Source organism: Peromyscus californicus, unplaced genomic scaffold (genome assembly GCF_007827085.1).
Source record: "Peromyscus californicus insignis strain IS unplaced genomic scaffold, ASM782708v3 Scaffold_4__1_contigs__length_199733344, whole genome shotgun sequence".
NCBI classification, from domain to species: domain Eukaryota; kingdom Metazoa; phylum Chordata; class Mammalia; order Rodentia; family Cricetidae; genus Peromyscus; species Peromyscus californicus.
Window position 1 is genome coordinate 159,791,956 of NW_026294562.1, and position 70,328 is coordinate 159,862,283.

General features: G+C 47.5%; 2 protein-coding genes across 3 annotated transcripts; both read left to right on the forward strand.

Annotated features, from left to right (window-relative positions):
* Positions 1-204: 204 nt before the first annotated feature.
* Uba2 (ubiquitin like modifier activating enzyme 2) lies at positions 205-27,680 on the forward strand. Of its 2 annotated transcripts, none has more exons than XM_052762950.1 (17): positions 205-411; positions 2,634-2,717; positions 3,718-3,788; positions 4,804-4,868; positions 6,585-6,685; positions 8,861-8,982; positions 12,753-12,820; positions 13,834-13,955; positions 14,834-14,933; positions 16,213-16,379; positions 19,475-19,568; positions 19,665-19,777; positions 20,863-21,022; positions 22,104-22,196; positions 23,757-23,862; positions 25,598-25,734; positions 26,871-27,680. In XM_052762950.1, the coding sequence occupies exons 1-17, from the start codon at positions 274-276 to the stop codon at positions 27,053-27,055; spliced, it is 1,926 nt and encodes a 641-aa protein (XP_052618910.1). In that variant the 5' UTR covers positions 205-273; the 3' UTR covers positions 27,056-27,680. The 2 variants fall into 2 exon arrangements, with proteins under 2 accessions (XP_052618910.1, XP_052618912.1); XM_052762952.1 differs by having other exon boundaries at positions 26,499-26,988.
* Positions 27,681-34,393: 6,713 nt separating this feature from the next.
* Wtip (WT1 interacting protein) lies at positions 34,394-56,073 on the forward strand. Its single transcript, XM_052711742.1, has 8 exons — positions 34,394-35,007; positions 43,050-43,151; positions 47,862-47,929; positions 48,070-48,132; positions 48,276-48,406; positions 49,303-49,354; positions 50,351-50,419; positions 55,348-56,073. Exons 1-8 carry the CDS (start codon positions 34,425-34,427, stop codon positions 55,486-55,488), a joined length of 1,209 nt encoding a protein of 402 aa, XP_052567702.1. The 5' UTR covers positions 34,394-34,424; the 3' UTR covers positions 55,489-56,073.
* Positions 56,074-70,328: the final 14,255 nt, after the last annotated feature.

A 70,328-nucleotide genomic window follows, 5' to 3' on the forward strand; every position in this document is an offset into this window, starting at 1 on the left:
ACTTTTTAAAACCCCTACATGAGGAGTTTTCCTTGGGCGCTCAAACCAAGGTCGTTAAAAGACGACCCGAGGCTTCTCAGGCCGGTCGGTGTTCCTGTAGAAGCGGGCGTGAAGGTATCCCAGCTCTCAGGGTGTCTCCAGGACCCAACCTGGCGCGGGCTGGCGGCCGCAGTGCGCAGGAGCGGAAGCTGCGCCGCCCTTCCCCCACTGGCTTCCGGCTGCCGCTCGGGTTCTCCCGCCTCCGACTGCGCGGCGGCTCGTGGACGTCCCGCCATGGCACTGTCGCGGGGGCTTCCCCGGGAGCTGGCCGAGGCGGTGTCCGGCGGCCGGGTGCTGGTGGTGGGCGCGGGCGGCATCGGCTGCGAGCTGCTCAAGAACCTGGTGCTCACCGGCTTCTCCCACATCGACCTGGTGAGGCCCGGGCTCCGGCTGAATGGCGGGCTGTCTGCGGGACGCGGGGCCCGGATTCTGGGCGGGAGTCAGGGCGGCGGGGCCCGAGGCCGGGGGGTCAGGATCGCCGCACCGGGAGCGGATTGGTGAACACGCTGGGCCCCGGCCTCCGGTCCCTGGGCCTGCGCGCGCCGCCTCCAGAGCCAGTTTCCCCAGTTACTCTGGGATGCAGGAAGTGGCCGAGACCCCGGTGGATGCTGTGACTTTAATTCGAACGTGCCCCTGACTTCGAAGTTAACGACCCGCGGCAGAGCGACTTGCAGCCACCAGCAGCAGCACCCCGGGCGTGCACACATGTATTCACTCGAGTATGCCACCGGCCTTCAGGTTGCAAGTGCTGTCTGCATCCCGTTTTATTTTTAACAGATGAGGGAAGTAAGACGCTATGAGGTTGAGTAACTTACCCTGGGGGGACGCCGCTAGTGGCCTTTGGGGCTCTCGTGCCTCTGGGCTGGACACAGTGCAGATGGGACGCTGTCGTTTCTGACATTAAAGATATTCCCTTGGGTTTGCGCGATTGGGTGACCACCTGTAATCCCTGCAATCGGGAGTTTGAGGTCCGCTTGGGCTACGTAGCAAGACCTTTCCTTAAGAAATTTTAAAAAGTTTTTGGTTGTCTGTATTCTCAGTTTTGCATTAGAGTGCAATGACAGTAAGCCGCTGTAATTTGTTAACGTGTTGGAGATACTATCTGGAACTTGGATGCGAGTTGGAAATGCCTTAAGGTTTAGCAGAAACATGGAATGAACTTACAGGTGTCAGGGTGTAAGCCGAGGCACAGCTGGAGTCTATGCAGTTTTCATTGGTTAGGTTTCACACCCAGTTCCAGTCCGCAGAAAATCCAGTATGCTGGTAACTCTGGATGCTAGGTTAAAAGGTAGTTTTTGTAGCAGATTAAAGGCGTGTGCCACCACCGCCCGGCTGGTTTAACTTTTCTAATGAACTTTGAAGTACAAATGTGTATTTCAGTGCTTATATGTTTTGTATTGTTCACACACTACCCCAGCTGTTAGGATGTTTGATGATGAGAACATTTTGTTTGTTGTTTATGTAAGTTTATTGAACTAGAATGAAATGACAGTAGCTGCTACTTATTTTTTTTCTTTCAGATAGCAATGAGATTAAAATTTATTTTTATTTAAAAATCTTTCCTTTTGCCTGCACATGTGTCTGTGCCTGGTGCCCTTAGGCCAGAAGGGGGCGTTGGATCCCATGGAACTGGTGTTACCAATGTAGGTGCTGAGAATTGAGCCCCAGGTCCTATGCAAGATCAACCAGCTCTCTTAAGTATTGAGCCATCTCTCCAGCTCCTAGGTTAGATTTTAAACCGTATGTAGGATATTTCCTTTACTAGCCCTCAAGTAATCCGGAGTGAATATGTATATGAAGTTAAAGCAGCAAACATTTCCAGATCTGATTACCACATCACTTAATGAAAACAGTGGGGCACAGTAAATTACAATACATCTGAAATAACCAGGCAGATGGGGTGTGGAGCCCAGATGACACTTAGGGTGTGTTCCTGGAACACTGTCCTTTTTTTTTGAAACAGGGTCTCTCTTTGCCCTGGAACTCTCCAAATTTACTAGACTATGACTGGCTAGTGAGTCCCAGAGTCTCCCATCTCCACCTTCCTGGCTTTGGGATTGCAAAGCTTGCCACTGTGCTCAGCTTGTTTTAATGTAGGTTCTGGGGGATCGAACCCAAGTCCTTGTAGCTGGCAGGACAGCCACTTTAATGCCTTCTGTCTCTTTTTGCCTTTATTTTATTTTATTTATCTATCTTTTGAGTCAGGGTCTCAATATGTAACCGTAGCTGATCTGGACCTCATTATAGAGACCAGGCTGATCTCCAGCTCACAGATATATCTGAGTGCACCACCTTGCCTCTTGGAAAATTTTGTTTTTTAAATAAACCAAAGCTTTTATGCTTCTTAAGGAATTCCCTAAAAAATTCCCTGAAATAGGACTAAACAAGAAAATTAGCCATCCTTGATGCTTTCTTGGGGTTACCTTTGACATTGATACTGTTCTGCCCATATACTTTAAATGTAACTTTAGCAATTCGGGTATGAGTGTCCGGAGAAGCACTTGCTCTGCTAGCTGGTAAGTTCTGGGTTGTGAATGCCGAAGATGGTGATGTTTCTCACACATTGCGATTTATCTGGGTTTCTGCATTTGTAGATTGATCTGGATACTATCGATGTCAGCAACCTCAACAGACAGTTCCTATTTCAAAAGAAACATGTTGGAAGATCCAAGGCTCAGGTAACTTTCCCATGTTGTATTTAGATCCCTTTGACAATGAAGCTTTGAGTCAACAAACTTTCCTTGTAGAGGGAGAAAGCAGGTGAAGCGCTTGCTCGCTCTCTCCCTCTCTCCCCTGTGGTTAACATTTTGTTTACTTATTTTGTGCGGGGCACACGTGCACTCCACTGCTTCGGAGTGGCAGTCAGAGGACAGTTGGGTGGTCCCGGGGAGAATGCAGGTGATGGGGACAGTCAATGTGTCTACCCCCGAGCCTTCACCTCACAAGCCCGCTCTTCAGCTTCAGATCCTGAAGAGCGAAAGGCGTAAGAGTAGCCCCTTTTTGGTCTGAAAGGAAATGAATCCTGAATCCTGTAGTTGAGGAATCTTTTGTATCCTCTTCATATTTAAGTTTGCTCCTTAAATCTCAGAGGCCAGCTTCTGTGTAGCTAGAAAAGATGCTCCCCTTTGAATATTCTTCCTGGGTTGGTGGGGTCAAAGGTCTTGTTTTTGTTTGTTTGTTTTCTTCTAGCCCTGTCCCTCCCATACATACCATTGCATTGACTTACCATTTTCTTAGATTGCAGCCTTCCCCACAGGTATTTGCCTCTGTCAGTTTTTTAGACTAAGCTCTCTCTTCCTCCAATAGTGGTCTTTCTACACTGCCGTCTTTGTAGTCAGGCTAACCTGGCTGGCCAGTAATAGGCCCTTAAGTGAAGGAGTAACACTGCGTATTGCAGTTTAGTTTCGTTTTGTACTGCTGGGGGTACACAAGCGCTCCACCTCTGAGTTAGAGAGCCCCAGCCCGCAGTGTCTTTTCTCTGAAGTTTGCCATTCACATAGAAGTGGTCACATGCAGGGAAAACTAATTTTATGAGTATGTATACACTTAATGAAACCTTAACCACATTTTTATATATCAATAAGATTACCATGTTATAAGTAAGTGAAGTAACCATGTGTATGTCAGATTTCCAGTGTCAACAAAAATGTTACAGTAATTTACTGTTGGTTTTTCCAGGTCGCCAAAGAAAGTGTGCTCCAGTTCCACCCCCAAGCTAACATCGAGGCTCACCATGACAGCATCATGAAGTACGCACACCATTCTGTTCAAAGCTGTTTGCTGTGAATTTTTAGTTAACCCTTTAAAGTATGAGATGTTTTTATTTATGTGAGCCCCGGATCATTCTGCATTTGTAAGATAACTTCTAGAATACTTACAACACGATAAGTCTGTGCCCACATTAGTGGCATTGCTTTTACCAGTTCGTGTGCATTTGGATTATTTAGATAAGAGATGTTTTAATATCAGTGAGAAAGTTACTCGGAAACTTAGAAATGAGTGTACTTTCATGCCTGAGGATCTTCTGATGCTGTGTATAGTGATGGTGTTTGACTGCACTTACCTCAATAATGATAGATAAGTCTGTCTTTAAGGAGGTGCTAGAGCAGAGATCTATGAGTCTAAGCCCACCACACACACACACACACACACACACACACACACACACACACACACACACGTACACACGCGCGCGCGGCTGGTAGTAAAAGTAGTTCCTATGTGAAGTACTAGAATTAGAGTGAGCCTTACACTTTCTCACGGCACTTGTTTCTTAGGCTGTTTCTAGTTCTCTGGGTGTTTGCTCTGTAGACCTGCCTATGGCCTCCTGCCCCGTGCTGCTTTCCCAGTGCTGCTAAAAGCAGAGCCCCAAGGGACCTGAACCCTGCCCGATTGTGACCACGTGAGGTGAAACTGCAGGCCTAGCAGATCCTGGGAATGGGTTCCTTGTATGTTCCCAGGCACTTGCTACCCTGAGAAGGGGGCGGGGTGGGGAGCAGGGCACTGGTGAGGTTGTGCCAGCTTTCTGCCAGTTTAAGGGTTTGTTCTGGTACCTTAGGTTGCTGGTCAGAAAGGGAGAAATTTGAGAATAGCTCCTTTAAAATATGCTTGTGTTAGGAAAATTTCAGCCTTCCTGTGTCTATGGCATATACTTCCCACCCACAGTTATTTTTACAGTTATTTGTCCTTCTTGGGACTCTATTTATGATACTGAGAAAATCATACAAGAGGCCAGTTTTGGTGACTTTTTGTTTTGCTTTCCAGCCCAGAATATAATGTGGAGTTTTTTCGACAGTTTATATTGGTTATGAACGCGTTAGATAACAGAGGTAAGGTGTTTTTAATACGTTTCACATCTCGTTTCCCCTCTTCCCCGTGTCAGAGCTGGTTAGAGATTTAGTGTCCAAGTATGAGTTAGAACTTAAGAGACCCAAAAGGAAATGGGAATAGTTGGGGCTTTATGGGTGTGTGACTGTCCATTGGCCAAGCCAGTCTGGAACTCACTATGTTCCCCCGGACTGACCTCAAACCAGTCACAATCCTCCTGCCTCAGTCTCTGGTGTGCTAGGATTTCAGGGGTAAGCAGTGCCAGTTGACGGCTGTTTTCTCTAGGACTGATTTTATATTTTTTCTCTGCACAGTCAGCCATCATCCGCTTTGCTATTCTACCAGAAGGTATAGTTAGAAGGGCATTGAAGATTCTGCAGAGCATGACTGCTTCTGTTTCAGGTTGTTGCAGGATGTCTTGATTTGTGCATAGATCTAGGAAATGTGAATCCCTGGGCGTCCCTCAGGATGATCACAATCCAGATGGGCCAGAGCGCCAGGTGATTTTAAAGTGCCTTAGGGTGAGGCGGTGAGGTGCCAGCTGTCCTGCTCTGTCCTGAGACAGGGTCTTCAGACTTGCTGAGGAGCTGGGGATGATCTGAACTCTTGGGATCCATTCTGCTTTTGCCTCCCAGGGGCTGGATTGCAGACCGTACAGCAGCCTAGTGTAGGCTCTTCTAGTTAAAGGCTATGGCTCTAGAATTGTTCAGCTGTACCTGTACCACAGGATCCTAGATAAGATCCTCATAGGTGTAACGAATTTGTTTCTGGAAAGCCAGGCATGGTGGGCACATCTTCAATCCCAGCACTGGGGAGGCAGAGGCAAGTGGATCTCTGTGAGTTTGAGGCCAGTCAGCCCTACGGAACAAGCTGCAGATCAGCCAGGGACTACATAGTGAGACCCTGTCTCGGGGGAAAAATAGTGCTGCAAAGTGTGTATAGTAATTACTAACAGGGAAAAACATTGGAAGCCTAATGACTCTTATAACATGCCCCATCTTTTGTCTCCTAACCCTAAACTTCCTTAATGGTTCCCAGTTAGTGTCCATCCCTTCCTCCACTGCCACGGATTACTTGATAGAATGGTGACGTGTTGAGGAGTGGATGGAATAGTTTGCTCAGCTCACACTTTGCTGTCCTAATGATTTTGGTGTTTTTTCTTTAAATTTATTTATTTATGTGAGTGGGTGTTTTTTCTGCATGTATGTCTGTGTAACACGTGCTGACCTGGTGCCCAAAGGATCCAAAAGAAGAGGCTAGAGGCCCTGGGACTGGAGTTACAGACAGTTGTGAGCCACCATGTAGGTGCTGGGAATTGAACCCAGGGGTCTCTGAGGAGCAACCAGTGCTCTTAACTGCCGAGCCATCTCTCCAATCCTACTTTTGATGTTTTAGAAGTGCCTTGAGTCAAACCAGGGCTTCATGTCAGACCAGACAGGTGCACCTGCTCTGGCACTTGGGAATCATTTCTAAGAGTCTTTTTCTAGACTAAATTTGCAATGTAAATTCCTTCGTTTTTGGTTTTGCTGAGTGTCCGGTAATGGCATGTCATTGGCCAAGGATGTAGCCCAGTGTTGCAGACAAAAGTGGTTGAGTTATCCTCACCATAGTCACGGTGAACATGTGCTTTATTGAAGGCAAGAAATGTTTTCGAGATTCAAGTCATCTTGAACTTGTTGGTGTCATCAGAAACTCACTAACTAGTGTTTTTCTTTCAGCTGCCCGAAACCATGTAAATAGAATGTGTCTGGCAGCTGACGTGCCTCTCATTGAAAGTGGGACTGCTGGTTATCTTGGACAAGTGACCACTATCAAGAAGGTGAAGAAACACTTGGTTCTTATTTTCCACCTACTTACTTGAGACCTAGGAAGGACAGAAACTTCAGATGTATATAGTATAAGCAGGCCAACATCCAACATACGGAGATTTCATGTGTATAAGACAGGGTGGGGGGCTGGAGAGATGGCTCAGTGGTTAAGAGCACTGGCTGCCCTTCCAGAGGTCCTGAGTTCAATTCCCAGCAACCACATGGTGGCTCACAACCATCTGTAATGAGATCTGGTGTCCTTTTCTGGCCTGCAGGGGCACATGCAGACAGAACACTGTATACATAATAAATAAATAAATCTTGAAAAAAAAAAGGAAAAAGACGGTGTGGTTCGTGGGTCCCTGGGTGGGTTCATTCAGTTCAGAAACCTCCACCCTCAAATAAAGCTGGAGGTGCACTAAAGGCAAGAGGGAGAGAGCTTTGACTTTGCCATGTTGTTTCATTTAACTTACCTATTAAAATCCTTCTAGGTGTGGTGGCGCACGCCTTTAATCCCAGCACTCAGCAGGCAGAGGCAGGGGGATCTCTGTGAGTTCAAGGGCAGGCTGGTCTACAGAGCAAGTTCCAGGACAGCCAGGACTGTTACACAGAGAAACCCTGTCTTGAAAAACAAACAAGCAAAAATCCTTTGACTGACATGACAAACTGTACAAAAATTCTTAGTTGTTGTGGGACTTTGTGTCATGTACAGATGATAGGCAGTAATCAGACTTCCAGAAGTTACAACAGCCCAGCCTGGGATACATAGTGAGATCTTGTCTCAAAACAATCCAAAGTTCCCTTGGGGCCAGTGAGATGGCTCAGTGGGCGCTTGCTGCTACGCCTGACAGCTTGGCTGTGAGCCCATGGACCCACGTGTTAGAAGGAGAAAACACTGCCATGAGTCCTGATTTCCACATAGGTGCTGTGGTGCTCCTGTGCATGCACACACACTAAATACATGTAAGAAATCATGGCTAACTTGTGGGCTTGGGAGTCTAGTTCAGTTGTAGAATGAGGTAATAACCAATCCTAACTTGAGATCACTAGTATTCATTTTTACCTAGAGGAATCCGGTGTACAGCTCTGAAGAGAACTGATGCTTTGGTGTGTTTGTGACGTATTTTAAGCGTTTTAGTAAAACGAAAGAACAGAAGTAGGTGGTGTGCATCATTAACCCAGCTTTATAAAGTTCAGGGACGGATTAGTTTGTTCTTCAGATCTGTTCTTAGCTCCTTCAGGAAGTAGCCATTAGAATCTACATTTGAAGAGTTCCTTTTTAAAAATGCTTAAAGCGGCCTGGTTTGTCTGGTATTGTTTTGGACTGGGTATATGTTACAAAGCATGGCTCTTTCTTTTAACTGTTGATCTTGGAAGCTTATTCTATGCCAATCTCCAGAGGTGGTGTGCTAGTGCGTATAGAATGTAGTGGAGGTTTCTTGAGTCTGCTGCATCAAGGCAGGAGTTCTCCTCCACAGTGTGACGCTTGTCAGTGGCTTCATCCGAGACGTTTGTTGGAAGATGGAGGAGATCCTGAATGTGCATTTAATTTATAAAAGCAGCCTTTGTGGGTTTTGGTTCTTTAACTTACTGTTACGTTGTTTTTATGCTCCTGAGTGAAGGCTGAGGTTGAGACATGCTGAGGATAAAGAGAGATTCATCTGATGGTCCCACAATGGGGATACCTTGCCCCCCACCCCCCTTTTTTTTTTCTTTTTGAGACCGAGTTTCTCTGCATAACCCTTGCTGTCCTGGAACTCGCTCTGTAGACCTGGCTGGCCTTCAACTCAGAGATAGATTGTCCTGCCCAGCCTGAGTGCTGGGATCTTAGAGGGGTGCATCACCTGGCTCCCTGTAGTTTTGGTTGCTTGGTGAAATCAAAAGTAAAACTTCTCTGACTTGGTGGTGTACTGTGGTACTTTTTTCTTTCTGGATTTGCCTTGTTTGGGAGTTGGGAGTACTGGTTCCGCCTTAGCTTTGACTGTGGTCACTTGATTTAGCCTTTGTATTATGATTCTGGATTCTTCATATATACAGTAAGGATTTTGCAGTCACCAATGTTTTATTAAATTTTTCTTCACAACATAAAACCCAGTTAGAATGTAAATGAGGGAATACAGTTTCTGCAATTGCACTACCTTATAGCCACCGTGGAATAACTGCTTTCTTGTGCCCTGCCATTATAGGGTGTAACTGAGTGTTACGAATGTCATCCTAAGCCAACGCAGAGAACATTCCCTGGCTGTACGATTCGGAACACACCTTCTGAACCTATTCACTGCATCGTCTGGGCAAAGTATTTGTTCAAGTAAGAGAGTCATGTACCCCTGGCTTGTTTTCAGAGCTGATCATGGAACACGAGGTCATTTTTACTTAAACGGTCTTAAAAGGTTATATTTGTGATGGTTAAATATGGTGACGAGACTCTAGTGGTTTCCTGGGTTAACTCTGACAACATTCTTTGCATGCTGTAGATGAAGTTTTGGATGTTTAGTCTGGCATACAACTAAGTTTGTACAAATATATATATTTGGAAATATGAAAACATACTTATAAATACCCTATTGGCTAAAGAAGAAATCACAGTGGAGTTAAAATCCGTAGTGGGGCCGGGTATGCCCAAGGCCCTGGTTAGGATCCTTAACCATCCACAACCAACTCTAACGATAGTGAAAAATACCATCCTTGAGCTTGCTGGATGCCTGAATATGGTAGTTGGAAGGAAGGCTCCAGGTTACTTACTGAAGAAACGCTGAGCATTGACGGCATTAGAGTCTCCTTGAAATGAAGAGGTGTACCCCAGCATAGATGACAAAACCGCTGGAGTGAGAAGAATGTGGTGGACTAAGAAACTGTCAAATTTGGTTACCAGCTCAGAGAGCCTGAGTAGGTAAGAGCTGACAGGGAGCACAGTGCTAGCACAGTAGTAGGGTTCCCAGGCACAGATCCCCTTTAACACTTTTTTTTTTTTTTTTTAAGAGACAGGGTTTCTCTGTAGCCCTGGCTGTCCTGGATCTCACTCTGTAGACCAGGCTGGCTTCACACTCACAGAGATCCTCCTGCCTCTGGCTCCTGAGTGCTGGGATTAAAGGTGTGCGCTGCCCAATTTCCCCTTTAACATTTTACATTAATTTGATATATACTTGAAGACTAAGGAACCAGAGCTGATAACATTAGTAACTAGAAAGTTTCTTGCTAGGCATTGGTGGTACACATCTTTAATCCCAGCTCTTGGGAGGCAAAGGCAGGCAGATCTCTTGAGTTCAAGGCCAGCCTGGTCTACAGATTGAGTTCTAGGACAGCCAGAGCTACACAGAGCAGAGAAACCCTGTCTTGAAAAACCAAAAAAAAAGTTTTCTTGATGTTTTGTAGCTCTTACATAATATCCTTTGTCACCTCTGGGATCCTGTCTTGGACACCTCCTGAGTCGTCATGTCTCTAGCTCTTGGCTGTTCATTTCTTAGATTTTCTATGTGTTGGGTGACCCTTGTGGTTCTCAGGACCAGGTCAGCATAGTGACCTGCTGTTGGGGTTTGTCTGGTTTTCCTTGTGAGACTGGGTATTGAGAGGATGACAACAGGAAAAAGATGCTGTTTGTCCCACACGCCAAGGGCAGATGCTGTCAGCATCATCAACAGATGCTGCTGTGCCGGCCTTGGTACCCTAGCTGAGGTGTCTGAGCTCTGCTCCCCTTGCCGATATGCACCGAACAGTGTAGCAGGGAGTCCCGGGCAGGCGGCTCCAAGGAGTGGAGGTCTGTTCTTTGAGGACAGTGCGTCTGAGTAATTGTACCTGCACTTCTTGCTAAGTAAATAACTACTTGTCCATTTCCCTAAGAGCGTGTATGTTCGCCTCACTCCCTCCTTCCTTTTTTTCCCTTGAGACAGGGTCTCCTGTAGCCCAGACTGGCCTGGGACATGCATGCCATGTAGTTGGAGATGACCATGCACTCCTGATCTTCCCACTTCCTAAACGCTGGGGTTGCAGAGGTCTGTAACTAGTACTGGGGGTCCAGTGTCCTCTTCCAGCCTCACAGGAACACATGCAGTGCGCTGACATACGTTCAGGCCAAAGACCCATTGGTTTTTTAATCCCAGCACTCGAGAAGCAGAGGCAGACAGATCTCGGAGCTTTAGGACAGCCTGGTCCCTACCCATAGGGAGTTCTAGGACAGCCAGGACTACACAGTGAGACCCTGTCTTAAAGAAAATCAAAATAAATCTTTTTTTTTTTTTTTTTTTGGTTTTTCAAGACAGGGTTTCTCTGTGTAGCCCTGGCTGTCCTGGACTAGCTCTGTAGACCAGGCTGGCCTCGAACTTGCAGAGATCAGCCTGACTCTGCCTCCCAAGTGCTGGGATTAAAGGCGTGCACTACCACCACCCGGCAAAATAAACAAATCTTTAAAGCAAAATCTTTGAGTGTAGTTGGTATCAATGTGAGGAAAATTTCTTTGCGATATATGTAAATCTGGGTGGAATAAGAGTCTAGGAACCATTTTCTTAGTTTAAGATTTATTTTAAGTATATGAAGTGTTTTACCTTCATGTATGTTATGGGCACCATGTGCATGCCTGATGCCCTCATTCAAAAGAGTGGGTCAGATTCCCCCATGTGGGTGCTGGGAGGTAAGTGCAAGGTTCTCTGGAAGAGCAGTCAGCGCTCTTAACCACAGAGCCATGTCTCCAGCCTTGGGAACAACTTTCTAAGATATAGAAAGAGCTGGAGACATGGCTCAGTGGTTAAGAGCACTGACTGCTCTTCCAGAGGACTGGGGTTCAATTCCCAGCACCCACATGGCAGTTAACAACTATCTCTAACTCCAAGATCTGACACCCTTACATAGACATACGTACAGGCAAAATGCCAATGACAAAAAAGTAAATGAATTTTTTTAAAGACATCAAAGGCATCATTCCAAGTGAAAGGAGTTGCTGTGAGAAGTGGTGAGTGCCTGCGTCAGAAGACAGCCAGTGACTCGGGCGCCTGTTACTGAGAGAGACCCAAAGTTGGGGACCTAAAATGTGTTCCTGAAATCAGTGAAAGGATGGGTGATAAAAATCGGACACGGTGGTACATGCTTAAGCCAGCGCTCGAGACAGAGGCAGGTGGATCTGGATTCGAAGCCAGCCTGGTCTACATAGCGAGTTCCACTCCATAGTAAGACCCTGTCGCAAACAACAGCAAAACCTCCACAAAGGGTGGTGTGAGATATGGAGCGTGCAGCTCAGTGGGCAGGAGTGTTTGCCCGGGTGATGGAGACCTCACTTTTCATCCTTGGCCACAAAACACACTAACTTGACAGACTAGCATGGGTAGATATGTCACACTCAATGGAAGACCCAATCAGGCAGTCTAGAGGGATGTGAAACTTTGACAGCATTGTTGGGGTTAGACAGTATGGCCAGAGGGGGTTTTCTTGATTTTAGGGTTTTCTTCTTTGTGGGGGAACATGAAAGGCTTCCACCAAAGTAGCTACGTCATCTCCCTGAGGAAGGGTTGGGTGCCTCTGCCTGTGAAAGAGCAAACCAGTTTTAGGGTAACTTGGCTGATGAGGAATCTTAGCTTAACAGCTTAGTATTATTTTCTTTTCCATAAGAGTAAAAAGTGCCAGGGTTGGGGATTTAGCTCAGTGGTAGAGTGCTTGCCTGGCAAGCGCAAGGCCCTGGGTTCGATCCTCAGCTCTGGGGGGAAAAAAAGTAAGAAGTGCCTTATTCTCCTAAGGTGGTGGTGACCTTGGGTGTGTGTGCCCATGTATGTTTGTGGAGTAGCCAGCTGCAGGTGCCCTGTTAGTGTCTTCTAGTGTTACATGTTCTTCAAGAAGGAAGCTTGCCTGTCTCTGCCGACACGTATCAGTATTGAAGTGTTTGAAACCTAGCTGATAGATATTGTCAAGCATCTCATCTAGCCTTGTCCCTGAGCAAACAGGGTACTCTTAGGATTATGTATGGGCTGCGAACCATCAATTGTTTACTATATCCCTGCTAAGCATTTGGACTATTGTACTTTACATATTTGTGGCAAAATAATCACATTTGTTCCAAAAGCCTTCGCCTAAACGTTCGCTATTCTGAAATTGCAGCCAGCTGTTTGGAGAGGAGGATGCCGATCAGGAAGTGTCTCCTGACAGGGCCGATCCTGAAGCTTCTTGTAAGTGCCTGTTGCCTTTGCTCTGTTCATTTAATGGTGGTGCCTTAAGGAGCAGCAGTGGTTGCTGTTATGTGCTAGAGATTGTATGCTTAATGTGCCATTGCATTTTGAAAAAAATATTTTTATTATTTCACGTGTATGGGTCTTTTGCCTGCATGTACATCCAGTCCTATCATCCAACTTTTAGGGGGTTGTTGGTTTGTTGTTTGCTGGTAGGTTTTTTGCTTGTTTTTGAGACAGGCTCTTTCTGTGTGACCCTCATTGTCCTGGAAAGCAGAGAGATCCATCTGCTTCTCTCTCCCAAAGTGCTGGGATTAAGGTGTATGCCACCACACCCATCCCCTCATTATGTTTTTTAAACCTTTTAACAAAGGAATAGTTCCATTTTACTAGTAAGAAAGGAAATCAAGATGGCTTGAGCCTTTAATCCCTGCACTCAGGAAGCAGAGGGGTGGATATCTGAGTTTGAGGCCAGCGAGGGCTACACAGAGAAACTCTGTCTGGAAAACTCCAGAAAAAAAAGAAAAGGAATCAAGACGAGACATTCACAGATGTAATCATTAGGGCTGGGAGCAGTACTCTATTCTATCTATAGGCCAACACATGTGCCCATTAGAAACTAAGGCACAGGGCTGGAGAGATGACTTGGGATCAGAGTACTGGCTAGTCTTCCAGAGGACCTGGATTCAATTCCTATCACCCATGTGTTGGTTCACAACCTTCTGAAACTCCAGTTCCAAAGGATCTTGTATCTTCTGTCTTCTATCGCCACAAGTTAGCCACTTGGTGTACATACATACATGTAGGTCAAACCACAAGTGCATATAAAATAAAACTTAAATTAGAAAAATACTCAGGCCGCAGAGCAGTGGTGGTACAAACAAACCAAAACCACACTGGTACTCATGTTACTGTCCTGTTATCTGAATGTGTTACATATAGCTGCCTTCCATTGAGTGACTGCCTCAGGTGAGAATGTAATTGTACATTGAAATACGATGCTTGTTTTGTAGGGGAGCCAACAGAAGCTGAAGCCAGAGCCAGAGCTTCTAATGAAGATGGAGATATTAAGCGTATTTCCACTAAGGAATGGGCTAAGTCAACCGGATATGATCCAGTTAAACTTTTCACCAAGGTTAGGTTTACTGTTTGTTTGTTTGTTTGTTTGAATGTAATGTATTTAGAAGGGTACACATATGCCATGGTGCTCATATGGAGATCAGAGGACAACTTTGTGGAGTTTTGTCCTTCTACCTTTACGTGGGTTCCAAATTGTTACGTGATACTATTCTGAGGGAGACAGAAACATCAGTTTGCCCCAAATAGGGAACTGATCAGACCAGATTACTGATAGTACCAAAGCTCAACTTTGTGAATCAGGGAGTTTTTGGTTTGGTTTTGTTTTTTTTGATGGGTGTTGGGAATGGAGGTTTGAGACAGGTTTCTCTGTGTGGCTCTGGCTGTCCTGGAACTTATTCTGTAGATTTGCCTGACTCTGTCTCCTGAGTGCTGGGATTACAGATGTGGGCCACCACTGCCTGGCAGCTCTTATTGGCTCTTTATAACTTCAAGATGTTTACTAACCCCAACCCCAAAATGAAAGGGGCAGAAATGGAACACAAAACCTCTAAGCACATAGTATTTCAAAAACAATATTGAGAAACTGGATTGCATTCAAGTAGAGCTGGTGTGTTTTGTTGTTTGTTTTTGGAGACAGGGTGCTGGTGTGTTTTACTGAGTCCTTTAGTTTATGTCACTGTGTTTCAGACTGATTGGTGATTTGGCGGGGTAGGTAGGAGGGCCTGGGTGGTCAGCAGAGCTGAGAGTAACATTGCCCTGCGTTCTCCAAATATTTGAACTTTTATGGTGGTGTTGAAAATTGTTACTCTGCCTATATATGCCATGCCTTTAAACTTGCTTTCATGGTATAATTATAGTAACTCAGCAAAATTTGATCTGTTTGTAATGAACTTGAGCTCTATAGGACTCATGGGATTTGTTTGTTTATTTCAGCTTTTTAAAGATGATATTAGGTATCTGCTGACAATGGACAAACTCTGGCGCAAGAGGAAACCTCCAGTTCCCCTGGACTGGGCGGAAGTGCAGAGTCAAGGTAAACAGTGCAGCTAGTCACTGGTGGTGGCGCACGCCTTTAATCCCAGTACTTGGGAGGCAGAGGCAGGTGGATCTCTATGAGTTTGAGGCCAGCCTGGTCTACAGAGCGAGTTCCTGGACGGCCAGGGTTCTACTCAGAGAAACCCTGACGAGAGGGGGTGGGGGGGGGAGAGAAAGACAGAGAGAGAGAGAAAATGCAGCTAGTCCTTCACATACCATGGGATGCTGTCAGCTAAAGCATGTGTGTGTTTGAGTAGTTGGGCTGATTATAAAGAGAAAAATCATTAGACACAACACCCCAGAGCAGGAGCTGCAGTCCTGCTTTTATAAGCTGGCTGTTTTCTCTCTCTCTCTCTCTCTCTCCCCCCCCCCCCCTCCTTCTCCCTCTCTCTCCCTTTTAAACTGTCAATGATTAGGAAATTGTGATTTCATTATTCCTGAAGTGTTGTGGGTATATGTACAAATCTGCCTTTGTACTCCTGAGATTATTTCTTTAAGATTTAACTTAGAAATACATTTTTAAAATTTATAGTCAAGGAAATAAAACAGTTGTGCAGGGCTGGAGAGATAGCTCAGAGGTTAAGAGCACTGACTGCTCTTCCAGAGGTCCTGAGTTCAATTCCCAGCAACCACATGGTGGCTCACAACCATCTGTAATGAGATCTGGTGCCCTCTTCTGGCCTGCAGGGATACATGCTGTATACATAAATAAGTAAATCTTAAAAAAAAAAAAACAAAACAAAACAGTTGTACAAACGACTTCTTTCTCACTGGCATACTGTGTTTTCTTTATCTTGCTGTGCTGTAGCTCACAGCAAGATTGAACTTAAAAGGTCCCTGGAGTGACACGTAGCAGCACTCAGCAGTGACATTGTGTAATGTTGGGCAAATGGAAGCATGACTGACAGCTCGGGCAAACTATGATTTTTACCTTTATGTTTACTTTTCCACTCTATGGGTATGTGCACATGGGTGTAGGTTCCCACCAAGGCTGGCAGAGAGTGTTGGGTCATCTGGAAGAGCAGCCAGTTCTCTTAACTGCTAGCTTCTCTCCAGCCCTGCCATTATATTCTTGAATATTCCAAAAAATCGCACGAGATCCTGACATGGTCTTAGGCAGTCCCCTGCTTCAGCAGTCTCCTTGCACACACACTGGTAGTGATAACTACCCAATAAAGTTCGTTTCTTGTTGTCACATCTTAATGGCCAGCAGTTGAATCTATTGAATAGACCAAGGTAGAATGAGGTGTTTAACAAATATTCTTACTCTTTTTTAGGAGGAGAAGCAGATGCATCTGATCAGCAAAACGAGCCCCAGTTGGGTTTGAAAGACCAGCAGGTTCTCGATGTGAAGAGCTACGCAAGTCTGTTTTCCAAAAGCATCGAGACTCTGAGAGTTCATTTAGCAGAAAAGGGAGATGGAGCTGAGCTCATATGGGATAAGGTTTGTTTTGAAATGTGTCAGTCACTTACGTATCTCACTTGTGGTTCCTGTGCTGTAAGAAAGGCTAACAACTTGGGGTGTTGCTTGCCTAGTTTGAATATTTTCCTCTCCAGTTGTAAATTAGAATATGAATTTTCTATGCTTCTAGTAATGCGCTCATGGCTTGTGTTATATTGACTAGAAAATGATTTATCCCAGCGGGATGTTTGAGTTAGAAAAACAGATATAGGGGCTGGAGAGATGGCTCAGAGGTTAAGAGCACTGACTGCTCTTCCAGAGGTCCTGAGTTCAATTCCCAGCAACCACATGGTGGCTCTCAACCATCTGTAATGAGATCTGGTGCCCTCTTCTGTATACATAATAAATAAATAAATCTTTAAAAAAAAACAAAGAAAGAATGAAAAACAGATATAAAGTCCTCTGCTTTTGGAGGCAGCAGCTCATCTGCCTGATTTGACCTTAAAAATACGTCCCCCACCCCCTCCCCAGAGACTGAATCTAAGCCCTTGTCAACGATAGTTGAGCACTGTGTGGCTCAGGCTAGCCTTAACAGTTGAAAGCATGTGCTGTCATATTCAGTTCTGAGATTGCCTTTCTGTTGAAGTGATAGTTTTCTTTCAGAAGCCTGGGAGAGCAAAGCCAGGTGTGGCCTACACCTATAGTCCAAGCGCTTGGGAGGCTGAGGTAAATCATGTTTGAGGTCATCCTAGCCTGTAGAGTAAGCCTGGTCTTGTTGTGTCTGAGAGAGGGTCTCTAGTGCAAGCTAGCCTCAGTCTCCCTCTCTTGCTGGGGGTGACCTTGATCTCCTGACCTTGCTTCCTCCCCATCAGTTATGTAATGCTGGAGATTGAACTCGGCCTCTCGTTTGCTAGAAGGCTGCTCTCCATTCGAGCTGCATTCCCAGGAAGATGCATTTGTTCTTAAAGTTGAAATTGTATTAGAAGTTCACTGTGTTTAACTGGCATTTGAATTGCCGGTAAAATCGATTACGTGACAAAGTTTGTTTATTCCTATTGTGCCAGCCTTTACTGTGAGACCTGAGATGTGTCTGTGGCTCTTTACTGGGATGCTCACTTGCCTGACATGCGTGGGGCCCTGGGGTTCATCCCCAGCAGGGGAAGGAAAGGAAAGACGTGCTATGGGTCTCACAGTGAGGAGAAGTGATTGGCCAGTTTTAGAGTCCTCAGATAACCATGTGCACGAGCGTTGAAACTTGGTTGAATCAGATAGCTAACACAAATCGGGTGGAGTTAGATTTTTGAAATTCTTCTAAGTTTGTGTGATAGAAATGGTAGGTTCTAAAATATTTTCTTTGTTGTTATTCTTGCGATTTGGAAAGATTCTATTTGTTCACTGGGGCCAAATAAGGCGCTCATGGACCTGAACACTGCTGCCTTCATGACTGCCCCTCATGGTGTCAGCCAGTTCCTGAGAGATGGGGTGGTTTGGGTTGTTTTGTTTTGTTATTCATGTATTTTATGTAGATGAGTGCTCTGTCTTCATGCACACCAGAAGAGGGCATCAGATCCCATTACAGACAACTGTAAGCCACCTTATGGGTGCTGGGAATTGAACTCAGGACCTCTGGAAGAGCAGCCAGTGCTCTAACCTCTGAGCCATCTCTCCAGCCCCACAAGCCATCTCTTTAAGAATAAAGGCATCGGGCTGGAGAGATGGCTCAGCCGTTAAAGGCTAGGCTCACAACCAAAAATATAAGAATAAAGGCATCTAGTTGGGCATGGTGGCACACACCTTTAATCCCAACATTGGAGTGGGGGGGACGGACAGCAAATCCTGTCTTGAAAAAAGTAAAAAAAAGAAAGAATAAAGGCATTTACAGAGCAAGGCAGCTACTTCTCACTCAAGAACTTACCAAAATAGGAGTAGACGGCCAGACATGATGGCCCATGCCATACCTTAGTCCCAGTGCTTGGGAAACAGAGGCAGATGGATCTCTGTGAGTTCAAGGCTAGGCTGAGCTACATAGTAGGTTCCAGGATAGACAGGGATATGTAATGAGACCCTATCTCAAAAAAAAAAAAAAAAAAAAAAAGTTATGGTAGAGACCATCAGGCCGGGGAGTAGCATTTTGCTTTTGGGTTTGAACTGGGTACGTGAGGAGCTGAGGCCAAGCTCTTGCAGCCTTTGCTTCACTCAAGAGCATGTGCTGTATATGGCAGAAGCCACCTCTGGGCTCTTCATTACTTGTGGGAAAATGACCCTAAGGCTCTAAGCTGGGCATGTTAGTGCATACCTTTAATCCCAGCACACAGGAGGAATAGGCAGCAGGCAAATCTGAGTTCTCCAGGCCAGCCTGGTCTACTAAGTGAGTTCTGGGACAGGGAATACAGGGAAATACAGGACAGGGATACACAGAGAAACCCTGTCCTCAAACACGGCACACGGGGTTATCTGTTCAGCTCTAGCTTTACACAGTAAAGAGACCTACAGCCTGTGAGTTCACAGCCACATCTGGGAAAGGCCTTGCTGCCAGGACTTAGCAGAGATTCAGCAAGGCTAAACAGGTTGTCCTTGCCTAGGTTCTCTGCGTATCTAGCAACCTCACTACTAATGGGCCCAGAAAGGGCTTCCTTCAATGAAAAATGTGTTTGGCTGTACACATAGCCTCCATGCATTTGGTTTTGTTTTTCAAAGATGCTTTTATTTTTTGTTTGATGTGTATAATTGTTGTGCTTGCACATGGGTAAGACAGGATTGAGTCTCCTGGAAAATGGGTGCTGGGAACTGAACTTTGGTTCTTTGTAAGGGCTGCAAGTGCTTCTAACTGACCACTGGGCCATCCTTCCAATTCACCAGTGCATTTGTTTAAGCGGGAATGCTTTTCTAGCACGCATGGTGGTTGTTAGTGTTCTTGGCAGACTTCCTGGACTGGAGAACCTGATGAGCCCCTTTCCCTACACAGTCAGCCTCCATGCTACTTCCTGTGAGGCCGGCCACAGCTGTCCCGCCTCTGGAGCAAAACACCCCTTGTTCTGGCTATGTGTCTGCGACATTACAGATGTGCAGATGTGCCTGATTGGAAGGTAACGCAGTGAGATGGCTGTGATTGGCCTTGTGATTTGTGTTCCTGGCAGGACGACCCACCAGCAATGGATTTTGTCACTTCTGCTGCAAACCTCAGGATGCACATTTTCAGCATGAATATGAAGAGCAGATTTGATATAAAGTGTAAGTTGTTTGTACTTTGGTTGTATCATCAACAAACCCCTGCAGAGTTTTCAGTTTTGACAACTAAACATGTTTGTTTGTCTTTCTGTCCTCTAGCAATGGCGGGGAACATCATTCCTGCTATCGCTACTACTAATGCGGTGATTGCCGGGTTGATAGTGTTGGAAGGACTGAAGATTTTATCTGGGAAAATAGACCAGTGTAGAACCGTGAGTACTTCCGGTTGTTTAGTTTCGGCTTTTGAGATGGTTCCTCACTGTGTAGCCCTCGCTGATCTGGAACTCACTATATAGACCAGGCTGGCCTTGAACTCACAGGGATCCACCTGCCTCTGCCTCCTGAGTTGTGAGATTAAAGGCATATTGTACCACTACACCCAGTTATTTAACCTTCTTTTAAGAGTAATTTTGTAAGAAATACATTAAATGTGCTGGGAATCGAACTAAGAAATGCTTTTGGAATTTTGAGACTGTCTGATGTTGCCGAGGCTGGCCTTGCTCACTGTGTAGCTGAGGAGGACTTGAACAGGCCCCCGAGAGCATGTGCACTCCCACCCCACCCCACACCCAGCTTGACTCAGTTTTCTTTTTATTTACTTTAATTTGGTATGCCGGGTTTTTAACTTCTAAGAATTTTTTCTTTTTTTTTTTTTTTTTTTTTGGTTTTTTGAGACAGGGTTTCTCTGTGTGGCTTTGTGCCTTTTCCTGGATCTCGCTCTGTAGATCAGTCTGGCCTCAAACTCACAGAGATCCACCTGCCTCTGCCTCCCAAGTGCTGGGATTAAAGGCTTGCGCCATCACCGCCCGGCTTAGAATTTTTTCTTTTAAATGATAAATGTTTCACAGAAAACAATGTTTCCTTGGGTTTCAGCTTGAGTTAAGAACAATGCTATTAAGCTTATGGAGGTAAGAGCACTGGCTGCTCTTCTGGAGGACCCAGGGTCCATTCCCAGAACCCATAGCATACTTGAAACTGTCACTTCAGTGGCGCAGGATCCGAGGTCCTCTTCTGGCTTCTGCGGGGACTGAATGCACAGTGTTGGGCACAGGCCCATGGAGGGAGAACAACCATCTACATAAAGTAATAAAAGAAAGAAAAAAACGTCTTCAGTCCCAGCACCCGAGAGACAGAGCCAGGCGGATCTGAGTGTGAGGCCAGCCTGGTCTACAGAGTGAGTTCCAGGACAGCCAGGGCTGTTACACAGAGAAACCCAGTGGGGGGAGGTTCTGGATTCATCTATATATAAAGTGGAAATGCAGTGTTTCTGATTCCTGCTCGTGTTTTTTCTCTGAAGATTTTTTTGAATAAACAGCCAAACCCAAGAAAAAAGCTCTTGGTGCCCTGTGCACTGGATCCTCCCAACAGCAACTGTTACGTTTGTGCCAGCAAGCCAGAGGTGACTGTGCGGCTGAATGTGCACAGAGTGACTGTCCTCACCTTCCAGGATAAGGCAAGTGCAAGGACTGGTTCTGCTTTCCTTTTAAACGAGCCGAGGGTGGAGGTCACCCTTTCCGGTGTTGCCGTGACAAACTTGACCTGGAAAGCCCTGGCTGCAGAGTGAGCAGTGCCACTCCTGGATGGCCTCGCAGTCCAGGTTCCCGCTGGCCTCTTGAGTCTGTGCTTCCAGGATGTGTATCTCGTCCTAGAAAGGGTGATGTGCTTGGCTGGAGTGTGGATCCTAGCCGGGCAGCAGATGGACAGTGGGAAAGTCGGTATTTCTGACAAACAGCAGTCCCTTTCAGTTGTCCTGGTGTTGTTGGTGAACAAATCGCATGCGCAATACCTGGCTAAGGCTGGGTGTGCCCTGTTTCTCTCCGAACGAAAACCCTGGAGTAACTTCATCTTGAAGGATGTGTGTATGCTGCTCTTTCCTATGACGTAGTTGTTAGTTGGTATTTGCTGTGGAGCTGAAAGGACTCCTGAGTGTGGAGCTCCACTCGTAGAGAGCTTCCATTTTTAGGAGCAGGTAGGATTTAATACTACTGTCGCTTACGTTGCATCTTGGAGGTTAAGGAGAGATGTTGTTTGGAACGGAAAGGTTGTCCGATTAGGCATTTTCCTGTCTAACACCTTCCGTGACAGAGCTGACATGGAGACTGAAGGGAAATGTGTCAGATACTCTGCCCAAGCCTAATCTGCAGGGATCAGCGAGGAGAGCATCTCCAGGTTCTCAGGCTGCATGTGTGGGCAGATGTGGGCAACTCCTTGGTTTCCTGCTGCCAGAAGCAGAGAGAATAGTAAAGGGCAACAGGCCAGAGAGACACTCAGTGGGTCAGACAGACCTGACGACCCAAGTCCCCCGGTGGAAGGAGGGATCCAATTCCAAACCTTTATATGGCCTGTACCTGTGTGCTGTGGCACTTGTGCGTGCACACTCACATAGCTATCACACACACATAGTACTCACGTTTTGAAGAATAACTTGAACCCTCTCCAATGAAAAAGTAAACCTGTATAGAAAAGCAATATATAGAGTTTCTTACGGTCTTTAATGACCTGCATGAGTTGATATTTAATTGTTCCCTTTTTAGATAGTGAAAGAGAAGTTTGCTATGGTGGCACCGGATGTCCAAATTGAAGATGGGAAAGGAACAATCCTGATCTCTTCGGAGGAGGGAGAAACAGAAGGTACCAGGCTTGCTCCTCGCCTGGGCGGCTGCCTGAGGAAGGCTGAGCTGGCCCTTGCTCTTGGGTCAGTGTGGTGTTTGCTGTCACAGTCGTGGCGGGGCACTCGTTCAGTTCTCCCAGGGTGCTGCTTATCTTCCGCAGCTCCAGATGTGGAGGCTTTCCGGAATTGGTGGACTCGGGGATGGGTGGGGTGGGTGGTGGTGCGCCAGTGCACAGACGGTGGCTTTTCACACATTGTAATACTGTGGTTCATTTCCAAGGACGCGCTGTCTGTATCGTGGGCCCTAGGGCTAGGTTGGTGGTGAGTGTGCCCTTCAGGCTGCTAGCCATACTGGGGAGTGTATAAAGTCTTTTTTATTCCAGAGGGGCAAGGTCAGGCCGTGCAGCAGTGGTGGTGCACGCCTTTACTTTCAGCACTCAGGAGGCAGAGGCAGGTGGATCTCTGAGTTCCAGGACAGCTAGGGCTGTCCTGTTACACAGAGAAGCCCTGTCTCGGAAAAAAAACAAAATGAATGGCAAGCTCTTGGTAGATGGAACTTTCCCACCCCTACCCCAGGTTCAAAATCCAACAGAGCATTGTACCTGCTAGCTAGGTCAGCCCTCCACCACTGAACTGCTTTCTAGCTTTGTTATAAACTTTGTTGAGATTTCCTGTCAGGAGCAGGAATGCAGTCAGATGAACCAGGCCCTGTCCTTAAAGGGGAGAGGAAGCAGGAGGATCAGAAGTTCAAGGCCCGTCTCAGCTGTGGGGTAAATCTGAGGCATGGAGCACACACCTTAATCAGGCACTCAGGAGGCAGAGGCAGAAGGATCTCTGAGTTTGAGGCCAGTCTGGTCTACAGAGCAAGACCCTATATTTAAAGAAGAAAAAAAAAATCAGGATTCATATTGGTAGTAGTTTTGCTTGTTGAGAAATCATTTGAGATATCAGGCCATGTGTCGAGGTTGTCGGTTGGTTGGCCGTTTGGGGGGGTCTGGTTTAAATCAGTTTGCTCTGAATGGGAGGTTGTTGTGGGTCATCCTGGTTCACTCCACTTGAAGTGCTTTTGTAGCTGAATGTTCCGCGCTGAATTCCTAAGTGCCTACCAGCAGTTAGTTTGCGGTGACTGTAAGTCCCGCAGCCTGGAGCACTGAACCGTCAGAAACTTGGCCCCAGGCCTCTTCTCCTTGTTGTGTCTTCATGTGGGCTTTCTTAAGAGATGTGCATCCCTGATCTCTGGGGGCCAGACATCTATAGGGACAGTTTTATTCGTCTGAATAAGAGTCTTGTGTAGCCCAGGCTAGCTCAAAAAATAACCTTGGCCTTTTGATCCCCCGCCTCCACCCCCCAAGTGCTAGGGCTACAGGCATGTGAAAGACTGTTTTTAACTTGTTATCACTTGTACAAAGCTGTATCTTCAAATGCAGTCACTTTCTTGGGTACTGTGGGTCAGGATTTGAGAATGCCATTGGGGGGGGGGGGCACAGTGATGCCATAATGGAGTGTGCTTTTTAAGAGTTAACCTGCCTGCCTGCACTGTGAAGACCTAATTAAGGCACCCCCATTCTGTTCACATCTAGCTAATAACCCCAAGAAGTTGTCTGATTTTGGCATTAGAAATGGCAGCCGGCTTCAAGCAGACGACTTCCTTCAGGACTACACTTTACTGATCAACATTCTTCATAGGTAGGAACTGTGGTGCGGGGGTAAGAAACACAAGGGCCCGCGGGGAGAGAGGAGCTCAGTAGAGCAAGCTACACAGGGTCTGCTTGACTTGGTCGCTGAGGTCACGGGGCTCTACCTGCAGGAAAATGCTGGGGTTCACAAACACAGGGGTAACAACAAAACTGTTTCAGGATGAAAAACTAAAGGCTTAGAGGATGGCTGCTCGTCAGGCTTTTGACAGATGGGGTGACTGCAAGGTGCTCAGACGAGGGTGCACTGCAGGCCCGAGTTGGGTGCCCAGGATCAGGTGGTGAAAGGAGAGAGCCCACTCTCACAGGTCTGCTGACCTCCACGTGTGCTATGAGGAACAGTCACTAAATAAATTCAAATGTTTAAATCTCAGGTGTAAATTAGTAATAAACTTTTGAGGTAAATTTGTAAGGTAAATTTATTTCCATAATTCAACTGCAATAAGATCTTGATGTTTTTCTTTTTTACATTTTTTTTTTTTTTTTTTTTTTTTTTTTTTTTTTTTTTTTTTGGTTTTTCGAGACAGGGTTTCTCTGTGTAGCTTTGCGCCTTTCCTGGGACTCACTTGGTAGCCCAGGCTGGCCTCGAACTCACAGAGATCCGCCTGGCTCTGCCTCCCGAGTGCTGGGATTAAAGGCGTGCGCCACCACCGCCCGGCCTTTTTTACATTTTTAAGATTACATTTATTTTGTGTGTTGTATGTACATCAGAGTGTGAGTGGGTATATGTATACATATTCACATGCACCATGACAGTACGTGTGGGAGTCAGAGCAGCCTGGCTTCAGCTAGCTGAAGTTTAGTTTAGTTTTTAATTTTATGTGTGTGGGAATGTTTTGTCTGTGTGTGCGCACGCACGCGTATGCAGTGTCCAAACACGGCATTGGATCCCCTGGAACTGAGGTTACAGGTGGCTGTGAGCTGCCATCGGGGTGCTAGCAGAAGACCCCGGGTTCTGGAAGAGCAGCCAGTGCGTGCTCTTAACTGCTGAGCCGTCTCTCCAGCCCCGTTGGAGTATATTGTAAACATGCCTGTGAGTCCTGCGGACTGACAGAAAAGGTTGTTAGAAAATGTGCTGTTGGCACTGTAGATTCTGCAGTTACAAAATGGAGGACTCAGCTAGATGGCAGAGGTGTGCTGTCTCTGGCCTCCTTGGGACACCAGCTAGGTGGCAGTGGCAGGCAGGGGTGTGTTTACTTGTGACAGAAAACCACAGGACAGGACAGGACTGTTCAAGTGTCTGAAGGAGGAGCAGGGCCAGGGTGAAGGTTTGTGCCTGGCTTACGTAGCTTGTGTTTAAGTCTCGGGACAGAACTGCCTTTGAAGATGTGCGCCCTCTGTTCACCCTGACACATGAACTCCCATGTATGAAAGTGAGGAGTTGCCTATAAAGGTGGGGGAAATCCAGGAACCACATAACCCTGTCCCCAGAACAGAGATCAGATCACAAATGGAGTGAAGGCTCTTTGGTGTCACAACTGGAAAAAAGGATGTCTCAGAGTTGCTGGGCTGCAGAATTGCTCGTTAGCAGCGTTAGTGACACAAAGAAAAACCAGCCTTTACCGTTTGAACTAGAAAAGCTCTGCTCTGTGATCTTTTTCATGAGAGTGCTGTGAGAATGAGAACCTTCTGAGGCAGTGCACTCTGGGCTGTGAGGGAGGCTCCGGTCCTTTACCTTGTGGCTTGCATCCCTGGTCTCTGGCTCACAGCCTGCCTTTCTCTTCCAGTGAAGATCTAGGAAAGGACGTTGAATTTGAGGTTGTTGGTGATGCTCCAGAAAAAGTAGGGCCCAAACAAGCTGGAGATGCTGCCAAAAGCATCACCAACGGCAGTGACGACGGTGCCCAGCCTTCCACCTCCACAGGTGAGTCACCTCCAAGCCAGAAGACTTGAGACACTAACGCTGAGCCGATTTGGAATTGATTGTGTAATGAACTTGAGTTTTATGAACTGTGAAGACCTTTAAGGCTGGGGATATGGGTAGAGGGAGTGGGAATGGTTTTCTGACTCCCTCCCCAATTGCACTCATGGCAGGCTGTGGGCTTACTTCCTGGCTCACTGTCTGTCTAAGTTGCCAACTGCTTGTGTGATTTGGAAGTCTCAAATTACACATCTGGCTCTTTGAGCAGGTGCTTGGAGGGTGGGTGTGACTTCCAGGTAGGCGGAGCTCCTAAGCAGAGCCCACTGGAGAGCGATCTCAGGTCCGACCCTTCGCTACTATCTGGTTGGACTGACATCCTCTCCATTTTTTTTGTGCAGGAAACTGAAGGTTAACAGTTTTTACCTCTGTTTCCATCCATTTGACCCCGTGTCTTTCGGTGTCACTTAGAATGTCTGCTCTGGGCTGTAGCATCCTCTGAGGATGAGGCTGTGGAACATGGCCCTCCTGGCTGGCCGATCTCCCTCCCCACAACTGCAGTATTGTAATGCTGATCCTCTGCTGTGGCGGGTTTTGAAGGCTATATAGGGAAGATTTGGGCCTTTTTTGACGGGGGAGGGGGTAGGACTGAAGAGCACAAGTGTGGGGGTCTTGGCGTTTGAAGCCTGGCCACGTTTTGTGGCCTGGAGTCCATCTTGTCCCTCGGTTTCCTTTCTGGAAGTGGGATAATAATGTTGTCTTCTTTATAGGGATGATTAGATGAGTTTGTGCACAGTGCTCAGAGCAGTCCCTGGCGGTTGTAAGTGCTTGTTGCTGTTGCTGCTCTTTTTTCTGTTAGGGTGCTCCCTCCCCTTCTCAGTGGAGACTCAGGAGGCATGATGATGCATTTGACTTACATGCTAGTCACAATTGTTTGTTTTGCTTGGAAAAAATGGGAATTGGCCCAGGGTTGGTTCCCCAGTAGCACCTTCTAAAAGTAGACATGCTTGTTACACAGAACACTGGAGACACAGTCCCTGGGGGTGGCCAGTGAGGGTGGCTTCCGGTCAGAATGAGGAGGCCTTGGAGAGCCGCTGCTATCTCCCACACTTCACACTCTTTGCATTGTTTTCCGAAATAAGCACTGGAGCAAGACGATGTGCTCATAGTTGATTCAGACGAAGAAGGCCCTTCCCATAGCGCCGCCGACGGCAGCGAGGACGAGAGGGCCCGCAAGCGGAAACTGGAAGAGACTGGGGGTGCCGGTGCCAAGAGGTCCCGCCTGGAGCCCACGGAAGATCTTGATGACATCATAGCGTTAGACTGAGCAGACTCCTGGCCCTTGACCTGGTCGAGCCGAAGGTTTTGTCCTTTGTTGCAGAGGGAAAGCACGGGCTGCGGTTTCTTTGGTTCCGCTCCTGTGAAAGCATCCATTGCTAAGACTTAGAGACTGCGTTGCTGTGTTGGTGTAGGAGTAGTGTTCGAGACCCTGTGAACAAAGCCGGGTGGACCAGTGAGGAGCTGAGAGGACGCGTGCATGTTGCTTCCCTGTAAATAGCCTTGGCTGTCATTTCCTAGTGGAAAATACTGTGGGGTAGGAACGCTGAGACCTGGTTATAAATATTATGCCTTTATTTTTGGCTAGAGAAGAGTTATTTTTAGCCTAGATCTAACCATTTTCATACTCTTACCTGAAAGACTCACAGAAGTGTCAAGTGCTATGCATTGAAACTTGTTTTTTAAATGTTACCTGGCACTGTGTATATTAATGTAAAACAATGTTAATTTACTCAAACTTTCAGTTTGTACTGCCTGGTATGTCTCTGTAAGAAGCCAATTTTTGTGTATTTGTTACAGTTTCAGGTTATTTATATTTGATGTTTTGTAAACGCAAACAACAAATATACTGTACTTATGGACCAAATAAATGGTGTCTGCATACTTGTTACCCACTTCTGCTGCTTTAGTGGTTTGTATCTACACTTCTGAGGACTGCCTCCAGGCTGGGACAGCCGGGTGTGGTGGCCCACACCAGAGCCAGGCGGATCTCTGTGAGTTCCAGGCCAACCTGGTCTGCAGAGTGAGATCCAGGGCAGCCACCAAAACTACACAGAAAAACCCTGTCTCGAAAAACCAAACAAAACAAAGAAAAAACAAAAAAGAATTCAGGATGGGCAGTGGTAGTGCATGCCTTTAATCCCAACTTGGGAGGTAGAGGCAGGTGGATCTCCATGAGTTCAAGGCCAGCTTGGTCTACAGAACAAGTTCCAGAACAACCAGGTCTACATGGAGAAACCCTGCCTCAAAACAAAACAAAAAAAAAGAATTCAGGATCCTATTTAGCTTCATGGTGAGATTGAAGCCAGCCTGAGCCTCATGAGACCACCTCAAAATCCCAGCCAACTGAAGTACATCCAGGGCTGGCTGAGGTGGCACTCAGTGCTTGGGAAGTGTGTAAAAGGCCATGGGTTTGATAATATCAGCACTTTACCACAAAAAAAGGAGAAATTTAGGAATTGGGCTGGCAGTATGGCTCAGTGGGTAAAGGTGTTTGCCAGAAGCCTGATGACCTGTGTCCAATCCCCAGGACCTACATGTTAGGAGAAAGCCAACTTGTCTGATTTGTCCTCTGACCCCCACATGGAGTGTGCCTACCCCACATTGTTTTTTTTAAGAAGTGTGACTGAATGATGACCTTTGGATGCTGACCCTGTGTGGGTCCCTCTGCAGTGTACATGGATAGGTGCATCGTTCGTGGCCCGGCTGGAGCCACGGTCAGCATCGTGTTCTGCCCTTCCAGGTCTCCACTCTCAAGACTATTTTCATTACATGTAGGTGGACCTCACACCCCCACACACAAAAATTATTTACTCCATTTTTTAAAACACTGAGGGGCCTTTAGAGATGGCTCAGTAGCTAAAGGGCCTGTAAGTCTGAAGACCAGAATTCGGATTCCCCAGATCTCATCTAAAATACCAGGTAGGCATGGCTGCCAGCCTGTAATTCCATCCTGGGAAGGCTGGCTGACGCAGTGTGGAGCTGGAGAGATGGCCCAGCGGTGAGGAGCATTGTACTCTCCTGTACAGACCCACACTCAAGACACCATAGCTACATAATTAAAACATAGGGCTGGAGAGATGACCCAGCAGTGAGGCGCATCGGTTGCTCTTGCAGAGGACCTGAGTTTGGTTCCCAGCACCCACATGGCTCACAGCTCCAATTCTAGGGGATATGACACGTTTGGCATCTGCAGGTACCAGCAGGCAAAATACTCATAATAAATTCAAATTTTTTAATTTATGCATACGAGTAACAATCCTCTTGCTTCCCAAGAACTGGAATTATAGACCTGTACCATCATCAGACTTGGGATCTTAAAATATACTTTAATTTTTGGATGTGGTGGCACATGCCTTTAATCTTAGCCTTTTGAGGGTTGGTTTAGTTTGGTTTTGGATTTTTGAGACAGGATCTGACCTGAAACTTACTATGTAGACCAGGCTTGGCCTCAAACTCCCAAGTGCTGGGGTTAAAGGTGTGTACCACCACCACCACCCAGCTGAAAATTATATTACTTAAAAGATTTCTATGTGTGACTGGAGAGATGGCTTAGTGCTTAAGAACTGGCTAAGAGCACTGTTGAAGTTAAGAGCACTGGTGCTTGTGTAAGGACTGGGTTTCGTTCCTGGCACCCATGTGGTGGCCCACCACCTTCTGTAACTCCAGTCACAGGGGATCTGACACCTGACCTTCACTGCCTCCCAGGCACACATGTGGTATACATATGAACATATAAACAAACTCCATAAAAAAACTAAAAGGCAATTGCGTGTATTGTATGCTCGAGTGTGTGTGTGTGTGTGTGTGTGCGTGTATGCACATGCCACAGCACTTGTGTGGCAGTCCGAGGATAAGTAACCTCTTTGCATTTTAAAGCCATATTCCTGAGCTCCAGATTTCTCCATTTGACTGTTTTTAGAGTGGATATATTTAGAGAAGTATTTTTATAGATACTTTTATACTAGGGACCTGCTACTTGAATTCTACACATAGAAGGAACATTCTTCTGCATTCAGTTCAACACAACAAATTCCAGTCAAAAGCTTATTTAAGACATTTCCCTGCTCTCGCTAAAGAAAACAAATATAAACTGAGCATGGTCGTACATGGCTTTAATCCTAGCACCTGGGAGGTGAAGGCAGGCGGGTCAATAGCTCAGAGCCATTGTTGGCTACAAAGCAAGTTTGGAGCCAGCCTGGGGTAGAAAGGAGGAGGAAGGGAGAAAGAGAGGAAGGAAGAAAATGAACCAAGGTGAACTGTAGGGCCATGGTGCTTTGTTCTGTTTGGTTATATTCTGAAGATAATTATTGCCTGATAAAGTAACATTTTAAGAAGTGTTGCTAGGGCTAGGGCCCTGAACTGGATAAAAGGGGGAAACGGAGAAAGTGAGCTCAAATGCAGCTCTCCCTGCACCCTGACTGTAGAGGTCTGCCACCAGGCTTCTCTGCTTTTAGAAGATTGTGTTCCCTCTAAAAGCAGGAGCCATAGGAAATGTGTTTTCAAGGATTTCGCCACAGCGATGAGAAGAGTGACGAATACAGCAGACCTCGCCAAAAGTAACTTTAAAAGTTGAGTGTGGCCAGGTGGTGGCGGCGGCGGCGGCGGCGGTGGCGGCGGCGGCGGCGGCGGCGGCGGCGGCGGCGGCGGCGGCGCACTCCTTTAATCCCAGCACTCAGGAGGCAGAGCCAGGCGGATCTCTTGTGAGTTCGAGGACAGCCTGGTCTACAGAGGAAAATCTAGGACAGCCAGGGTGACACAGAGAAACCCTGTCTTGAAAAAGAAAAAGAAAAAAAGAAAGAAAGAAAGAAAGAAAGAAAGAAAGAAAGAAAGAAAGAAAGAAAGAAAGAAAGAAAGAAAGAAAGAAAGAAAGAAAGAAAGAAAGGAAAAAAAGCTGAGTGTGATGGCACATGCCTTTAACCCCAGCACTCGGGAGGTAGAGCCAGGTGGATCCTTGAGTTCAAGGCCAACCTGGTCTACGGAGTGAGTTCCAGGACCACCTTTTTATTTTATGTGTATGAGTGTTTGGCCTGCATGTGTGAGCCCAGTGCCCCCTCAGGCCACAAGAGGTTGTCAGTTTTCCTGGAACTGGAGGTACACATAGTTGTGAGCTGCAGTGTGGGAGCTGGGTGCCGAACCTGGGTCCTCTGCAAGAGCAGCAAGTGCTTTTAACTGCTGAGCCATTTCTCCAAACCCCCAAAATAACTTCTATTTCTAAGAAGACACATAAAAACAAGAAGTCATAAACTGGTAGAAAATATTTGTAAAACACACAGTACACTGGTATTCAAAATATGTAACAAATTCTCATAACTCAGTAATATAAAAAGCTTACTAAATATCTTTGACCCATGTCAGCTTGAAAAAAGTGTTTAAGAGGGTTGGAAAGATGGCTCAGCAGTTAAGAGCACTGGTTGCTTTTCCAAGGGATCTGGTTCATTTCTCAGCTCCCACATGGTGCTCACAATGCCTTATAATTTCAGGTCTAGGAGATCCAATGTCCTCTTCTGGCTTTTATGGGCCTCAGGTATGCACATGGTGTATTAATACATATGCAGGCAAAACTCCCATACACATAAATAAGTAAATTAAAAAATAAATAAGGAATTTTTAAAAATCTAGCAAATTTGGAAAGGCTATGAGCAAAACTTTTGTTAGAACGTACACATGGTGATTGCCTTTAATCCCAATGCTCAGGGAACAGAGGCAGGCAGATCTCTGTTAATTGGAGGCCAGCCTGGGCTATATAGTGAGTTCCAAGAGAGGAAGAGCTATGAAGATCCTGTCTCAAAACAACAACAACAACAACAAAAATACAATGTACACAAAAGTTTGAATGCTAGTTTCTATACACTTTGTCATGGTTTTTCTCATTCTTCTTTTTGAGACAGGGTCTGCGTTGCCTTGCCTGTTCTGGAACTCTCTCTGTACACCAGGCTGTCCTCAAACTCACAGAGATCTGCAGGCATCTGCCTCATGAGTGCTGGGATTAAAGGCGTGCGCTGCCATGACCCACTTGGTTTCTCCCATTTATTTGTAAATAATGTGCGCGCACGCACACACAAACACACACTAGTTCATTTGTGGTACTGAGGGTTCCAGCTAGGCTTTCAGATCTGTTTGCTTATTTATTTAGTGTGACCAGAGATAACTATCACTTTCGGGGGAGGGCTTCTCTCCTTCTACCTTGTGGGTCCCAGGATGGAACTCCTCATCAGGCTTCATGGCAAGTGTCTTTCTTTACCCACTGAACCATCTCCCTGCCCCCCAGCTCCTTTTTATTATTTTTCATTTTGAAATAGTCGCACTCCATTGATCAGACTGACTTTGAATTTGTTCTGTAGCCCAGGTCAGCCTTGAATTTGTGATCCTTTTGCTTCCGTCTTCTGGCTGGCCTCCATCTTTCCATGCTGGGTGAATAGCCTGCAGACTTCACTGCACATAAGGGATTCCATCTCAGATGCGCTTTGTTCTGCTCTTCCACAGCGGGGCGTTTTAGGTTGTGCTACCTATTTCTAGGGGGAAGTAATGGGTTTTAACTGACCCTGGACACTAATCTATTATTTAAATTTTGAAGGCTCCAACTGGGCATGTGTTTGTGCCACAGTGGGTATGTGGAAGTCTGGGAACAGTTTATCTAGTCTCCTAGCGTATGGGCCCAGGGAATGTACTGCAGGTAGTCAGGCATGGCAACAAACCCCTCACCAGCTGGCCATCTCCCCGCCCTGTTTGGTTCGTGTGCATGCATATGCAACATATATGGCTGTCAGAGGACAACTTTGGAGAACTGGTTCTCTCCTTCCACTGTGGGTTCTGGGGATCAAATGAAGCAAAGTGTTAGGCGTATATAACAAGTGATTTTTACCTTCATGAGCCTTCTCACTGGCCCCCAACATTTTCATTTTTAGATAGGTGGTAAATTCGATCAATGAAATGTGATCGTTTGTCATACTGTTTTTCTTTTCTCATCAGACAGGTATGTAGCTGGAAGTTTCTCAGTCCTGCCCGGCCCCATGATCCCACAGCCACTTATAAAATAATCACTTAGAGGCTTATTTTAATTACAAACTGTATGGCCTATGGCTTCAGCGTCCACTCGGAACTAGTAGTCTGTCTACTAGCTCCTAGCTCCAAGCTTGGCCTGATCTGACCTTCGGAGTGCCAGAGGATGCTTCAGGCAGTAACCAGGCCTTTCCACAGCCAGATGACGAGTCCTCAAGGCCAGGGAATTGCCACTGGCTGCAGGTTCCTGAGCCTGTCCAATGCCCAGGAATGAGAAGGACCATGTGGAACCCCTTTTAGTTCAATCTACATAAACAGAAAACTCTAGATAGTGAAAGAAAGGTAACACTTGATGACAACAACAGAGAATTCTGGCCTGTCAACCAATTTTCAGACTTGAGCCAGTTTACAAACCCAGAACCCCTTGAAGGGAAGGCCAGGTCCCCTCGAGTAAGAGGCATGTTACAATACAGAGGCGTCTATGTTAGCCTTTCGTGTATCCTTTATACAGAGGGACGAAGGCTGTTCTAACAGTGCAATTGTACCTCTGAGAAATGGAAACATTTGGACATCCCAAGGCCTAGTGGATACTGGTTCTAAACTGACAATAATTCTGAGTTAAAGTAGGGATTTGTGGCTGTCAGGTGATCAACATGCTTGTTTTGTTCTTTAGATTTTTAATCTTTTGTGTATGAGTGTTTTGCCCGAATGTGTGTATATGCACCATGTTAGTGCCTAGTTAGTGGTGGAAGAGGTTGGTCAGATCCCCTAGAACTGGAGTTAAGGATGGTTGTGAACCATCCTGTGTGTGCTGGGAACTGAACTTGGGTCCTCTGCAAGAGTAACAAGTATTCCTAACCTCTGAGCCAAGGCTCCAGCCTAAAAGAATTTTGTGGAAGTCAAATTCACAATGGGTCCTGGAACTTTTTCTAAGTCCCAGAATGTGTAATTGGGAGGGAGAGACCTAAAAGTGGCTAAAATGCCCACACTGGCGTCCCATTTTAGAAACTGTCAGAATCTCCACTTTGGTATCTCGCTTTTGGAACTCCCAGCATTCCCACACTGGTGTCACATCCATGTGGTGTAAGGCAGCATCAGGCTGCGCTCGCTGAGCAGAGCGCCTGGGAGGAATATGGGGAGGTTGTGGGCTCAGGGCTCAGCCTGGTGGGGAGATCTGGAGCGTACCCTGAGGCCCCCCGGGACGGACCAGAGCCTAGGCCACCGTTGGCTCGCCCGCGTCCCCACGCGGCCCGCGCGCCCCTCGGCCCGGCCGTCGCCGCCCCCCACATTCCACAGGCCGCTGCGCAGTCTCCTTCCTCGCATTCCTGACGGGGCAAAGGAGTCCCTCCGCCGCCACCCCCGCCACCCCTCCCCAACGGGGCCTCGGAGCGCAGGGGGCGCGGCCCCGAGCTGCGCGCGCATTCCTCCGCCGCGCGCGCCCCCGTCCCTCCCTCCCTCGCCGCCACGGCCCCGCGCGAGCGCGCGGCCCACGCCGAGCGACCGCGACCCCGGCCCCGCCCCGGCCCGTGCCCAGGGGTCCCGGGGCGGGCTGCGGGCCGGCGGACGATGCAGCGGCGCTGTCGGAGCGGCGGCGGCGGGCGGCGGAGGTGACGCGCCGCGGCGGCGGGCCGACGGCCATGCAGCGCTCGCGGACGGCCGCAGACGACGCGGCTCTGCTCCTGGCCGGGCTGGGCCTGCGCGAGCCGGAGCCGGCCGCCGACTCCCCCGGGCGCGTGCGGCGCGGGCCTCGGGCGGCGGACGAAGCGGCGCCAGCGGCGGGCCGCAGAGGCAAGGGCGGAGGCGGCGGCGGCGGCGGCGGCCCCGAGGCCGCGCCCGACATCCCGAGCCGCCCCGAGCGAGGCCCGCGCGCCAGCCTGGCGGGCTCGGACGGCGGCAGCGCGCGCTCCAGCGGCATCAGCCTGGGCTACGACCAGCGCCACGGCCCCGGCCCCGGGCCGCCGTCGGGGGGCAGCGCGCGCTCCAGCGTGTCCAGCCTGGGCTCCCGCGGCTCGGCGGGCGCCTATGCCGACCTGCTGCCGCCCGGTGTCGGCCCCGCGCCCGCCCGCTCTCCGGAGCCCGCCCCGTTCCCGTTCCCGTTGCCGTCGCTGCCGCTACCCCCGGGCCGGGAGGGCGGCCCGAGCGCGGCAGAGCGGCGGCTGGAGGCGCTCACGCGGGAGCTGGAGCGCGCGCTCGAGGCGCGCACGGCGCGAGACTACTTCGGTGAGCGCGCGGGCCGGGCCCGGGGTCCGGGGGTCCGGGATGCGCTAGGCGCGGGTGGGGTCTGTTCTCCCGCCAGATGCGGGGGTGTCGCGCGCTTCCTGACTTGACGCCGGGATGCGGGGCGGGCGGGGTGGGGGGGCAACAAAATCAGGTAGATTGGCAAAGTAAGCTATTTTCTGGACACTTCAAAAAAGTTTTACTTAAGAGGCAAGGTCTCACTGGGTAGCTCTGGCTGGCCTGGAACTCACAGAGATCTTGCCTCTGCCTTCCCAGGATTGGCAAAAGATGTAGTTATGTATGCAAGGGTACCCTAGGAGGCCAGAAGAAGGTGTCAGATCCTTTGGAGCTGGAGTAACAGTCCATTGTGAGCAGATACGGATGCTGAGAAGGGAATTTGAGGCCTCTGCAAGAGCAGCAAGCGCTCTTAATTGCTAACCACTTAAGTCCCTTTTGCTGGGCATTCTTCATCCTTAGCATCGCTCCAGCTCACCCTACCAATGCTTGATGAAGAGCAGAACGGAAGTCTACCTCCCCTTCCAATTGTGTGAGCCATGGTTAGGGAGAGAGATGAGGTGCCTTAGGTACCCCTGAACCCCTGTGACAGAGGCTTCAGTGCTGGTACTGGCTGCAGGTAGGACTGTGTGAGGCCACAGGACCAGGCCAGGCACACCAGGGTGCTCTGGCCTGAGTCGCATATACTGTGTAGTTCCTAAAGGAATACTGGGCTAGGGGTAGAGCACTTGCCGAGAGCACTCAAGGTTCTGGGTTTGTTCCTCAGCAAGGCAAAACAAACAGAACCACAAACCAACCTCACAGCTGGATACACAAAGGAGAAGTTCAGACTTCAGCCAGGCATGGTTGGTACAGACCTGTAATCCCAGCACTTGGGAAGCAGGAACAGTAAGATAGTTCAAAGTTCAAAGCCAGCCTGGTCTGCATACAGTTCCAGGCCAGTCAGGACTACATAGCAAGACCTTCCTTCTTTCAAAAAGTGGCAACAGAAAATGGACTTTATACTACCAAATACCAAAGAAAGGAAATAAGACTCACAACAGCTTTGGCGAAGTAGTTGCATGCAGTAGCCCAACAGTCTCTGAGGGCTTTGCTTAGCACACTACTTAAGGTGAATCAGGGTAGAGGGATTGAAGCTCCTGGCTTGGAGGGTATGCATGGTTAGCAAGCCTGGGACAGGCCTGGCAGACTTCGAGCCTTCTCAGTCCAGTAGAACTAGTGGCTCTGGGTTGCTTTGAAGTAGATCTTGGGGGACTAGAGGCTGCCTTTTAGCAGGTCGGTGGGTGCATTCCAGGACAGAGGAGAATAGTGAGGTTAGAAGGTTGTAGCCCAGGATAGGTCAACGTCAAGGGCGTGTGTGGGCTAAAGGGGTGGCCTGTCTCTGGAATGAGGTGCTTGGTCCGATGTGAGAAGTCAGGATGGGAATCTGTGGTTTAGCAGATGTGGTGGTGGCTGCTGGTAGTGGGCTGGGAGTAGGAAGTGACTGGGAAACTGGCCTCCTGCAACAAGCCACTGAGGCATCTTCTGAAGGGTCGAGCATCTGGCCCCTGCACACTGGCTGGCATTAGCTACCCATTGTCCCCCATGGCTGCTCCGGAGACTGCATGTCACCCTGGGTAGGTAATGCTGGAAGTAAGGATACTGGTGGCCAAAAACAGGAAGAGAGGAAGGTTCCTTCACAGAGCAGCAAGGGTTCGGCTTTAGTCCTTTGAAGCCCTGGAGGAGTCTGAGCTGGCTGATTATAGGAGGCTCCCCTCAGAGTAAAGTCTCATCTAGTGCTAGGTAGTCTAGATTGAGCTCTTTAGCCAACGATAGCCTTTATCTCTTGCCTTCACTCCAAGTGGTGAGATTACAGGTGTGCACCACAGCCAGATTCTGGGGTGATGAGGATGGAACCTGGGGCTTCATGCATGCTAGGCAAGCACTCTGTCAACTGAACCATGTCCCCAGCCCCCCTCCCCTTTTAGAGAGGGTCTCATCCTGTAAACCAACCTGACCTTCAACTACCCACCTTCCTGCCTCAGCCTTCCTAAGTGTTGGAATTGCAGGTCTGGCCTTAGTGCTGGTCCCTCACCCCCCAACCCCCAAGCCTGTTTTTTTCTGGTTCTTAAAAATACAGGCAATTTTGCTTGAACTATGTATCTGATGACAGCTGATGTTTTGAGCTATAAAAATGGCAGTTTCCAGGTGTGTTAAACACCTGTAATCTAAGCACTTGGAAAACTGAGGCAGAAGGATTATGCATCCCAGGCCAGTCTGTGCTATAGAATGGCAGAAAACAAAAATGTTTGAATTTCCAGTTTGTTTTTTAATTTAAAGACCAGAGCTTTGGCCCAGGCTGAGCTCTTCCTGTTTCAGCCTCACAAGTGCTGGGATTATAGGCATTCGCCAACCTCTGCAGCTAGATCCAGTTTGCATTTTAAAACATTTCAAAATCTTGTCGGCAGTGGTGGCGCACACCTTTAATCCCAGCACTGGGGAGGTAGAGGCAGGTGGGTCTCTGTGAGTTCGAGGCCAACCTGGTCTACAGAGCGAGATCCAGGACATCCAAGGGTACACAGAAAAAAAAAAAAATTCAAATCTTTCAACCTGAATAAATAAATACCTCTTAGAGAAGGAAGTCTGGCCTCCAAAAACCTTGTCTATATCGTGCTCCCCTGCCTGTGCCATCCCTCCTCACTGAGCCCCGCTTCAGCTGACCTCTCGGTACCCCGTGCCATTTACTCCTGTCTTGGAACTTTGCCTTCTCCTCGTGAGTTCGACCACAGCCTCAGGCTCCTGGAAGCTCCTCTGCTGCTAAGACGCCTCAGACCACACCCTGTGTTTGCTTCTCTTCCGCAGCCTTTGGTTCTGACTCCTATTTGATTCTTCACAGGACCCCCACTCTGAATTGCTGGGATTCTCCCCCCCCAACACACACACACACACACACACACACACACACACTTCGCTATTCTGCCTGGCTGTTAGGGGTTTGGAGAAAGCCCCTGGGACCCGGATGGATTTTTTTTTTTAATATTGTAGAAATTACATGTGTGTGTGGGAGGGGTGTATGTGGGTGTAGAGACATGAATGCTGTGGTCTGTGTATAGAGGTCAGAGACCCATTTGTGGGAGTTGGTTCTTTCCCTCTACCCTGCAGGTCTTGAGGCTTGAACCCAGGTGGTCAGCTTTAGCTGCAAGACCCTCTGAGCCATTTCACTGGCCCTGGAATAATTGCTGGTCTTTGACCTCAGTGGTTTTCAGGACTCTACTTGTTCCGCTTAGCCTCAGTCAGTATGCCTTTCTATTCCCTCAACAGCCCTCTGGTCTCCTGCCACACATCCCACTTTCCACGTCGCTCAGAGTCCTGAGGTCCGCCAGGGTAGTCTTCCTGTTCCTCCCGCATGCTTTCAGTCCCGGCCGGCCTCACTCCTGCCATCTGAGAGGGTAGCAGTCTTCTCTCTAACCTCTTCCTCCAGCTTAGCTCCCCTCTCACCGTTGGCCCCTTCCTTTCCGTTATAAATCTGTAGAAGGAACACTCACATGAGTGCGCGCACAAACACACCCCACACACACACACACACACACACACACACACACACACACACTGGTGAGATGGCTCAGTGGCTAACCCAAGCCTAACCTCCCAAGTTTGGTCCCGGAATCCACATGGAAGCAGGAGAGAACCGACTCCTGCCCACTTGTGTACCGCGGCATGCACATATACTCGTGTGTGCACATGTACACAGAGTCCCTCTGCCCTTTCATCTACCTTCCCTGTCTCAGTCCTTGCCTATACCCTCCCTCCCCCTCATTTCCGAGGTGTCTTGTGCCCTGGAGTCACCTTCTTTTTCTTCCAGGCAGACTCTCCTTCTGTGATTCAGGCTGGCCTAGAACTCATCATCCTTCTGCCGAGTTTTCTGATCACTGCGATTGTAGGGATATACCACCACACCTGCCCATTCTTTTTTTTTTTTTTTTTTAAATTATTTATTCTTATGTACATTGGTATTTTGCCTTCATATATGTCTATATAAGGGTGTCAGATCTTGGAGTTACAGACAGTTGTGAGCTGCGATGTAGGTGCTGGGAATTGAACATAGGTCCTCTGGAAGAGCAGTCAGTGCTCTTATCCGCTGAGCCATCTCTCCAGCCCCCCATACCTGGTCATTTTTATTAAAGCAATCTGGGTACATAGAGAATATACACAGAAATTAATGCAACATAGGAGCTTCCTTTTTTTTTTTTTTTTTTTTTTTTTTTTTCCTTGAGACAGGGTTTCTCTGTGCAGTTTTGGTGCCTGTCCTGGATCTCGCTCTGTAGACCAGGCTGGCCTCCAACTCAGAGATCCGCCTGGCTCTGCCTCCCGAGTGCTGGGATTAAAGGCGTGCGCCACCACCGCCTGGCGGAGCTTACCTTTTTAACACACCCTTTCACCCTCTTTTATACTTTTTTGTTATTTTTTAATTTTTAAAGATCTGTTAACTTTATATGTATGAATATTTTGCCTGCATGTATGTATGTGTGCCACATGCATGTCTGGTGCCCACAGAGCCCAGAAGAGGGTGTCAGATCCCCTGGAGCTGGAGTTACACATGATTGTGAGCATCCATGTGAGTGCTGGGAACCAACCCCAGCCAGTCTTCTTCACAGGGATCTGCCAGCCTTGGCCTCCCTACTCCATCTTCCAGTGTCGACTGCTGTAGTTTAGTCAAGTACGTGGGGAGGTCTGATTCTCAAAGCTGCTGGGGGAGGGGAGGAAGACCTCTTTTACTCTCGGAAGAGAAGTCTGGCAGTGTGTCAGGGTGGGTTTTTGGGGCCTGGATGGCATGCCAGTTACATTCTGAAGAATCAGGACTGAAGGGAAGGGACGACGTCGAGATTAGGAAACAAACCAGGTGTGGTGGTTCATAGCCGCTATACCCTACCTATACTTGGGAGACAGGTCGAGAGTGCTTGAGCCCAGGGTACGGAAGCTGGCCAGGGCAACACAGAGAGGACCAATCAAGTGGTCAGTGTTACAACATTGTCTACTAAGCTGACAGCCTGGGTTCAGTTCCCCAGGACCCACATGATCAAAGCCGAGTCCGTGACGGTGGACCAAGAGCGTGGGTAGAGGAGCAGCTGAGAGGCCACATCGTCTTTTATTTTTTGTGAGACAGGGTCTCTCTGCCAGCCCTGGCTGCCTGGGAACTTGCCATGTAGATCAGGCTCATCTTGAACTCACAGAGACCCGCCTGCCTCTGCCTTCAGAGTGCTGGAATTAAAGGTGTGTGCCACCACACCTGGCTGAGAGCTCACATCTTGATTTGAAAGCATGAGTAAGAAATTTGGAAATGCCCAGTCTTTTGAAACCCCTCCCAGTGACACACCTTCTCCAACAAGTTCCCAAACAGTTCCACCAGTGGGGACCAAGCATTCAAACATGAGTCTATGGGGGCTGTTCTCATGCAAACCACCACCCTGGGTTGCTACAGGGAGCAGCCTTTTGGGTCTCCAGGGGGGCTGGGCTAAAAGTACACAAGGCTTGGAGCAGGCATCCTCCTAACACCGCTGGTCAGTCCTGTGTTTCTTCCTTTATTTGGCCTGCTGGGGTCCCCAGTTCCATCCAGTATTCCTAGATCCCTGCATAAAAAGCGCTGTCCGTGGTGTAGACACTACAAAGGGACTGTCCTTCACTATCCTGTGTAAAAATCCTCCAGGTGTGGGGGGGGGGGGGGGCGGTCACACGTGTCAGATGTGAGCTGCTGAGCTGAAGCTCTAGCCCCAAGGTTTGTGTATTTATAGACCAGATCATGCTATGCAGCCTGTGCTGTTTTGGAACTTTCCATGAGCCCAGACTGACCCTGAACCTGAGATGCACTACATCAACCTCTCCAGTTCCCAAATGTGTCAACGTACCTGGCCCTCTAGCTTTTTTCTTTGTTTTGGTTTGTTGGAGATGAGGGCTTACATAGCCCCTGCTGCCCTCCAGTGTGCTGTGTGCCTGGCCTGTCTTCCGAGTGCCAGGGTTGCAGGTGTGTGCCACCATGCCCAGCTACCCTAGATTTTTAAAATAGATCCTTTGTAAAGTTTTTTATTTATTTTTACTTTTATTTATGTGTATGTTTGTGCCTGCTTACCTGTATGTGCACCATGTGTGTGCAGTGACTGTGGAGGCCAGAAGAGGGTGTCTGAGCCCTTGGAACTGGAGTTAGAGGTGGCTGTGAGCCACCATGTGGGTGCTGGGAAGTACTCTTAACCACTGAGCCATCTCTCCAGCACTGATTTATCCATTCATTTCTTTTGGACCGATTGACTTTATGAGTGTTTTGCCTGCATGTGTGTATGTCTGTGTACCACTTGCATGCCTGGTGCCCTCAGAGATCAAGAGGGCATTGGACCCTCTGAAACTAGAGTTGTGGATGGCTGGGAACCAAGTGAGTGCTGGGAACTGAACCCAGGTTCTCGGCAAGAGCAGCCAGTGCTTTTAACCACTGAGCCATTCTCCAGTCTCTCGATCCAGTCTTTAAAAAGACTTATTTATTAATGTAATTTTTACATCCACCTGCAGTTTCCCTTCCCTCCTCTCCTCCCATTCTCCAACCCCCCCCCCCTGCGCCCCATTTCTCTTCAGTAAAGGGCAGGCCTCCCCTGGATATCAGCCAGCCTAGCATATCAAGTTGTGGTAAGACTAGGCACCTCCTGCCCTATTAGGGCTGGACAAGATAACCCAGTAGGAGGAAAAGGGTCCCAAAAGCAGGTAATGAGTCAGGGACAGCCCATGCTCTCACTGTTAGGAGCCCTACAAGAAGACCAAGCTTCACACCTGTATAATATGTGCAGAGGCCTAGGTCAGTCCTGCAGGCTCCCTGGTTGTCCGTTCAGTCTCTGTGAACCCCTATGAGTCGAGGTCAGTTGATTCTGTGGGTTTTCTTGTGGTGTCCTTGACCGCTCTGGTTCCTACAATCCTTCTTCTCCCTCTCCCTCAGGATTCCCCAAGCTCTGCCTAATGTTGGCTGCAGGTCTCTGCATCTGTTTCCACCTCGATCTGTTCTTTTTTTAATGACTTATTTATTTTTATTTTATGTTCATTGGTGTTTTGCCTGTATGTATGACTGTGTGCGGGTATCAAATCCCCTAGAACTGGAGTTACAGACAGTTGTGAGCCACCATGTGGGTGCTGGGAGTTAAACCCGGGTCCTCTGGAGGAGCCATCTCTCCAGCCCCTCGACCTGTTCTTACGTTTCTCCAGTGTATTTGTTCATCATCACTCATCGTCATCACTGTTACTGTTGTTTATTGTTGTTGTTGGAGGCAGGGTCTCCAGATAGACCTCTGGTTAACCTCCAGCTTGCCATGTAGCCCAGGCTGGCCTGGAACCCCGAGCTGTCCTCTTGCCTTGGTCTCCTGAGTGCTGGGGTCACAGGCATGTGTCATCTAACATGTTCCCTGTTCATCTGACGTGTGACTTGTATGTGTCTCTCCTCTGGAACACATGGTTCTTGGGGCTGGGGATTTTTCTGCACTAGGGTTTCTCTACATTTAAGAAGTGGTGCACACCTTTAATTCCTGCACTCGGGAGGCAGAGCCAGGTGGATCTCTGAATTCAAGGCCAGCCTGGTCTACAGAAGGAGTTCCAGGACAGCTAAGGCTACACAGAGAAACCTTGTCACTAGAAAAATCAAAAAGAAAAAGAAGAAGGTAGGGTGAGCAGGCAGCAGGCTATGTTTGTGAAATGCACTCGGAACACTTGAATCTTGTACAGATGAGGAAGGGCACCAGTCAAGGGCAGTGAAGTCTTTGAGTGTACCTGTGTGGGTCCAACCTTCCAGACCTGCCTCTTGTGGCCCCTATCCACCAGCCAGGTACCATGTCCCTAAGTTTCCATGGCTTTCCAAGAGTGCCCCCAGCCAGATGCTTCAAACGTGGGCAAATTCAGCTTCCAGCAGTGTCCTTGTAGCTGAATGTTAGCTGTTCGGAACCTGGCACTGCTGGCCTGGGGGCCTGGCTGGCACCCAGCTCCACAGGACACAGTACCAGCTGCTGCTCTCCTGCTCCTCCTCACAGGCATTTGTATCAAGTGTGGGCTTGGCATCTACGGCGCGAGGCAGGCGTGCCAGGCAATGGGGAGCCTGTATCACACCGACTGCTTCGTCTGTGACTCCTGCGGTAGGTAACAGCCCCTGCCCCGCCCCTGCTGCCCCACCACCCCCTGTACCCAAGTCTCAGACAGGAAACCCTCAGCTGGGGTGTAAGGAGGCTGCTCCCATCCTCCCATTCTCCCTTTGCGCGTGGCTTGTGACACCTTGCTGGGCCTGGCCTGAGAGGCGCAGGCTTAAGGAAGTGCCATGGAACCAGGGAGGGGCCTTTTGCTGGCTGTCAGCAAGGCTCCTCTGGGGTCCTAGGCTGTGATGCTTCCATCTACATAGGGTACTTGTCTGCCTGGGAGGGATAGGGGTGTGGGTGAGGGGCCTTCTACCATCTGGACGTGAGGTTAAAATTTTTAAACAATCTTTAGATTTATTTATTTTATTGTATAAATGTTCTTGGCTGCATGCATGTGTGCACACCACATGTGTGCCTGTTGGACCTCCTAGGACTGGCGTTGTGAGTCACCATGTGGGTGCTGGAAATTGAAGCCGGGTCCTCTAAGAGCAGCCAGTGCTCCTAACTATGCCCTGCCTGCCTGGGATACTTCCACACTCTTATTTTATCACAGTAGAGTACATAGTATCCAGTCAAAGAGAAGCTGCAGTGTCAAGCCCTGAAGATAGTGACTCTGCCTGTAATACGGCCTCCCAGGAGACCGAGGCAGAACAGAGTTCAAAGCCAGCCTAGGTGACATAGAGACCCTTCCTCAAAAAGAAACAGTGGGATCCCTCTGTATCTAAGGATGCACTACCATTCCTTGGTGTCAGTTTGGGCAAATCTGTCTACTTCACTGTGATGTGCAGAGCCCTCTTAGGCCTCATGGTCTCCCATCCCTCTGGATAAGTCAGTAATCCACAGTTATCTTATTCCCACCGAATAAATGCTGTCCACAGCAGAATCAAGTGTACTGTGGTTAGGTGTCCCCCCCCACACTTTTTTTTTCTAGTTTTTCAAGACAGAGCTCTATATAGCTCTGGCTGTCCTGGAGCTTAATGTGTAGACCAGGTTAGTCTCAGACTCACAGAGATCCTCCTGCTTCTGTCTCCCGAGTGGAGTGCTGGGTTAAGGGCATGTGCCACCATGCCTGGCTTGAGATTTTCTTTAAAAAGAGGGAGGGCCAGGGCAGGAGATGGCTCAGTGTGGAAGGTGCTTGCTGCACGAGAAGAACCCGAGTTTGAGCCCCAACATCCACGAGTGTAGCCACACTGATCCCAGTGCTGGGGCAGTGGAGACAGGACCTCATGGGTTGCTGACTAGCTCATCCAGCCAGTTGGTGAGCCCCAGGGTCAGGGAGATCCTGTCTCAAAGAATAAGTTGGAGAGGAATCAAGGAAGCTTACAGTGTTAACCTCTGGCTTTCACAAGCATGTTCACACATACACAAATTGAATTTGCCTTGTTCAACTATAACCTCAGGAGTTTTTTCCTCCTCAAATGCACCCTTCAGTCAGGCTTTGTGAGGAGCCGCCGCCAGGGGCCTGATCGGTCTGAACTCTGCTGTCTAGACCTGGGTGGGAAATGAATAGTTTCCTTCTGCTGCACAGTCTCTGGACTGAATTCACTGCTCCCTGGAGGCTTTTTGTTTTTAATAATTTGTTGAAATTTAGTTTATGTGCATTGGTGTCAAGGTTTCAGACAGTTATGAGCTGCCGTTCGGGTACTGGGAACTCAACCCGGGTCCTGTGCTCTTAACCGCTGAGCCATCTCTCCAGCCCCCTCCCTGGAGACTTAACCACAGGTAGCTGGGAAGCTCTTGGGGACGGAGGCAGGACTGTTCTCTGCCTGGGCCAGGCCCTGGATTTGGCTTTATCCCGAGGGTGGCTGCTCCCACGAGCGTGATTTCTTTCCATCCGTGTCTCCTGTGTGAGCAGTGCACTGCTCCTGACTGTCACACAGCTGTCTGTTGTGTGAGCGGACCACAGCTTGTTTCTCTGTAATCGTAGTAGACACCAGACTGTGCCACGATCCGTTTTCCCTTCCTTGAGTGAATTGCAAGGAGCAGGATTTGGGGGTCTAGGGTGTGTGTGTGACTTTATGAGAGACTGCCAAATTGTCTTTCCAAGGAGCTTACTATCGACAGTCCCCATAGAGCCCACGAGCCGCTGTGCTCCGCACATTTGCCAACACTTGGTGCTGCCGTCTTTCTGTAGTCGTTCTGCTGGGTGAGAGAGATCTCACCGTGAGTCCATGTGCATCCCCAGTGGGCATCTGACTGGTTGCTTTTTGGCCATTAATAGATCTTCTGTTCTTTAAAAAAATACATTTTTATTGTGTATTTGTGTGTATGTGTGTATGCAAGCATGCATGCATGCATGCACATGTGTTTGCATGTATGTTGGGAGTTGGGACAAACTTGCAGGAGTCAGTTCTCTCCTCCCCTATGTGATTCCAGGGATCACACGCAGGTTGTCAGGTGTGGCAGCAAGCATCTTTGTTGCTGAGACATCTTGCCAGCCTACTATGTACTTTTTGGAGAAATCTGTTCAAATGTTTGCCTATTTTTATAAAGTTGGGAATTATTTGCATTCCCCCCCAGGGTTTCTCTGTGTAAGAGCCCTGGGTGTCCTAGAACTTAACTTACTCTGTAGACCAGACTGACCTTGAACTCACAGAGGTCTTCCTGCTGCTACCTCATTATTTGCCTTTACTGAGTTGTAGGAGTTTACTTACAGGCATTCAGGTCCAAATTATTTCACAGGTGTATATTTTGTGAGTCATTTTTCTTCGTGTGATTTTTTTAAAAGATTTATTTATTATGTATACAGAGTTATTTATTCATTCACCCACCTGTTTATTTATTTATATATTTATTTGGTCATTCATTTATTTAATTAATTTATTTGGAGTGTGTGTGTGTGTGTGTGTGTGTGTGTGTGTGTGTGTGTTTTCAGTGCCAGCAAAGGCTAGGAGAGTGTGTCAGATCCCCTAGAGATGGAGTTAACAACCAGTGTGAGCCACCTAATGTGAGTGCTGGGAATCTAACTTGGGTCTTTGGCAAGAGCAATGTGCAATCTTAACCATGAACCAACCTCTTCTCCAGCCTCATAAATGTAGTTTTATTAAAGGCATGTGCCTTTAATCCTGGCACTTGGGAGGCAGAGGCAGATGTGGTCTGCAAAGCAAGTTCCAGGACAGCCAGAGCTGTCTCAAAAAATAAAACAAAACAAAACAAAACTTGTAGCTTTGTTTTCCCAATATTGGTTCCTGGAATAAAAATGCATTTGGACGTTTGGACGTTCTCATATGCTGGCCTTCTAGCCTATCCTGGAATTTCAATAAACTTAGTAGGGTTAGTGGGTTACTAATGATTTTCTCTACAACTCAATCATGTCGACTGTGATCATAGATAGCTTTACTTTTTTCTAGTCTCCGTCACCTCTAATTCCACATGTCCCATTATTATACACTGCCTAGAACTGCTAGCACAAGACTGAATAATCTTGTTTGTTTGTGGTATTGGAAATCTAACCCAGAGCCACACCCCAGCCCCTCACTGGGGGATTCTAAGCAGGGGCTCCACCACTGAGCCACACACCCAGCCCCTCACTGGGGGATTCTAGGCAGGGGCTCTACCACTGAGCCACACCCCAGCCCCTCACTGGGGGATTCTAGGCAGGGGCTCTACCACTGAGCCACACCCCAGCCCCTCACTGGGGGATTCTAGGCAGGGGCTCCACCACTGAGCCACACCCTCAGCCCCTCACTGGGGGATTCTAGGCAGGGGTTCTACCACTGAGCCACACCCCAGCCCCTCACTTGGAGATTCTAGGCAGGGGCTCTAACCCAGAGCCACACCCCAGCCCCTCACTGGGGGATTCTAGGCAGGGGCTTTACCACTGAGCCACACATCCCCAGCTCTGGGATTTTTTAGATAGGGTGTTCCTATATATCTCAAGCTTGCCTTGATTGCCTGCTGCCTCTGCCTCTTGAGATCTGAAATTACAGGTGTGGACCACCATACTTTGTCACAAAATGTGTAAGAGGGAAACGACTTACCGTCTCCCCAACGTGCCTGATGCAGCTGTGTGTTTTTCAAAAGCACCCTCACCAGGCTGAAGTTCCTGGCACCTCTTGCCGGAGGGCAATGCCAGGTGAGCAGTAGAGGGAGAGGAAGAGGTAAAGGGAGAGGTGTAGGGGAAGTTGTTTAAGAGGCCAGGCTGGCCTCCAGCTAGCTAGGCTTTGTAGCCAAGAGTGACCTTGAACTTCAGGGTCCTCCTGCCTCCATATCCCAAGTGCTGGGATTACAAGCACCTGCTACCACACCCAACTTTATTATTTGGTTTTTCCAGGCAGGTCGTACTTTGTAGGCTAGGCTGTCCTCAGATTTTGGAGTCCTGCCTTCATCTATGGGATGCTGGGTTCCGGGTGTGAGACACCATTCTGGCTTGAAATGTTTATAACAGCAGCATGGACAGCATTAAAGGGATGTTTAGAGGGGGATGGAGAGATGGCTCAGCAGCTAAGAGCGTGGCTGCTGCTCTTCCAGAGGTCCTGAGTTCAGTTCCCAGTATCCACAATGTTGGGGATATAATGAGGGATCTATAATGAGGGATCTGATGCCCTCTTCTGGCATAAAGGTGTACCTGCAGATGGAGCACTCATAAAATAAATAAATGTTTAAAACAAATAAAGGGTTGTTTAGAGATGTTCGTCGTTTACTTTCTCATTGGTTGGAGGTGAGTGCTGACATTCAAGCCAGGGACCTCCCCTTTACTCCTTACCCTTCTAGGGAGACGACTCCGCGGGAAGGCCTTCTATAACGTGGGTGAGAAAGTGTACTGCCAGGAGGACTTCCTGGTGAGTCTGCACTGTGTTGCTGGCCGAGCTGGGTGGGAGCAGGGGCGGGACCCTCCTTCGGACTCACATGCAGACCTGTGGCCAGCGACAGTGAGTGCCCCTTTGTCACGTGACGTCCTGGATCCTGTGTCCCCTCTCAGTACTCCGGGTTCCAGCAAACAGCTGACAAGTGTAGCGTGTGTGGACACCTTATCATGGAGATGGTAAGAAACTCCCCTGTGACCTGGAGTCCCCCCACCCCGGGGGGAGTCTGAGGGCCCCAATCTCTCCTGTTCCAGACCCATGGCAGGGCTCTGAGCCATGACCTCTTGGGGGCAGTGCTGAGTCCCGCCTGTGCCTCCCCCAGATCCTGCAGGCCCTTGGCAAGTCCTACCACCCCGGGTGCTTCCGCTGCTCAGTGTGCAACGAGTGCCTGGATGGGGTCCCCTTCACCGTGGACGTGGAGAGCAATATCTACTGCGTTAGAGACTACCACACGTGAGTGTCCTGCTGGAGCGGTGTGGTCTGCAGCACGGCCCTCAGTGGCTGTTGGCTGCCGACCTCGTGTTCTCACACTTGGGACAGGTGACTTAGTGACTTCCCGCTGTGGTGACGGTTCTTCACAAAACATTGTAAGGAGAGGTTGGTTTGGTTCACGATTCAGAAGACAGTCCACCATAATGGGCAAGGCCTGGTATTGAAGGCATGGTGTTGGGGACAGCGCTGGCTTTGGTGGAAGAGACCTCAGGAAGGAACCTGGAGTGAGCTGTCACCATTTAGCCCCCAGAACAGTGCCATCTGCTGGGGAGCAAGTGTTCTAACACATGAGCCCAGGGGATGGTTCGCATTGAACTATAAGGGCAGGGCAGGGCGTTTGTGCTTTCTGGTCCCTCTGCAGGGTAGTCTGGCCACCAGTCCCCTCCTGCCGCCTTTGCCTACATCTACCCCTCTTCTTCTGGTGGGCCTCACTTGACTGTTCCCTGCCGTCTGGCCTTTTGCTCCCGAGGGAAGGGTCCTGGTGCCACATGGGCAGCCAGTCTGTTGCTTGCCGTGGCTCCAGGCTCAGGCCTCAGAGCTCTGGGTCTGTGCTGCTGCTGATTTTAGCCTTGGTACTCAGGGTAGCAGAGGTCTCCCCCTAGGGATGGCTTCAGTCTGGATATCACGAGCTAGAGAATGCATAGGGGATGGCTGGAGGGGACCTGAGGCCGTCCTGGAGGAGGAGGAGGAAGGAGGCAGGAGACAGATAGGACCGCTTCAGCCATTAGTACCGAGAAGGCAGAAACGTGTCCACACAGGAGGGCAGGCTTTCCTTGGAGCTCTTGTGGTAGATCTACCCCTGTGCACTTGCCTGTACTCACCGACCTCCTCACGCCCACTTTCCTTTCACCTTCCAGGGTGTTTGCACCAAAATGTGCTTCCTGTGCCCGCCCCATCCTCCCTGCACAGGTAGGAACACTTCACCGGGAAGCAGCAGGGGCCTGGTCCTGAGGCTTTGCCCACTCCTCTGTGCTCTGTCTGAGATCCTGGGCCACAGTAGGAGTGAGCAAAGGTGGTCAGAGCTGAGGAACATAGGGCGTTCATGCAGGGGTGGGACAGATGTGCCCTGGATGAAGTGCTGCTAGTGTGTCCCACTACAGCGCTCTGCTCCACTACCTGCAATAGGGAAGGGCCGCACAACGGCTCATACCGTTCTGCAGTGGTGTTGGGTGGCCCAGGGCAAGAGGAGCAGGTGGGGAGGCCTCGGTCTGGGTTGTTGTTGTTGTTGATTTTTTTTGTTTTTTTTTTGAGACAGGGTTTCTCTGTATAGTTTTGGTGCCTGTCCTGGATCTCGCTCTGTAGACCAGGCTGGCCTCGAACTCACAAAGATCCGCCTGGCTCTGCCTCCCGAGTGCTGGGATTAAAGGCGTGCGCCACCACCGCCCGGCTCCTGTGCAACTCTTAATTTTGGGTCTTTGTATGTGAGCCATGTCTGTCCAGGTCAGTTTACCCAGGAAACTCGACTGGTAGTGGGAGTTTTGGCTCTAGAGAAGTGAAAATAGCATGTATGAGCCAACACCCACTCGACTTTTTTTTTTGGTTTTTCGAGACAGGGTTTCTCTGTGTAGCTTTGGTGCCTGTCCTGGATCTCGCTTTGTAGACCAGGCTGGCCTCGAACTCACAAAGCTCCACCTGGCTCTGCCTCCTGAGTGCTGGGATTAGAGGCGTGTGCCTCTACTGCCTGGTGTGACTTTCTTATTGTCACATGCATGTGTGTGGCTCCATTCGGGGAAGATGCCCAGGGCACATACATATCCACTCTTGTGCACCTGCTGAAGTACCATGTCCTTGTGCATGGGCCGTGTCTATCCAAGGTAGCACATTGTAGAGAGGGGCCTTGATGGACAGGCTCTGGTGCTCCAGGTCCAGGGAGGAGCCTGTGTGTGAACCCGCCTCTTCCTCCAGGGCTGTGAAACAACCATTCGTGTGGTGTCCATGGACAGAGACTACCATGTGGAGTGCTACCACTGTGAGGTACGCCCCAGCCTCACACCCTCCTCTGCAGACCCTCCCACACACTGTTGCCCCTTCACCCTGCGTGTCTGTTCATGGACCCCCTCTCGTGGCTTCTGCCCCATACTCCCCCAGCAAGCCTTTTCCTTTCTTTCCACCCACGCCTGTTTCTCTTTCCCATAGTCACATTTTCACTAGGTGGGTGTTGGAGTCAGTAGAATAGACGGGAATTCCCAAGTGGCACTGTCCACATAAGGTGATGTGTGCTGTTGAAGGAGTAGTCAGAGCCTTGAAAATCATGGAAGGTTTCTTGGAGGAGGTGACACCCAGCCTAAGATTTGAAGAAGAGTTAGCCAGGCAGTGCTTTAATGTTGAAGTGTGTGTGTGTGTGTGTGTGTGTGTGTGTGTGTGTGTGTGTGTGTGTATGTGTGTGTGTGTGTGTGTGTGTGTGTGTGTGTGTGTGTGTGTGTGTAGTTCTGTATTGCCGGTGAGACTGCCAGAGGTTGGGGGTAGAGGCTGTGCACGCTGAAGAGTACCAACTTCCCTGTTTTTCATTTTGCTTTTGAGACAGGGATTCTGTGTAGCCCAAGCTGGCTCAGAGCTTGCTTATGTAGCACAGGCTGGCCCAGAATTTGCACTCTAGTTTTTTGAGACAGGTTTTTTGCTGTGTGGTTCTGGCTGTCCTAGAACACACTCTGTAGACCAGGCTGACCACAAACTCAGAGATCCTCTTGCCTCTGCCTCCTGAGTGCTGGGAATAAAGGTGCCCAGCCTTAGAACGTGTGCTCTTAACTGCCTTAGCCTCCCTAGTTTGGGGTTTACAGGGGTATGCCTCCATACCCAGCATGCCTATAGTCCCAGCACTCAAGAGATTGGGACAGTACATATCAGCGGGGGCTTACCAAACAAAATGACAACCATGCAGGAAACTAATTATGGAAGAGGGGGAGTTACAGGTAGGGACCCAAAAAAGGAAGCTGGTGGAGTCGAGTGGCAGTGGGGATGGGGGTGTGTGTGGTAGGTGACTGGATGTGGATGTGTAGGAGATACAATGTGTGCATCAGAATTCTAGCAGAGGATGAGTATGCTGTAACTTACTGTTACTGTAACAAATACCAGAAGTCACCCACTTACATAACAAAGGTTTACTTCAGCTTGGTTGTAGAGGTTGTACCCCATGATGGTTGGTTGACTCCATTGCTTTGGGCCTGTGGTGTGACAGAGCTGCTCACCTCATTATTGGTAAGGAAGAGGGCTGGTGAGACCTTCTAGATGGCTCAGTGGGTAAGGACACCTGCTACTGAGTCTTAGGGCCTGAGTTTAATCCCTAGGACCCCACCTGGTGGAAGAGACAGCTGATTTCTGCAAGTTTCCTCTGACCTTCACATGCATGCTTTGGTACACCTGCATTCACATACAAATAATACATGCAGCCAGGCATTGGTGCCTTTAATCCTAGCACTCGTGATGCAGAGGCAGGTGGATCTCTGTGAGTTCGAGGCCAGCCTGGTCTACAGAGTGAGTTCCAGGACAGCCAGGGCAACACAGAGAAAACTTGTCTTTAAAAAAAAAATAACAACGATAATAAAATAATACATGTATGTGGAAAAAAAGAGGTCAGTGTTCCAGAGTCCTCTTGAGGACATACCCCCAAAGACCCAAAACCTCTTTGATGGTTCAACCACTCCTCCCAAGACATGAGACCAAGCTCACCCCCCTGTTGTTTGTTTGCTTTTTTGAAATAGGATCTTACTGTGTAGCAAGCTTTCTCATCAGACTTTCTTGGACTGCCAGCCCACAAATAATGACATGGAGACTTCTTATTCATTTTGAAAGCTTGGCTTTAGCTTAGGCTTTTTTCCAACTGTCTCTTATAACTCAGATTAACCTGCTTCTCTTAATCTATGTTCTGCCACTTGGCTTTTACCTCTCTGTATGTCCAACTTAATCTGTGTCTCGCTGGTGTCTCTGTGCATTTAGATTCATCTCCTCCTCTCTCCCTGGAAATCCCACCTATCCTCTCCTGCCTAGGTATTGGCCATTCGGCTCTTCATTAAACCAATCAGAAGGAGCCTTGGCAAAGACCCATCTTCATAGTGTACATAAAGATTCTCCACAACATTTCCCCCTTTTTGTCTAAATAAATGTTTTATCATAACTTAATATTACTAACCAAAAAATACCTTTTTAGATTTAAATCTTTTAAATACCTTAAAAGATTTTCTTAGGTAAACAATTTAAGCTTTTATATCTCAACCTTTATAAACTTTACATCTCTTTTGTAAGTTTTTTTTTTTTAACTTTGGTAAGAGAAAACAGTATAACTATCTAGTCTTCAGCCCTCATCAGAGACCCAAGAAGGATAAAATATTATTAGAGTAAACAGGAAGTTTAGAGAAAGCAACTTCCCAAACTAGAGAAACGACAGACAGTCGGCTGCCTATACAGTCACCCAAGGTTCCTCTGCAATATTGGGGCATCCATCTTTAGCCTACAGGCTTAGAACATCTGACAGACTTTCCTGTAAAGCAGAGAATTTTGAAGGACTGTCCTACCTTGTCTTGCCAAAGTTTGACAGTCGCCTTTTGTGTCCTGCTTGTCCAGTTTGGACAGCATACTGTCAGCAGTTGAGGCAAGGGAAGTTTCTTTGCCCAGTGGCTAACTTTGTCACAGTCAAAACAAACTCCATATGGAGGTTCTTTGATGACCATCCTCCTCTCTGAAGTAGATTGGTGCTGCCAGGAGCAGACATGTCTCACTGTCATGAAAAGCTTTGTTATTAAAACATCTTAAATACCATATTCTGTAGATCTCTGAAGTGTTTGAAGACCATCTTTCTATTTAAAATATATTTCTTGAAAATATTCCTATATGACTACAAGTTTGATTGTTATAGATGACTGACTACTAACCTACATTTTTTAATTATCCTAAACAGTTTTTAATAATAGCCTTTAAGGATTAGAACTTTACATTTTAAAATGAGCTGCATAGGTACAATACCTTAAACAAGAGCAGAAACATATATACAGTATGTTCTAACAAAAATAACCTTAAATTTATATCATTGTTTAAAGATCCATACCAATATAAAATATTTGAGACTAGTGGTTGCTTTTTTGTGTTTTAAATTAGATTCAATAATCTACCCTCTTATTCTGTTGTTCCTATACCCCCCTTTTTCTTTTCAGAAAGAAGTCTAACCTGCTTTGTTTAGTTTTTCCCTGACCATGACCAGTAGCAGCTTGCAACCAACCCCCCTAAAAGATGACAAACATTTATAACCCACCCACCTCACCTCTTGGGACTGTGAGCGTTGTGTTCTCTAGACTGCTTCCTGCTGTCTGGGGACATTGACGTCTCCAGGGGACCCTGAGAAAACTGGGACAATGGTCAGGTCCTGGGAGAGCTAGCTGTATCAGTTTCTGTTTAGTCTCTGTGTGATGGGCAAGTGTGTGGTTGTGCCACATGTTGGATGCCAAGTATAGTGGCTTCTTTTATTGTTTCATTGATAAACAAAGCTCAGGAGTCAGATATTAGGGTATAAACCTGATAGATGCACAGAATGGAGAAAATGATCAGCTGATCCTCCTCTCCACAGGTACCAAATGTAGTAAACTTTCTCATCGGACTTTCTGGGACTGCCAGCCCATAATTAATGACACGGAGACATACTATTAATTATAAAAGCTTGGCCTTTAGCTTAGGCTTTTTCTCCAACTAGCTCTTATAACTCAGATTAGCCTGCTTCTATTAATCTGTGTTCTGCTGTATAGCTTTTACCTCTCTTCCATTCTGTCCGTCTGACTTGCTTTGCCTCTTGCTGGCATCTCTGCACACCTAGATTAATTTCCTTCCCCCACCCCCACCCCACCCCACCGACCAGAAATTCCGCCTGTCTTCTCCTGCCAAGGTATTGGTCATTCGGCTCTTTATTAAACCAATCAGAAGGTACCTTGGCAAAGATATATCTTCACAGTGTACAAAAAATTTATCCCACAATAGTCCTGGCTGTCCTGGAACTCACTGTGTGTCTGCACTAGGGCACAGATCCTGTGCACACTGTTAGAACTCTATTGCTGAGCTAGATCTCCAGCCTTTGGACGATTTTGTTAGCCCAGGCTGGACTCACACCCAGTCTCTTTCTTCAGCCTCCTGGGGTTACAGTCTGCTAAGTGTGTTTGGAATTTTGTTGTCTTTGGTTCCTTTGAGGCACAGTCTTGCTCTGTAGCTATGGCTGCCTGGAACTCGCTATGTAGATCATGCTGCTTGGAACTTTACTCACTGCCTCTGCTTCTGGAATGCTGGGATTACAGATGTGGCGACCACACCTGGCTTGGTGGCTGTTGCTTTGTGTGTATGTGTGTGGGCATCCATGTCTGTGTGTGGGGTGCTGAGTCAGAACTGGCGTTATTGGAGTCTGTGGGAGTCTGGCTTGTCCTGGGGTGCAGGGGTCTGAGCTGTGGTCTACATGGAGGTGCACCAAGCTTTTAGCACTGAGCCAGCCATCTGTCCCTCCAGCCCTGCCCTGTTCTCAAAAACCATAGCTTGTGAAGCGGGGTGTGGTGTTGCAGCCTTTAATCCCAGCACTCTGGAGGCAGAGGCGGGTGGGTCTCTGTGAGTTCGAGGCCAGCCCAGTATAAAACTTGAGTTCTAGGGCAGTCAGGGGTATAGAGAGATCATGTCTTAAGCAACAACAACAACAACAAAAAGAACAGAAACAAAGAAAAAAAAACAGTATAAATTGTTAGGCAGAGCCCATATTCACTGCCCATCCCTGCCCTTTCCCTGAGGCTAGACTTGATTCCAGGTCCTTGGGTGTCAAGGGCTTCTCTTCTATTTCATTAATGTCCATAGCTGGCGTAATCTACCACAACCCTGATGCTCCTTTGGTAAGGATGCCCAGCCTCCTGCTTACTGGGGTTCAGGGTTGTGGTTTTTCTCTGCAGGACTGCGGGCTCCAGCTGAGCGGGGAGGAGGGACGCCGCTGCTACCCCCTGGAGGGGCATCTGCTCTGCCGCCGATGCCACCTGAGGCGCCTGGGACCCGGCCCGCTCCCCTCGCCGGCTGTGCACGTGACTGAGCTCTGAGAAGCAGCCATCAGGAGAGACGGATGACCCACGCTCCCCTCTCTTCCCCCCTCCACCGAGCTGCTGTCCTTACGCAGGGGCCGGACCCCCGCGACAGATAATCGATTTCTATTTATTCACCATCCGTGCCTCAAGCCACTTCCCCTGTTGGGTTCTGGGACACCCGCACCCTGCAGCCTCGGGACAGGCCCAGCTCCTCCGCCTGACCTCAGCTCCCAGAGGCAGGGCTTGGAGGGTCTTGGTGCCATGGGGGAAGGGTGCCTTGTTTGTGTGTGATCACAGCCAGGGAGCAGTGACAACCTGGGCATGCCGTGGTTTGGCCTTGATGGGTGTTTTCAGCCACAGTCCTCCCCCTCTCTGGATCCCAGCCTGGGCCAGTGCTCTTCCAGCATCAGCCCCAGAAGACCCTGTGCGAATTCAGACGCAGAGAGAAAGCCCACGAGGGCTCCCCGCAGACCCCGGGAGCATCTGCGCGCACTGTCTCAGGCTCCACCACAAAACTATGTGATTTGACTTAAATTAAGTTCCCCCCAAGGAGGATGTTGGCATTTTCTTTAAAAGAATATAGTTTTCTTCTAAAAACTCGGACCAAAGTGGTTATTTCTTAGTCCCAGCAGATGCTCTTGTGCCACACGTTCGTGTAACATGCAGCTGAAGAGGTGGGAAGAACGTTTGTAGTTTTAACTATTTTTGCATGAATTCTAGAGTATCTCCGAATCTTAATGTGGGGTCGTGTGTCAGAATCTTATGGGCAGGGACCTCATGAGCTTCAGGCAGGGCAGATGTAAATTAGATTTTCTTTGGAGAGAGAGTACTTCCCAGGTGCTGGGAAGTTGAAGCTGGTTAATGAAGACATTGAACCTGTGCTTGTGGATGGCCCTGGCCAGGCCGTGTCTAAGTACTGTTGATGGAATCCTTTGTTGTCAGTGATGTGTTTGGCTTTGCTTTGGTTTTGTTTGTTATTTGGAATCAGGGTCTCCCTTTGTAGTAACCCAGGCTGGCCTTGAATTTCCGAGCTTCCTGCATGACCCTCTGGAGCGATACATTTCATTCGTGTTTGTGGAATCATTTGGCAGGACTGAGCACTAGTGTTACCAGGGAAGTTTAGAGATGGACTGGGAAGGAAGCCTAAGGACAGTTTAATTGGAGTTTAAGGTCAAGGGTGCAGGTTAGGTGGGAATCCAAGCAGCCACCAGGAGAGATGAAGAAAAGGGCGTGCTTTCTAAGGCGGGGGAGCAGAAATGGGTGTTAGGAACAGAGCAGCAGCCAAGGAGGGAAGTAAGCTAGTGAGCTGAGGACAGCCCCACAGCCTCCCGCTTTTTATAGTGTGCTCCCCCTCTTGGGTGTTCCCGGCTCCTGCACTGTTTGTCAGAGGATGCCTCTGCAGGCTGGCTGCTTTCAGGTTACTCTTCATGTAACTTTCTCCAATTCCTGTTCTCCTGTCACACTAGGGACCAAAACGGGCGCACAGCACTGGACAGTAGAGAAACCGATACCGTTGATCCAGCCGTGCTGAAGTCTGGGAATAGGGCGCCCCCTGGTGGGCTGAGGACGCAAACAAGTACCTAGATGCTTAAACCTGGTTTTTAGTCCTGAGGTTCGGGAAGTATTCCTAAAGATGGGGACTTGTACAGCAGCCAGAGTGGCTTCCTAGAAGAGGTGACCCCAGTGGGACCCGAAGGGTAAATTCCAAAAGTGGTATTCTCACTTTTTGGCTTTTAGTTACTTTTGAACTAATTAGGTTTCTTGTTTTTGTTTGCTTTTCCACCCAAGTGCTGGATATGGAGCCCAGGAACTCCCACATGCTGGGGAAATGCTCTACCACTGAGCCACGACCCAGCCCCTCACTGGGGGATTCTAGGCAGGGGCTCTACCACTGAGCCACACCCCAGCCCCTCACTGGGGGATTCTAGGCAGGAGCTCTACCACTGAACCATACCCCCAGCCCCTCAGTGGGCGTTTCTAGGCAGGGGCTCTACCATTGAGCCACACTCCCAAGTCTCCAGATACTGTTGGGTTTGAGCTAAGCACTCTACCACAGAGCCACATTTCCAGTCCTCACTAGGGAATGTTAGCTAAGCCCTGGGCCATGTCTGCAGCCTCAGCTTTGCCTTCTCTAGCTAGTTGGAAAGCTTTCTTCTGACTTGTGTTTGTCTGCACCCTCTACCTCTTACTCTGAGCCTGGTTCCTCCATGTGGCACTTCCTCTTACTTGTTTCTCTGAGTCCAAACTGGAGGTAGACCCTACTGTTTCAGTCACAGGAGTCACCAAGACGGTCCACATCTGTGTCACCTCCCTATACCTGCCTGGACTGAGACCTCACACCATGGCCTCCCCCCCACTCCGTGCTTTGTCAAAGTGTGTGGAACAGTGGCTTTGTTGCAGCCATGCTGTCCGTTCTCTGCAGGCTCTGGGTCCCATCATGCTCCCCACTCACGCCAGCCACTGTCCACGCAGCTGCTTCCAGTCCTGTTGTCACTTCTCATCAACTCCTCCAGACCTTGGGCTCCCAGCTATTAAACCTCACTTAGTACCCGTGTTTCCAGCCCCTGCTCTGCAGGCTCACTCTCCAGATGCCTCATCCCAGTCCCTGTCGCGAGCTGCAGTGACCTGGTGTGGTTAGGACTGAGGATGCCGTTTGAGAGCCGTACTCCCAGCCTGGAAGATGGCCAGGAGCCTCCTGCTCCACCAAGCCCAGCTGCCCTCCCCTGGCATCCCCCCTGGCATGGGCACCTGGCAACTCCGGCCGCACCTTTGGTCAGTGTTGGACTTGGATGTGTTGGATCCACTTATCCCTTGACGTCCCCCCCATAGGTGGTGAGGTAGCCAGGCCAGGCTTAGTCATGGTTGACCTTTCTCTCCTTTGCAGTGCCTCGGGGGTCAGAGCCAGACGCTTTTGGTCTCCCATTGGTTAGCACGTCCAGTTCAGACTGAGTCAAACAGGAGCCACAGGTGGGATCGGAAGGCCTGGAAATGGGTTCATACACACGTCAGGCTTGTTCATGTATGCCACATCTGTACACTTACATGCGTGTAGTGGAGCCTGGTTCATGCCCAGGGACACAGACCCACGAGTGCTTGGTCTCTTGCGCGTGTGCGTGTGTGTGTGTAGAAAGTAGTGGCTGGGAGGTTAGAGAGACGGAGGGTTCTGAGAATGGTAGAGAGAGACAACAAGCTGGCATGGTGGCGAGAGACTGAGACAGGAGGATTGCTGCCAGACCAAGTCTAGCTTGGGTTGTGTAGTGAGACCCTCTGTCAAAAAAAAAAAAACAAAAAACGAGGGCCTGGGGAGAAGGCTCAGTGGGTAGAGCTTGCCCCACAAGGGGTTCTTCCTGAGAGGGGTTTGGGGGAACCGTCGATGACATGGGCCTAAATAAAGGGAGGGACCCTGTAGAGCAGGGACTCGTCTGGACCTGAAATGATCTGGCAAAGCTTCAGAGAAGTCACCATAACAGGCAGCCCACGGTCTGAGCAATGTTCTCAGTGGAACGTTCTGCGTGGGGACGTGGGCAGGGCTGGAGGAGTGCAGCCCGCAGATGTGGGATCTGGGTTAAAAGCACCAGCTGCTCTTCTATGAGGACCCAGGTTCAATTCCCAGTGCCTCCATGCTGGCTTGCTGTAACTCCAGTCCCTGGGGATCCGAGGCCCTCTTCTGACCTCTGCTGGAAACAAACACACATGTGGTTCACAGATATACACTCAGGTAAAACGGCCATACACATAAAACAAAAATAAATAAATCTGATTAATTGAACCTGAGGTGTGGGCTGTGAAGTGGATCCAGGTGCGCAAATGACCCCTGGGAGTGGGTGGCCATTCCTCTTTGCAGTCTTCCATGGCTCCCAAACCATGGGAAATATGTCCCCAAGCTGACAGGTAATGAATAGCAGGAAGGATGTACTCGGTGATATTTGTTCAACTGCCAAACACCTGTCTGCACCCAGCCACCACTGCCATCAGCCACACCCAGTGGCCCCTCACCCCTCCTGCTGTGTAAGCAATGGTGTCACTAACATCTGTCACGTTCTCCTTACACTATGCTCAGAGGACTGCCTCACAGGCTCGCCACCCCAGCCTGGGCTGCCTGCCACACAGGCCGTGTCCCCTGCATGACACCACTGGATCATATAGTCTCTTAGGATAGCACCTTCAGCCTGGGGATACTGATGATGATGGGGGAGCACATGTGGGACAGTTACCCACTTGTCTTTTATTTCAACATCTTATGGAACTTGGAGATTGATTGCTGAGCTGAGAAGAGAGGACCTGGACTCCAGGCTTTCCTAGCCGTGCTCCCTCTTCTCTGGCCCAGCTGGCTGGCCTTTTTTTTTTTTTTTTTTTTTTTTACCTATTCAGTAGACCAGGCTGGCCTCCAACTCACAGAGATCCACCTGGCTCTGCCTCCCGAGTGCTGGGATTAAAGGCGTGCGCCACCACTGACGAGCCTCCAACTGGCCTTTCTAACTGAGTTTGGACATGGGTCTGAAGAAGGCCACATCCCCAAGCCATGTGGATCTCAGCCAGGGCTTGTTAGCATTGAAGCCAGATGTGAGTGTGGGTCCTGCCGGCTCAGAGCCCCATAGCATCCGCAGTAAGGCATCATTTTTTGTTCGTTTTGGTAACTCCAGCTCCAGGGCATCTCGTGCCTTCTTGTGGCCTCAGTTGGCATTCTTGTGCACATACCCATCCGTAAGTACACATATTCATAATAAAAATGAAATAAACCATATTTATCATTTATTTATTTATGTGTGTGTTGGTGGCACCTGCCACAGTGCATGAGCTATGGCCTGGCTGTGGAGGTCAGAGGACAACTTGCAGATGTCAGTTCTCTCCTACCACATGGGGTCCAGGGATGGAGCTCAGGTTGTCAGGCCTGGGGGAAAGTACCTTTACTACTGAGCCATCTTGGCTCTTAGGAGATTTTAATGTAGATTTAAAGGATGCACTCTGGGAGAAAGTGAAGTGAGGGTGTGGGACTCCAAAGAGTTGTTTTTCTTCCTTTTCTTCTTTCATCCATCCTTCCTTCCTTCCTTCCTTCCTTCCTTCCTTCCTTCCTTCCTTCCTTTCTTTTTTAGACAGTTCCTCTGTGTTACAGTTCTGGCTGTCCTGGATCTCGCTCTGTAGACCAGGCTGGCCTCAAACTCAGAGATCCACCTGCCTCTGCCTCTCAAGTGCTGGGATTAAAGGTGTGTGCCACCACCGCCCAGCTGTATGTTATTTTTGTGTGAATGTAGGTTCCAGGACAGCCAGGGCTACACAGAGGAACCCTGTCTTGAAAAATCAAGCAATGGCTCAGCAGTTAAGAATATTGGCTGCTCTTCCAGGGGACCTGGATTCAATTCCCAGCACCCACATGGCAGCTCACAGCTGTTTGTGATTCCATTTCCAGAGGATCTGACACCCTCACACAAGCATACATACAGGCAAAGCACCAATGCACATAGATAAATTATTTTAAAAAATCAAACAAAAATGGAAACAGTGCTATAGAGATTTTGGTACTCTAGTACTACAGTGATTTTTGAAGTTATCTTTGGAAGGAATTAAAGTGAGGTCATGAGGATGTTACTCAGGTGTGCCTGACAGAACTACAGTTGACAAGGTAGACGCTAGATCACAGGGGTTCAGGAAATGCTTTTTAAAAATGCTTTGAGAGTTGAGGGCTGGGTGCAGCAGAATATACCTGTGATTCGGTACTTGAGAGGCTGACACAGAAAGGGAATTCAAGACCGTGGAATTTCAGCATGGCCGTGGAACAAGTTGCAGGCTAGGTTGGCTATGTAGTGAATTCTTCCTGATTCTCAGCCCTCCTGCTTCAGCTTGCCCTGAACTTGCACCAGAAACATAGGTAGTCACATGGTTTTGATTTCATGGCCCCCTGAAGAGATCTTGGGGGCCTTACAAGGACAGCACACCACACAGAACTATGCCTCTAGAGGGTGTCAGCCAGTCTTAGCAGTCTCCTACAGGTCTCACTGGGCTCGGATTAAGGTGTTAGTGGGGCCATATTCCTTCTGGAGCAGTGGTTCTCAACCTGCTTAATGCTGAGACCATTTAATACAGTTCCTATGTTGTGGTGACCCCAACCCTACAATTATTTTGTTGCTACTTCATAACTGTAATTTTGCTACTGTTAAGAATCATAATGTAAATATCTGTGTTTTCTGATGATCTTAGGTTACCCCTGTGAAAGGGTCATTTGCCCTCTCATGGGTCACAACCCACAGGTTGAGAATGTTATGCCCAGATCATGGGCCCCCCCCAAAGACCACCACAGAGACTGAATCCCATATGTAAAAGCGAAGAGGCTTTATTTCAAGCTCAAGCTTGGACTCTCCATCTGTCCTACAGAGCAGTGAGAGCAGGAGCCCTGAGCCTGGGTGGCATAGGGTTTTTTTTTTTTAAATCATAGCAGAGGTTGGGGATGGGGGTTTCCAGGGTTCAGAACTCTGATTGAATGACATTTGTCTAGGGGTAGAGGTGTGTGCTGGGAATGATTGGAACGTCAGGTATTTCCCCTTAGATGCTGGCTCTCCCTGGGTGGGGTCCACTTATGGCTTTTCCTGGAGACTGAGTGGTACCTACCTGCCAGTAAGCCTGTCGTGGCAGCTGTGTCTGGGCATCTAAGCCTGTCATGGCAGCTGTGTAGTCAAGCTGTTTTGGGCCCCCCACATTCTCCCTTTTACAAGTACCAATGACAGGACCCAATCATGGGTCCTGCCTGTCCAGAGGTTCAAGGGTATTGGGACCTAAGAACTATTAGCTAACAGATTTTTCTAGGGCAGTGGCATTTGCATCTATTGCTATTTTTAAGGTCCTGTAGTTCTGACCTTTAAGTACAACCAGATTATAATTCTGAATGACTATAAATAATAGAGATAATAATTTCTTAAGGCCATTTAATACCTCTTTGGTCCTGCATAAAGAAGGTCAAATGTCTTATTGCAGAACCATTTTGGTTAATAAATCTATCAATTGACAAATCTGGGTCCAATTTCCTAGTATGTCAGTGGGCATAATAGATAGCCATTTTGTCCCTTATGCCAGGTAGTTTCCTTTTGACTTAGCATTTCAAACTATTTTGGGCAGGGAGCATGGGATGAATTCTCTTCTGGAACTGCTTCAAGCTGAAACTAGGGCATTGTTATCAGGGCCCAAAAAGACGAAAAGGCTAGTCAAAGGCTGGACAATGGGGCTTTTGTCAGAAGCATGTGGTTATTTGATCCAGCTGTAGAGACAGGGAACAATCACATTGACTAGGCTGGTCATGTCACCTTTTGGCAAATCCAGAGCTCATAGTCAGCAATTGATGCTTGGAGGTGGAAAGTGGAGCTAAGTGGAAACCCATTGAGACAAATTTAAACTAGGGACAGAAGCTAACATTTATGTACTTATTTGGAACTTTTAGGCCCATAGTCTTAGTAATTGGCAAGGGCAGGAGTCCCAAGACCAGGGGAGAGAAGAATACCATCCTCAGGAATAGACAGGTGGGGAAAACTTAGGCTGTACTTACCTGGAGTCCTTTTGACCTCTGTGAGGGGGATCCAAGTTTTATGATTTTTTTGATCATCTGAAAACTGTATGAGTTCTTATTTTACAAAAGGACATAGAAGTTTTTAGATACATTACCAATCTGTACTGGAACTCATATTGTAGAAAAAGCAGGTAATGGGTATCTGTAAAACAGCAGGAGTGAAATCATACCTTTGAATTCTAGGGAAAACTACAGATTTAGGTTAAAAGCGTGTACATTTTCCTTCTGTCCAGAGAGTTGGGTATAGATTGGACAGAGATGTCTTTGGCGTGATGAGAAGTACCTTTAAGTTTATATTCAGATGACAACCAAAATAAATCTAAAATCTTGAGCTTGTGACCCAAACAGTAAGCAGTCATTGCTCTATTAGCTTGTTAGAACTCTATTAATTTAAAACTCTGAACTTTTAAAATCTTAATATAACAATATCATAGAAGGGAAAAAATCTGAAGCATTTCTCATATCTTAAATCATCTATATCTTTACAACTTGCATTTACATCTTAAATCATTTTTGAGACCCTCAAAGCTTATAATCTTTCATATTCTCAGACCTTCATATATGTTAAAACATTTATAGACCCTCAAAACTTGCATAGACTTTCATATCTTAGGACATTTTCTTATCAAGAGACCTAGTATCTTTAGAAAAGGCAAGGCTTGATTTTAATATATAAAATGAGCCAACAAGCTAGCTATAGCCTTGCAGAAGGATCTGGTTGTCTGATGCCACCAAGCTGACAAAGTTATAGCCAGCCTAGCTGCCAATACTATCAGAGAACCAAGAAGGATAAATTATACCTGAGTACAGACCTAGCACCTTCTGAATCTGTTAAAAATGACATAGACCAGTCCATACCCAGTTAGCCATACCCAGGCCTCCATAGCGTTGGAGGCAGAAGTATCAGAACAGTGTCAGTCTTCACTGGGCCCATAAGGAGAGAGTCTTTCTCTGTGGAAGAGGGACATGGGGAAGACCAACATTACTTTGTCTAGGCAAAAGGGGTGCAATCGATTCTCCAGTGTCCTGCTGCTTATCCACAGTCTGGACCAGTTCCTGGTGGCAGGTGTTGTATCAGGGCATCTTGCCCAGTGGTCAGCATTGTCATAATCCAGGTGGAGACATCATGGTGCTCTGTAATCTTCTTTGAAGACCTTGGGTCACTGCTAGAATCTGGGAGCCTCTGTCTGATGCAATAAACTTTTTTTTTTTTTTTTTTTTTTGGTTTTTCGAGACAGGGTTTCTCTGTGTAGCTTTGCACCTTTCCTGGAACTCACTTGGTAGCCCAGGCTGGCCTCGAACTCACAGAGGCAATAAACTTTTTAATCAACATTTTAAATACTATATTCTGTAGATCTCTGAAGTATTTGAGGGCTGCCTAGGTATATCTGAATTGAGAACTTTGTTTCTAGTTACTTGTTTTAAGCTCAATCCTGAAAGCATACACAAGGGACTAAGTAAAGCTTCCCTGTGATTAATTACAGCAGTATTCAACTTGTGTTCCCTAGCAGTCTTTAATATGTTAGCAACTTTCACAAGACTAGGACTTTATAATTTATTACTTTTAGGTTCAGCCCTAAAAATAATGATTTTGAATTGAAGCTCTTCTAGTATCAAAATAAAACTTTTACATGACTCAGTTTATCCAAATAGATTAAGCTCAACAAAGGTAGCAAAGACAAGGAGGCTAGCCATACATTTTTTAAAATATTTTATAAAACCTTTATTGACAAATAATTTATGTAGTATACAATTTGCCTGTTTGCACAATTTGATAGACTTTAGTCCAGCATCCTAATAGGCCCAGGACACCATTACCACTTTCTATTTTAGAACATTGTTGTCTTCAATTTTATATACACATATAATGTATGGTGATTACATTCCACCTTATTTTTTTAAATGAGCATAATATTTGCTATTGTAACCATTTTTAAGTTCACATTTCAGTAGCATGAATTATATTCAAGATATTAATTACACTCATGATATTAATTACATTTGTGGTATTCATTGATTACATTTGAAGTATTCATTCAATAACTGTATTTATGGTATCCATTAATTACATTAATTGTATTGATTAATTACATTCATGATATTATGTCCTGATACTACTGTCTATTTGTGGGGCTTTTCCATCACACAAAACGGAAATTCTGTATTTAGTAAATCATTGCTCTATATTCCTTTCCTCTCCAGCTTGAGATAACGTCTAATCTTTCTGTCTCTATGAATTTGTATTTTTTTTTTTTTTTGGTTTTTCGAGACAGGGTTTCTCTGTGTAGCTTTGCGCCTTTCCAGGAACTCACTTGGTAGTCCAGGCTGGCCTCGAACTCACAGAGATCCGCCTGACTCTGCCTCCCGAGTGCTGGGATTAAAGGCGTGCGCCACCACCGCCCGGCGAATTTGTATTTTATGTAATACAATTCTATAGTATTTGTCCTGTTTTTTTAAATGTAAAAACATTTTTTAAATGTAAAAACATTTTATGTACAACTGTGGAGAAATAATAGCTTGAACATAAAAACAAGTTATAATTCGAAAGTCCAGAGTTATTTGAAACTGGAAAATATTTTCTCTGTAGAAAATACTAAAAATGATAACATTTCCCAATAAGCCCTTTTAAGCCAAATAATAACTGAATTATACATATAAATATTGATTAGAAGAAACCTATCTTCATCTGTTCAGAGAGCTATGTTTTACTTAAGGTGTTTAAGTGAGATTCCTATTCATCTTCCCCTTCACTTTGATTTATGGCAGATATTTTTATATAGGCTAATTCATAATCTAAAAAGATTTTGGCCTCCCATTCTGAAAGTACAGCCAGCATATCCTTTCATCAGCTTGATATGGTACAAATTCTTATCCTAATAGTGAAATGTTTCACTAAAGCTTGCCCAGTGATTGGGCAAAACCAAAACTTATTATAAGCTACAGTCATCCTAGGGTCCCCCCTGCTAGGTAGCCTCCCTGGAGCTGTGGGTTGCAGTCTGGTTATCCTTTGCTTTATATCTAGAATCCACTTATGAGTGAGTACATACCATGTTTGTCCTTCTGAGTTTGGGTTACCTCACTCAGGATGATATTTTCTAGTTCCATCCATTTGCCTGCAAATTTCATGATGTCATTGTTTTTCTCTGCTGAGTAGTACTGCATTGTGTATATGTACCACATTTTCTTAATCCATTCTTCAGTTGAGGGGCATCTAGGTTGTTTCCAGGTCCTGGCTATTATAAATAATGCTGCTATGAACATAGTTGAGCATGTGTCTTTGTGGTATGATTGAGCATTCCTTGGGTATATGCCCAAGAGTGGTACGGCTGGGTCTTTTTTTATTTTTATTTATTTTTTTTTAAGATTTATTTATTTATTATGTATACAGTATTCTATCTGCATGTGTCCCTGCAGGCCAGAAGAGGGCACCAGATCTCATTACTGTGGTTGTGAGCCACCATGTGGTTGCTGGGAATTGAACTCAGGACCACTGGAAGAACAGTCGGTGCTCTTAACCACTGAGCCATCTCTCCAGCCCCCCCTTTTTAAATTAAATTAAATTAATTTATTTTTATTAAGAGATTTTCTATTCATTTTATATACCAACCACAGATTCCCCTGTCCTCCCTCCTCCAGCACCCCCCATCTTCTCCCCACAACCCACCCCCCATTCCCACCTCCTCCAAGACAAGGTCTCCCATGGGGAGTCAGCAGAACCTGGTACATTCAGTTGATGCAGGTCCAAGCCCCTCCTCACTGCACCAAGGCTGCTCAAAGTTTCTCACCATAGGCACTAGGCTATGCACTAGCTGGCTCATGCACTAGGGACAGGTCCCGATCCCACTGCCTGGGGGACCCCTAAACAGTTCAAGCTAATCAACTGTCTTATCCAGAGGGCCTAGTCCTGTACCATGGGGGCTCCTCAGCTATTGGTTCACAGTTCATGTGTTTCCACTAGTTTGACTAGTTGTCTCTGTACTTTTTCCAATCATGGTCTCGATATCTCTGGCTCACAGCATCCCTCCTCTCTTTCATTGATTGGACTCCTGGAGCTCTGTCTGGTACCCGGCCGTGGATCTCTGCATCTGCTTCCATCAGTCCCTGGATGAGGGTTCTATGATGACAGGGTATTCAGCCATCCGATCACCAGAGTGGGTCAGCTCAGGCACCCTCTTGACCATTGCCAGTAGTCTATGGTGGAGTCATCCTTGTGGATTCCTGGGAACCTCCCTAGTACTCTGCTTCTCCCTATTCCCATGGTGTCTTCATTTATCATGGTATCTCTTTCCTTGCTCTCCCACTCTGTTTCCGTTCCAGCTCCAACCTCCCGGTCCCCTAAGCTCTCATGCCCCGTCCCTTGCCCTCCATTACCCCCCACCCCACCCTTAGTTTGCTCATGTAGATCTCATCCATTTCTCCATCGTTGGGTGATCCCATGTGTCCTTCCTAGGGTCTTTCTTACTAACTTCCCTCCCTGGAGCTGTGGGTTGCAGTCTGGTTATCCTTTGCTTTATATCTAGAATCCACTTATGAGTGAGTACATACCATATTTGTCCTTCTGGGTCTGGGTTACCTCGCTCAGGATGATATTTTCTAGTTCCATCCATTTGCCTGCAAATTTCATGATGTCATTGTTTTTCTCTGCTGAGTAGTACTCCATTGTGTATATGTACCACATTTTCTTAATCCATTCTTCAGTTGAGGGGCATCTAGGTTGTTTCCAGGTTCTGGCTATTACAAATAATGCTACTATGAACATAGTTGAGCATGTGTCCTTGTGGTATGATTGAGCATTCCTTGGGTATATGCCCAAGAATGGTATAGCTGGGCCTTTAGGAAGATTGATTGTGGGAGTCCGTTTTTGGGTTCCTCGTGGCTTTACCCAGCAGGTTCGCATAGAGGATGATTAGGATCATGGTGTCTGAGATAGTCTGCAGGTGTCTGAGATGGTCTGCACTTGGCTGTGCTGCAGGGAGGTCTTTTGCTTCACCCCTTGACGTCTCTATAAATACCCTGGGGCAGAGACAGTCGGGGCCCATTGGAAAAGGTTCCAGGTCCTCTCAAGGCTATCCTTTATTTTCTATCTGTTTATCTCCGCAATATAAATCCTTCTATCTAATATTTCCTGCTGCTCACACTCAAGAAAACTCTGGGGAACTGTGGGGTTGGTGGGTAAACACCCCACAATTGATTCCCATTTTTCTGAGAAACTGCCATACTGATTTCCAAAGTGGCTGTACAAGTTTGCAGTCCCACCAACATTGTAGGAGTGTTTCCCATGCTCTGCATCCTCTCCAACATAAGCTGTCTTCAGTGTTTTTGATCTTAGCCATTCTAACAGGTGTAAGATGGTATCTCAGAGTCATTTTGATTTGCAATTCCCTGATGACTAAGGATGTTGAGCAATTCCTTAAATGTCTTTTGGTCATTTGAGATTCTTCTGTTGAGAATTCTCTGTTTAGCTCTGTAGCCCATTTCTTAATTGGACTGTTGGGCATTTTGATGTCTAGTTTCTTGAGTTCTTTATATATTCTGGAGATCAGCCCTCTGTCAGATGTGGGGTTGGTGAAGATCTTTTCCCATTCTGTAGGCTGTCTTTTTGTCTTATTGACCATGTCCGTTGCCCTACAAAAGCTTCTCAGTTTCAAGAGGTCCCATTTATTAATTGTTGCTCTCAGTGTCTGTGCTACTGGTGTTATATTTAGGAAGTGATCTCCGGTGCCAGTGTGTTCAAGACTACTTCCTACTTTCTCTTCTTCTTCTTTTTTTTTTAAAGAAATTTTTTAAAGGCTTATTTATTTATTATGTACACAGTGTTCTGCCTGCATGTGTCCTTGCAGGCCAGAAGAGGGTACCAGATCTAATTGCGAGTGGTTGTGAACCACCATGTGGTTGTTGGTAATTGAACTCAGGACCTCTGGAAGAGCAGTCAGTGCTCTTAACCACTGAGCTATCTCTCCAGCCCCCTACTTTCTCTTCTATCAGGTTCAGAGTAACTGGATTTATGTTGAGGTCTTTGATCCACCTGAACTTGAGTTTTGTGCATGGTAACAGATATGAATCTACTTGCAATCTTCTACATGTTGATATCCACTTATGCCAGCACCATTTGTTGAAGATGATTTCTTTTTTCCATTGTACAGTTTTGGGTTCTTTGTCAAAAATCAGGTGTTCATACATGTGCAGATAGATGTCAGGGTCTTCAATTCGATTACATTGGTGCACATGTCGGTTTTTATGCCAATACCAAGCTGTTTTTTTTTTTATTACTGTAGCTCTATAGCAGAGCTTGAGGTCAGGGATGGTGATGCCTCCAGAGGTTGCTTTATTGTACAGGATTCTTTTAGCTATCCTGGGCTTTTTGTTTTTCCATATGAATTTGAGTATTGTTCTTTCCAGGTCTGTGAAGAATTGTGTTGGGATTTTGATGGGGATTTCACTGAATCTGTAGATTGCTTTTGGTAAGATTGCCATTTTTACTATGTTAATCCTACCCACCTATGAGCATGGGAGATCTTTCCATTTTCTGATAGCTTCTTGAATTTCTTTCTTCAAAGACTTAAAGTTCTTGTCATAGAGGTCCTTCACTTGCTTAGTTAGAGTTACCCCAAGGTATTTTATATTATTTGTGGCTATTATAAAGGGTGATGTTTCTCTGATTTCTTTCTCAGCCCTTTTATCATTTGTGTATAGGAGGGCTACTGATTTTTTGAGTTGATCTTGTATCCTGCCACCTTACTGAAGGAGTTTATCAGCTGCAGGAATTCCCTGGTAGAATTTTTGGGGTCACTTATGTATACTATCATATAGTCTGCAAACAGTGAAAGTTTGACTTCTTCCTATCCTATTTCTATCCCTTTGATCTCCTTGTGTTGTCTTATTGCTCTGGCTAGAACTTCAAGTACTATATTGAATAAATATGGGGAGAGCGGACAGCCTTGTCTTGTTCCTGATTTTAGTGGAATCGCTTTGAGTTTCTCTTGATTTAATTTAATGTTGGCTGTTGGCTTGCTGTAAATTGCCTTTATTATGTTTAGTTAGTTCCTTGTATTCCTGATCTCTCAAGGACCTTTATCATGAAGGGGTGTTGGATTTCGGCAAAGGCTTTTTCAGTATCTAATGAGATGATCATGTGGTTTTTTTCCTTCAGTTTCTTTATATGGTGTATTACATTGACGGACTTTCGTATGTTGAACCACCCTTGCATCCCTGGGATGAAGCCTACTTGATCATGGTAGATAATTTTTTTGATGTATTCTTGGATTTAGATTGCCAATATTTTATTGAGTATTTTTGCGTCAAT

Excerpts from the sequence above, each read along its gene's own strand:
- Uba2 (XM_052762950.1), top strand. The coding sequence starts at position 274 with ATGGCACTGTCGCGGGGGCTTCCCCGGGAGCTGGCCGAGGCGGTGTCC. Across the intron at positions 2,718-3,717 it reads TTGGAAGATCCAAGGCTCAG|GTCGCCAAAGAAAGTGTGCT; the intron begins GTAACTTTCCCA and ends TGGTTTTTCCAG. Across the intron at positions 13,956-14,833 it reads CAGTTAAACTTTTCACCAAG|CTTTTTAAAGATGATATTAG; the intron begins GTTAGGTTTACT and ends TGTTTATTTCAG.
- Wtip (XM_052711742.1), top strand. The coding sequence starts at position 34,425 with ATGCAGCGCTCGCGGACGGCCGCAGACGACGCGGCTCTGCTCCTGGCC. Across the intron at positions 48,133-48,275 it reads GACACCTTATCATGGAGATG|ATCCTGCAGGCCCTTGGCAA; the intron begins GTAAGAAACTCC and ends TGCCTCCCCCAG. Across the intron at positions 50,420-55,347 it reads TGGAGTGCTACCACTGTGAG|GACTGCGGGCTCCAGCTGAG; the intron begins GTACGCCCCAGC and ends TTTTCTCTGCAG.